This window comes from Nicotiana sylvestris, chromosome 6 (genome assembly GCF_000393655.2).
Source record: "Nicotiana sylvestris chromosome 6, ASM39365v2, whole genome shotgun sequence".
Classification (NCBI taxonomy): domain Eukaryota; kingdom Viridiplantae; phylum Streptophyta; class Magnoliopsida; order Solanales; family Solanaceae; genus Nicotiana; species Nicotiana sylvestris.
Genome location: NC_091062.1, coordinates 124761665 through 124833753, shown reverse-complemented (window position 1 = coordinate 124833753; position 72089 = coordinate 124761665).

The window sequence follows — 72089 nt, the reverse complement described above, 5'->3', positions numbered from 1 at the left end:
CGTATCCCAAGAGGAACCGCCGAAAAGCTTAATGAAGGAAGCCATATCCCCAGCAGACCGAACAAAATGATGAAAACTGGTATTCAGAAAGGCAAAAGGCCAGTATCATCCCCAAATTCACGGAAGAAAAGCACCGGAGGAGGCACAAGCCGACAAGAAAGCAAGGAAACAAGAACAAGTTAAAGATAGATGAGATCTTATGATCCGTAGTGTAGCCTAGCCTTTTGTTTTCTTTTAAGCATGGTGTAACAAGGAGATCGGTAAGCAGTGGTAATAGCATATAACAGCAGCAACATTGCAGTCCCACGGTAGTCCCAGCTACCAAAATTTCCCGAACTACATTAACCTAATTCCCTTTTAGCCAGGGATATGTAGGAAACCTTTGAAGCAAGGTTTCGGTTAAATATTTTTCCAAAAATGCTTCACACGGAGTACTCCAACGGGCAAAAATCGCTCGTACCCACTCACTTTATCTTTGCACGAAAACTCTCTGTGTTTTCGGACAAAGAGGGGCAACTGTGAGCACGTGATTTTAGATTCATGGAAACTACTCCAAAAGAAATCAAAAATAAAGCAAGTTACCTTCGGGTACAATTTTGAGAATTTGGGTGACATTTTGATAATTGTTCTGTCCGTAGATGATCACCTTACTATAGTTGAAAACACAAAAATACATGGGGGCATGCATTTAGGAATTAATGGCACATTTAGGAAATAATTAACCATAATTTGGTTAAAAGAAAATCACAAAAATATGCATGTGTGTTTCTTGTCATTGTGTGATTTTATTTAATGTCAAATTGTGTGTTAATTATTATGGGTGTTAAATAATATGTATGTAATTTTATTGTCGATTCTACAATTTATTTAGGATTTTTGTTTAATTTTGGTAATTAAAAAAAAGAAGGAAAATGGGTAAAATATCAAGGAAATCCGGTTTGGGCCAGGTGGAACCAAAACTTTCAGGCCCAAACCAACCACATTGATCCAATCCAAACCCAGGCTTCCCAGGCACGGCCCTAAACGACGCTGTATCAGCGTCCTCGTCTTGAGCCGTTGATTTGATTCAAATGAACGGTCCCGATCAGGCCACTCATTAGCCTCAACGCCGCCGTTTCAGGCATGTTGAACTAAGCCGTCCAACTCCATTGATCCAACGGATCCAGGCCCTCCCCTAGACCCGTTAACCTGACCCGATCCATTCCTACACCTGGTCTCACCCACCATTACGCCCAAACGACGTCGTCCCCCTCCTGTGAATAGATACTGGCCATCGATCTCACCCGATCCAACGGCCAGGATCTAAACCCCTAAGTCATATATAAGCCTAACCCTTTTACCCCGCCCCCCTATCCAAGCACCCCACCCTGTTTCTTCGTCTCCCTCAGAAAAAGATCCCAAACACCCCCTGAAACCCTAGCAGCCGCCCTAGCTCCCTTTCAACGTAAACCCGGTGCCAAGGACGCTAGTGATCACCATAGATACACCACTGGACCTACAAGCCACCCTGAACACAAATCCCTGGTCACTTAACTTCGAATCACCTCCAGGGTGCTCGAATCTTCGATCAAAGATTCGAGCCAAAACCCTAAGTCACCTGATGAGTCCCAAATTCACCCCAGTCACTCCCCTGACATCCCTCATACCCTAATCAACTTTGGTTTCGTTCGAATCTAGGTAGAACTCTTCGAACCACAAATCTAAGCTCAAGAACCCTAAAAATCGAATCCATGGGGGTCCGTCCAAATCAATAGCAGGTTGGGGTCTAATAGACCTTAATCGAGGTGTTCTCAGTCGAGAACACTTCGATTAAAGTCCGTTCGACCTCAAAAAGGGTCGAGTCCAGTTCGAGCATGGGTCATTTTGTTTTTAAGTTTCAGAGGTAAATTTCCCTTTCTTTCCTTCTGTTTGTGTGCTATTTGTGTTTGTTTACATGCTAGTTTAATTTGTTTGATTTTTCTGTCATTTTTCCTTTAATTCTGTTTCGTCCTCATAAGACCTTTTATTTGGTCAATTGTTATTTTGTTTGTGTTTGAATACGTTTTGTGATATACATGCTCGAGTTAATTAATGTCGTCAGTCATATAGATTCCATATGTCATGCAAAATGGTTGAAGGCAGTTAATGCCCCGTTCATGTCATTTGTTTGATCGACTGAATATTCTACGTCATGATTAGTATAGTCGATTAGATAAACGTCGTCGATTAGCTATATAGGATTGAATGTTCAAATATTCTGAGTCGTATAACTTCATAGGATGGATCGAATCATTGTCGTTCATTGGATGTTTGACATTGTTTGAAAATGGTTTGTAACTGCAATGCAAATAATTAGAACTCAGTCTAGGGCAGCTTTGAAATTGAACTTTCAGAAGTTCAAAATGTCCTACTATTGCAGTAGGATAATACAGTAATAATCAGGGTTTAACAGGGGTAATTTGGGAGTTTGAAAAGAGCAGAAATGACTAGTTTAAGTGAGCTAACGATAGGGTACTGAAACAGGATTTAAACTAATGTAATAGTGGGGAACCAAACTTGGTAGCATGGGGGTGATTAAATATTATAGGCTGCCCATACCTTTGGGCAGAAAACACATGCTAAGGGGCTGTCAGGGGAATGGACATTGGGCATTTTTTAAAAGGGGTATGGGTAGAGTCAAGTGCTAGGAAACGAGGCAGCCTGGGGCTTGCCTATATTTTGCCTATAAATAGGCTCATTAGAAACAAGAAAGGGGCGGGAAGAATTATTAGGTGTTCAGAGAAAAAAAGCTGTTAGTCCTAAAGGAAAAGGTTGGGGCTGGGCTTCCAACTTGGAGAGGGCAGTTTAGTTTGAGAGCATAGGTTGGTTTTTCTGATCCTAAAATACCAGAGAGAGATATTAAAAGAAGAAGAATCTGCTTTACTATTATTGTTGAAATCAGTATTCACCTCTGTTACTGTTGCATTGAGAGTTGTGGAAATTTTCTGAAAGTCTGTTGGTCCATCTGTTGTTGCAAACTCAAGTTTGGTCATATTGTGGTGGTTTATATTGTCGTTAGGCATTTTGGGTTGCATTCTGGGATTTTTTTTTGTGCATTTCTGAAGCTACTGTTGGTTTCTAATCTACTGTGGGGCTATTTGTGGCTGTTGTTGTGTTACTGCTGTCCGTTCGTTTGTTGCTGTTGTGATTACTGCCTGGCTGCTTGCTGCTGATATTCTTTTTCTTCTTCTGGTTCTTGTTGTCTGAATCCAGGTACACATACTAAGCTAATGTAATTCCATGTTGAAGTTGACATTTGAAGCATGAATATACACATGAAGAAGTTGAAGTTATAAACTGAATTTAGTTTTCTTTACTGATTGTACTAAAGCCATTTTATGTATCACTGATATCTAGACTCCTGCCAAGGAGCTGTATAAATTGGACAGTTTTCACATACGCAATCAATTAGTTTATGAGCTCTCTATGTAGGCCCTTAGTTAAAAGAAGGATAGGAGGCTAAAGAGCACCCTGCTTATTTCAGTTTGTTTGTAAAGATGCATGTCAAACTAGGATTAGGCCAATATACTTCTAATTGTCATGACAGTCTAATTGCAGTACGCAAATGGTTTGAATTAAGATTAAAATTAGATCTTTAAGTTCTTTCATGCCAACAGATCGCTTACTTTAAAATTTACTACAAACTGCTAAATGAAATAGTATCAGTTTATCTTTCAGCTTTGCAAACTCACGAATAGGTGTAGAAACAATTAATTAGGCCCACATCAGAATGAAGATGACCCAGGTCCAGTGTAATACCATATGCATTGGACCCGGGCCCATGATTTGGCAAACGAATGACCTATACGCGTCCTCGCATTCGGATTTTATAAATTTTGTTCGGAGATAGACTATAACAATTTCAAGTATGTAATGGGATTAGGATCATTTTTCCTCTTTCATTTTAGAGACAAACTTAATAGAAAAATGTAGTCACTGTAGGTTTAACCTTTTAAATAAAAATGAGACGAGCCTCGCCAAATAAAACGCACAGATTGCGGGGCCCTCACAAAATGTACGTGTTAATTACTTAGAACTCGGGATAGGCTGCTTAGTGAACTCCACGGACTTACCCAAAATAATAATACGCTAATCGCTTTAGGCGCGCATTTTAATAAATCTTATCTTCTTAAACTCGGGTGCATATTTATGTGACCCAAATTCAAATCTCAACGGAGTCGAAATGTGGCTCTAATCACGGGTACATTGATCGTGACGTGGTCCAAGATGCATGTCCACGACGTTGCAAATTCCTTTAAAAAATAAGAATGAGATGAGCCTCGCCGAATAAAAATACAAAATTGCGGGGCCCTCAGTAAATATTTGCTTTAAAATTGCTTAGACTTCGGGATGGACCGTTTAGCAAAATTCCACGGCCCTACCCAAAGTAGATGATACGCTTGTCGCTTTAGGCGCGCCTTTAATAATTTAATTTTCTTAAACTCGGGTGCACATTTATGTGACCCAAATCCAAATTTCAACGAAGTCAAAGTGTGTCGACGACCACGGGTACATTGATTGTGACGCGGTTTGAGATACATTTTCACAACGTTGTAATTCCCTGTAAAAATAATAATAATAATTAAGAAAGCGGTAAAAATTTAAAATTTGCACATAAGTTCATACTTGTATAAAAATCAGATAATCAAGCCGAATATGACAGTTGAGCGACCGTGCTAGAACCACGGAGCTCGGGAATGCCTAACACCTTCTCCCGGGTTAACAGAATTACTTATCCGGATTTCTAGTGCGTAGACTGTAATATGGAGTCATTCTTTTCCTCGATTCGGGATTAAAATTGGTGACTTGGGACACCCTAAATCTCCCAAGTGGCGACTCTGAAATAAACAAACAAATCCTGTTTCGATTGTCCTTTTAATTGGAAAAAACTCCTTCACCCCTCGCAGGGGCGGAAAAAGGAGGTGTGACAACTACAGCTGCAGCTACTTCTCAGGTCGGGGGAGCTCCCGCTACTCGCACAATTGAGCAGGTCGTGCAGGGACTTCAGACACCGGGGGCACCTCCAGCCTAGCCAGTTGCAGTTGTTCAGGACTATGTAGCTCCTGTTATGCCAGAGGACGAGCAATGCAGGTTGGAGAGGTTTGGTAGACTTCAGCCTCCGACTTTTAGTGGTGTAGAGGGCAAGGATGCCCAGGGTTTCTTGGACAAGTGTTAGAGGATTCTTCGTATAGCGGGTATTCTGGACACCAGTGGGGTCGCTTTCACTACTTTTTAGTTTTCTGGAGCTACCTTCACTTGGTAGGAGGCTTATGAGGGGCGTAGGCCTGTTGGTGCAGCACCCCTTACCTGGTAGCAGTTCTCCATTCTCTTTTTGGAGAAGTATGTGCCACAGTCTCGCAAAGAGGAGCTGCGTAGGCAGTTCGAGTGGTTGCGTCAGGGAGAGATGAATGTGATGCACTATGAGATGAGGTTCTCAGAGCTAGCGCGTCATGCAGTTTGGTTGGTTCCTACGAAGAGAGAGAGAGGATTAGGAGGTTCGTTGATGGCCTCAGGTATCAGCTTCGTATTCTCATGACCAAGGAGAGGATGTCTAGTGCTACTTTTGAGGAGGTTGTTGACATTGCTCGCGAGATTGAGTCAGTTCGTTGCCAGAAGAGAGATAAGAGGGAGGCCAAGAGGCCTCGGGGATCTGGTAGGTATAGTGGAGCTCCTTTGAGCGTTCAGTTTCAGCACGACAGAGACCGTCCATTCAGACATGCTCAGTCAGCTTGCCCAGGTTATCGTGAGTCGTCATCAAGTCATGGTTCTCATCAGGGCCATTCATCACTCAATGCCCTTCTAGCCTAGAGTTTGTCCCGTGCTCCGTCAGTGCAGGTATCTTCTATGCCAGGTGCATCTTCTAGTCGTTCTGGTGCTAGGGGTTCCATTTAGTCCCCGTCTCTAGCACAAGGGAGTTGTTATGAGTGTGGAGATTTGGGCCATATGTGGAGGCAGTGTCCCCGTCGTCTTGGGAGTTTATCTCATTAGAGGAGTCAACCTTCGACTTCAACGCCAATTACTTCACCATCACCCACCCAGCCAACTAGGGGTGGAGGACAGTCAGCTAGGGACTGCCCCAAAGGGGGAGGTCGATCAGGTGGTGGTCAGGCCCGTTTCTATGCACTCCCAGCTTGACCCGATGCTATTACTTCAGATGTTGTTGTCTGCTATAGAAATGCCTCTGTATTATTTGATCCCAGTTCCACTTTTTCTTATGTGTTATCATACTTTGCTCGTTATTTGGATACATCCGATGAGTCTCTTGTTTTGTCTGTTCGTGTATCTACTCTGGTGGGCAATACTGTTGTTGTAGACCGTGTGTATCGGTCATGTGTGGTAATTATTGGGGATTTGGAGACTCGAGTGGATCTTCTGTTGTTATGTATGGTAGATTTCGATGTTATATTGGGCATGGATTGCCTATGCCGGGTGTGCCACGGATTGAGTGGCGAGGTTCGACTAATTATGTTCCCAGTAGGGTAATTTTATTCTTGAAGGCCCAACGTATGGTTGGGAAGGGTTGTCTTTCTTACTTAGCCTTTGTGAAGGATGTCGGTGGAGAGACTCCTAGTATTGATTTTGTTCCTATTGTGAGAAATTTTCCCAATGTATTTCCTGCAGACCTGTCGGGCATGCCACCAGACAGGAATATTGATTTTGGTATTAATTTGGTGCCGGGCACTCAGCCCATTTCTATTCCACTGTATCGTATGGCACCAGCAGAGTTGAAGGAGTTAAAGGAGCAACTTTAGGAACTCCTTGATAAGGGGTTCATTCGGCCTAGTGTGTCACTTTGGGGTGCGGCGGTTCTATTTGTGAAGAAGAAGGATGCAACTATGAGGATGTGCATTGATTACAGGCAGTTGAACAAAGTAACAATCAAGAACAAGTATCCTTTGCCTCGTATGGATGATTTGTTTGGCTAGCTTCAGAGAGCGTGTCAAGCCCCGAACCTGGGAGCGAAACCGGCACCCGGTGCCTCACCTATCCTTGCGTACTAACTTGCGACTAAGGGACCCTGAACATGTGATTTCATACTTTGGCCATGGGCCACATTGCCAGACAACTGCGAATGCTGACTAAATATTAATATAAAGCTGGGCCAACAAGGCCATCATAATTATTGCAGTTGACAAACCAACCAAATATATATATATATATATAAGGCCTACAAGCCCAACATATTACACTAACTGACAAGATATGTCTACAAGCCTCTACTGATGGATATACTGTGATCGGAATAGCTTCCAGACCTACTCGTAACATGTATACATATATATACAAGATGTACATAAGGTTCTAGACCTGGAAACTCCGAAAGGCATGGAGCTTACCGATCAATCTGAACTCGGGTAACACTTATTGAAGAGGCCTACCCGTCCGTCTGTCTGACCTGCACGCATGAAATGCAGCGCCCCCAGAAAAGGGACGTCAGCGCGAAATAATGTATTGAGTATGTAAGGCAATATACTGAAAGCTAAAACTGAACTGATAATATAATAACTGCAAGTACTTGGAAGTCAAAGATAATCTAAAGATATGCTTACCTGCTGATACTGACTCAACTCTCTTAATATAGTAAGTAAAATAGTTGTCCGGCCCTATAAGGCTCGGTATATATATATATATATATATATATATATATATATATATATATATATATATATATATATATATATATATATATAACTGCTCTACCGTAGTAAGTTCGCTCAAAGGCGCTCGACCATACAAGGCTCTGTATCTCGACCAACTGGGCTCGCTCATAAGAGCTCGACCATAGTAGACTTGGTATATAATTTACCATTTGATCTGAGGTTGCCTAATAGGGGTCTTCCCATCGATTATAGCTCGATAATAATGAAAATACCTTTAATACTGCATATATGTAAATTCTCTACTCTCTTGACTGGAAGAAGGAAATACTCAACTGAATATGAAGTCCCAATAAGGAGAATATTATAACTTACAAAACTAGGAAAATATACGCAATTTGCGAGACTAGCAAAATATACGTAAATTCCGGGATATGAATTTTTCTCTATGCCTCGTTATCGAACTTGTGTAATTACGATATCATGCTAAAATGAAGGAAACACTTAGCCTTAATATACCTATTCCCGAAATTATTTGAACGAATCTGCTTCTACGAAATATGAATGAAATTCTGCTTTGAAGCTCTCGAAATTCAGAAACAGCATTGATAGCTCTTTGAAATTAAAACGTTGGCTAAAATTGAATTGATGAACAAATTTTTTTCTGAATGAAGCTATCTTTTGACAATGGAATCTAATACTGCACTAACGCTTTCTCTTTGAACCAAAGACCAAATGAATTTTGATAATTGATGTCAAAGACAGAATGTCTTTTTGAACCCCAAGACCAAAATCCTTTAAGTCTTATTTTGATAAGACTTGACTTATGTTATTGCCACCTCCATATAATTTAATATGAGTCATTCTTAAGTAGTGGCCTTTCTGCCACATTTTCTCAGGGAAAGGATTAAGCTTATCCACTTATTAGTTAACCGGGTAATGTCCTGTTATCCGGTAATTAATCAATTACCCGCATAATTTAAAAATTGTCACAAAGTACTTAAAAACTCTATTTATTCTTAAAATACTTCATATATACTTTATATATTATACTACCATGATCATATGGTACCTTTTATGGTACTAGTTTATAATTATCGGGTATTAACGCTCGGCCCGTATTTTATTCCAAATCGACAACCTTCAACGAAACTCATTTTCTTTAATTCGTGTACCCTTTCCTTCATGGTACTTAGTTATTGCTTGTTATAAACCGCATAAATATGCTAACCTCCAGATAATCTCATCCCTGAGTCTATGTCAATTAACTGAAGATGAAATTTTAATGTAGGAAAAATGCGAGATGTAACATCATTCCCCCCTTTGGAACATTCGTCCTCGAATGTTAACTAGTGCTTTTATCATTTTCGTAGCCTATGTTTTCTAAATACTTTATTACTATCCTTGCCAATTAAGTAACTGTTCTATGATTAAATCCAAAGTCCAGGGCATTCCCCTCTTTAGGCCTCTTTCTCATACCACGACTTATGGTCGGAACCTTTCCAGTCTCATAACTGTTGCTACCTTCTATCATGCAGCTTGTACGATTTTGACCTTTAAAGATGCCCAATCTCTAGGCTTCATATGTAGAGCATGATAAGATGTCCCTTTGGGCATCTATGAGTATACTGAAGTTCTTTGCTTGGTACTTTTTTGAATTTACGAATATTGCTATATCTTATCGCATAGGTCTGTTTAGCCATCCGTGGGAATTTACTGCCATAACTCTTATTTTAATTTATCGTTGTTGAGGTCTACTACCAAATCCCAGCTTACTCTCGTTGCTTATTCCATATGTGTAAATTTAAGTCTTTTAATGCTTCCTCATTACTGCTCATCTTTAGAATGACGGCCTAATCTCATCTCATACTTTGTGACTTTTGTTCATCCATTGTGGATTCACCTCAATATTGATCTACAATATACCACTGATAACTTCAAACTTCTTACGCAATACTTTGCCACTAGGGCTTACGTTACATCAAGGAATATTCGATGTAATTCCCATAATCGTATTTCATAGTGTCTTAATGTGATTCACCATATGGGGCATCCTAATTTCGTGCCGCCAACGAAATATTTTCTCCTTCTCTTCTCTTTTTTTTTCAAATCATTATTCAAATGAAGGCCCAAACGTCATCCTTTATCTGTCACAATTATACCCTCATTTTATTACCAGGCCAGCATTTCATTCCTTCTAAATGCTATTAATCTTAGACTCATTTGAGTTCATTCAGGCTATACTGAACTTTCAATAACTTAGAGAAACCATTACCTCTCTTGTTTCCATGGACTAAATCCCGAGGACTTATCCATGTTCATCACCTTTTCACTTGCCTTTCCTCATCCTCACTCATGTTTCCTTAAAATTTTGTCGCTCTACCATACTTTAACTTGCGACTTATACATATCCATTTATACTACTTGCAACTTTCCTTCAACTTGCTTGAACCATAGATTTCCTTATGTTATTCTGGAACGCCAAGTGAGACATCACATCATCTCCAACTTTTCTCTACTCTCTTAATTAGATCTCTCATTATTTAGAAACCATAGGCTGGAAGACATGTCACCGACGATGCCGCTATCACTCCTGGTTATTGGATCCCCGTGCTTATAGCCTTCTATCCGGAGTATGGATTATTCACAATCTTCTGCCTTTGAGTATCTCGCACGTTGTTCACCTTTACCTTACATACCTTAAAATTTCGCATCGTATCTTCTAACTCTTTCCTGACCTCCCTTCCACCTAGGTGTAATTCAGGTCCATAACTTGAAGCCCTATTATAATACTCACACCTCTGCTACATACACAATCTGATGGGAGCTTCGTACTAACTTCTTATAAGGCTAGTATTTCTTCTAACTGGCTTTCTTGTGGAGTCATTATAGATTATGGTTGTTATGTTATTTCTCTTAAACATCTGATATTAAGTGTGATTCTATCATGTTCTCAAGCACAACTTCTATAATTTTTTTCTAGGTCCAATAATCAGACTCTTGATTTACTTGGGTGACGTAATTCTTTAGCTTCCTCTTCCTTCCGATCAGCGTTTGTGTAGGCTTAAGCTATCTTCCGATATGTGTCTCATGGTATCAGTTATTACCTTAGCCTTTCATGGGCGTTATGGAATATCCATGATACAATCTTCTAACAATTCAATCCTTTGTCTATGCCCTGGGCTCAATTCTTCTTTTTAACTTATACCAGAGTCTTCTATGGCTGTATGATTGTCAACAAATATAATGCTCCAAAATCTTGAGTGTATCCATAACGTACTAACTCTGGATCATTGATTGAATAACTCCTTTAGTTCTATCTCAGCTTTCTTTAAACGTATGCAATTACTTTTCCTGGTCTTTCTGCCCCTTGTTGCGTGCATACTTAACTCATCCTAGTTCCCACACATGCCAGAATTTTTGTGCAACTCATATAGTCTCGAATATTACCTTCAATCTTTCTCCCCGTTCATTAGCCACGGTAGGTTCCACTTTCTTTTGGAGGGCATACAATTTTTGTTGTGAGACTACTTTTACATGACCCTTTCTTCATTAGGTTACTGTGCTTAGGTTGAAGTCTTCTTCCTCATTTCCTAAGCTAGTCCTTTACTGTAGTACTTAGGGAGGATCCTTTGACTCTTGTAAAGATGCGAGCCTATTATATCGTATACTTGACGGACCTTCTACTATCCTTCCTTGCCTATACTTATCCGTAGTTACTTATATCCACGCCTTTGTGCTTGTGGGGTTGCTTCTGGACTGATATTTTGACCGTCTTCCTAGTGGAACTATCTTTTATTTCCGTAACACTCATACAGTACCTTTTTAACTTCTCCAACTCCTATATGAATATATCTCAAGTATTACAATGTCATAACTGCGGTGCAGAATTCTCCATGTTGGGGTTTACTACATTTATCTTGCATGATATGTTGATTTGTATGTAACTACTTGTCTAGTCATGACTAGGCTCTTCCTGAGTCAACTACTAACTACTCGTTGACCCATTCTCATCTCAATATTCCGCGAAATTTTTCTTGGGTTATTTCGTTTGTCTTAACTTATGTCTTGCACTGACTGCTTTTCTATCAATAACATCTCGGGCAGGGACTCTTACTTCCTCTCATTGACGTCGTGTTTGCATAATGTTCTGGAATTGTAGCATATACGTAGGAGCTAAATAAGTGTAATCTCATTCCTTTTTCGTGTTTACCACATTCTTCATTTATTACTCCATATTCCCCCCTTTAGGGGAGTACTAAGACTTGGAGCTATGACGACCTGCCTACAGATGTTTTTCCTCTTCATCTTTGATGTCCTTTCACATCACCAACGACCCTTACTCGCCTTGAGGAAATCCTTTTATACCAAGGATGAAATATTCTCTTACTCGCGAGGGTGACACTTAATGTAACTGGTACATACATTCCCTTAAACTTAACTTTGCTAACATTGCTTTCTTTAAGGAAGCGTCTTCCTGAATGACCATCCTCTGAATTTCTCATGAACCTTCTTCTGTTGTTCGTCCTATTATTGTCGGAATGCAATCTGAAATTCTTATGATGCTGACTATTACCAAATCACTCAGCCCCTAATTCATATTTAGTTTATCGTATTCACCAGCTCATACTGATTTCTATTACTTTCGGGCCTAACTTTTCCTCTTGGTAATCGTGCTATAGTTGCGAACTTATTTCTCGGAATGAGGACATGATTGTATGGCCTATATTCTTTTGCTGTCCTAAGGTCTGTCACCCCTCGCCTCTTCCCTCACTTGACTATAGATTTTGTAATATTGTCATCTTTTTGTCTACCGTTGTCATCCATGTACCACATCTTACTCATAATGCTTCATTAACTCTTTTCTTATTTCGTGCTAACATTTATGCTTATCACTTTATTCTGAAAACTCGAACAAGACATTCTTTTTCTTTTAGCTTCCCTTTGCTCCATCCAGTGGCTCTTCAAGTTGCTTAACGTTCTCGCTTTACTAGGGACACGAGCCACACTAAGATAATATATATCCCTTCAAGGCTTATAGTGCATGTCTTTGTAGTACTCATAGCTGGCTGCACTATTTTAAAGTGTACCATCTGGGTGTCTCACAAGGAGATCTACTAGCACACTTGCAATATCCTTCGGAAATATCAACTAACACAAACAATCCATTCACCATTTTGGTATACTCTAACCCCAGCCAGATTCTGATGTTCCGTGCTTTTCTTAAACTACACCTGTTAGCCCCCATAGGGCATAACAGAGATGGGTACGACCAATTGTACATACCTTTATTACTGTTGAGGGTAACTCTTAATGCTTATATTTTTCTACCGGAACTGTAATACTAGTAATCTTCATTAACTGGGGGCCTCGTATCCTTATTCACCTTGCTTCTTTTACTTCTTGAAAGCATTGAATTTCACCATAATGATGGATAGGCATTCTTGCCTTAAGGCTTCTTATCAAGAGGCTTACACCTTTCAGTACGCACATGATCTGCTGAAAGACCTCACATTTATTTATCATAAGCATGATAAAAAGTCGAGTTCCTCTAATTCGACACTTCCATAGCTATATCTCTTATCGATCATCTTTCTGAATGTAGGCATCATCTTATTACGAATAAAAATAGAAGTTCGGGACTTGAATTCTTATAAGTGAGCTCTACCACACGATTTAGAGTAAGAAGAAAGAGTGACAGTCCTAATGCTCTGTAGCCTCCTGCTTATAAGTGTGGTGCATGACACACCCATAAACAAGACTCTACTAGGCATGGCTTGTAGACTCCCTAGGACAGAACTGCTCTGATACCACTTTTGTCATGCCCCGAACCTGGGAGCGAGACCGGCACTCGGTGCCTCACCTATCCTTGCATACCAACTTGCAACTAAGGGACTCTAAACATGTGATTTCATACTTTGGCCATGGGCCACATTGCAAGACAACTGTGAATGCTGACTAAATATTAATATAAAGCTGGGCCAACAAGGCCATCATAATTATTGCAGTTGACAAACCAACCAAATATATATATATATATATATATATAAGGCCTACAAGCCCAACATATTACACTAACAAACAGGATATGTCTACAAGCCTCTACTGATGGATATACTGTGATCAGAATAGCTTCTCGACCTACTCGTAACATGTATACATATATATACAAGATGTACATAAGGTTCTAGACCTGGAAACTCCGAAAGGCATGGAGCTTACCGATCAATCTGAACTTGGGCAACACTTATTCAAGAGGCCTACCCGTCTGTCTGGCTGGCATGCACGCATGAAATGCAGCGCCTCCAGAAAAGGGACGTCGGTACGAAATAATGTACTGAGTATGTAAGGCAATATACTGAAATCTGAAACTGAACTGATAATATATTAACTGCAAGTAGTTGGAAGTCAAAGATAATCTGAAGATATGGTTACCTACTGATACTGACTCAACTCTCTCAATATAGTAAGTAAAATAGTTGTCCAGCCCTATAAGGCTTGGTATATATATATAACTGTTCTGCCGTAGTAGGCTCTCTCATAGGCGCTCGGCCATACTAGGCTCTGTATCTTGACCAACTGGGCTCGCTCATAAGCGCCCGGTCACAGTAGGCTTGGTATATAATTTACCATCTGATCAGAGGTTGCCCAATAGGGGCCTGCCCATCGATTATAGCTCGATGGTAATAAAAATACCTTTAATACTGCATATATGTAAATTCTTTGCTCTCTTGACTGAAAGAAGGAAATACTCAACTGAATATGAAGTCCGGATAAGGAGAATATTATAACTTACAAAACTAAAAAAATATACGCAATTTGCGAGACTAGCAAAATATACATAAATTCCGGGATATGAATTTTTCTCTATGCCCCGTTATCGAACTTGTGTAATTACGATATCATGCTAAAAGGAAGGAAAAGTTTTGTCTTAACATACCTGTTCCTGAAATTATTTGAACTAATCTGCTTCTGCAAAATATGGACGAAATTGTGCTTTGAAGCTCTTGAAATTCAGAAACAGAATTGATAGCTCTTTGAAATTAAAACGTTGGCTAAAATTGAATTGATGAACGAATTTTTTTCTGAATGAAGCTAGCTTTTGAAAATGGAGTCTAATACTGCATTAACGTTTTCTCTTTGAACCAAAGACCAAATGAATTTTGATAATTGATGTCAAAGACAGAATGTCTTTTTGAACCCTAAGACCAAAATCCTTTAAGTCTTATTTTGATAAGACTTCACTTATGTTACTGCCACCTCCAAATAATTTAATATGAGTCATTCTTAAGTAGTGGCCTTTCTGCCACGTTTTCTTAGGGAAAGGGATATAATCTTATCCACTTATTAGTTGCCCGGTAATGTCCTGTTACCCGGTAGTTAATCAATTACCTGCTCATAGGGGATTACCCACCTGTGGAAATTACCCACTACGACATCAATAACAAATCCTGATCCAGTGCTCGTTCACCAGCTGCATAAGTCCATTCACTTCTCGTGGACATCGATTAAATGTACGATAATATCCTTCCATCCCAAGTCATGTTTCACCCTTCTTCATACCAAGCAACTCTCTTCTGTCATATCAAACTTCCTACCGCATAATAGCCAATACTTCAAATTAAATCAGTAGACCCAATCACTACCCACTAACATTCCCAAATCATTTCGAACTTTCCTCAAGGGTGCACAGTCATCCTTCCACAAAACCCACATGCAACTACGCCACTCTCCCACCTTGGCGAAACTCACTCTTTTAATCAGCTACTCGACCCTCGCTTCTTATACCTGGCCTTCTAGAAATTTAACCATCACCTTACACTTCCCACACGTCCTTCCTCATCCTTTGCTGCTCAGCTAATGCCTTAGATAAAAGTTTAATTCGGTAGCACTTGAACCAATAGACCGCTACTAACTTTTAAACCTTTCCGAAGATCATCTTTCTTGAGCCATCAGCATTAGAAATACACATTAAATCCTGAACCACCGCACCCTGCGATCTCTGACAGTCGCTTCTCCAATACTATCTTACAATATCCAGCCCCAAAGGCAAATTGTTGAAGGTCGTAACACCGACGAACTTAGTACATTCAACAAGGAAATTGGCACCTCATCACAGGAGAAAATTCCCCTATGCTTGCAAATAACAAGCCTCGTTACTCCATCAACACAAATCTGAACATCCTTAGCCCGATTGCCTTTCCCCCGACGGGAATAAAATACCATATATCTAAATCATGCCCTGAGTAAACCTCCTTTCAAGTCATTCACTGCCCCGACACGTAGGAAAGCATCCTACCATTATATCAATACTACGCGATAATCGTTCATAAGCATCGTGGCAACTTGTGCTTAGCCTCAGAGCTCTCAGAAGTACAACTACTAAGCTAAAACGACAGAATATCCTTCCACAAGGCGACGACAATAGTCAAATCAACTATGCCGGGAGAAGCATCCCGTACCACCTCTGTAGTACCTTTAAAATTTCTCAATTCCTAATTTACAATAAGCGCTCCACGTTGCATAAGATTGAATAGGAAGGAAATAAAGGCATAAGCCTCAAAGGAATCAAACCGCACGATGAAGAATCAAGAAGGGAAGTGCTCCTACAGCCCTGTAGCCTCCCGAAGATAAGTACAGACATCTCCGTACCAATCCGCGAGACTCTACTAGACTTGTTCATGACTCGTGAGACCTAAGTGAACCTAGTGCTCTGATATCATATTGTCACGACCCAAAATTCACCAAGGGTCGTGACGGCGCCGGACACCGCTGTCAGGCAAGCCAACCATAATTGCTTAATTTAATTCTTATCTTAATAATTTTGAAAAATGAAATTTTCCTTTAATTCAACTAGTAAAAGATAATCTTTACAAAAAAATAAATAAAAAAATGTTCAGAAGCCAATACAGAATACCCCATAATCATCCCAGAACCCGGTGTCACAAGTGCATGAGCATATTCTAAGAAATAATGCAATACAACAACCCTCTGGAATACAATATTGGACATTAAGTAAATACAGTAATCTGAAAGAGACTCTGCTAGCTGTTGGTCGTCTTAAGAAGTGCAACTCACCTAAGTCTCTATATCAACCATGTTGTTATGCCCACTAGGCCGCTAAAGATGCATGTGCCTGTGCAACAAAAATGCACAGCAAGTGTAGTATGAGTATGAAAACAACATGTACCCAATGAGTATCTCATCTAATCTCGAAGAAGTAGAGACGAGAGGTCGACTTCGACACTTACTAGTGGTCCAATAATAATGTTTGTAAAAATGGGAGGAGATCATGGATTTATAAAGTAATTATAAACTCATAAAGTCGGATAACAGGTAAACAACTTCTGAGATAATAATGGATTTCCAAAAATTTACTTTTCATCATCTTTTATCAATTTATCTCCTGCAAGGAAAGGCAAATATCAGCATTTATAAATCTCAGGAAAACAATAAAAGCATGCGCATATCATGTCGAGGTCGTACGACCCGATCCAACATAAATGTAAAATGTGCACTGCCGAGGGTCGAACGGTGCGAATTATAGATGCATCCATTACCCCGCTCGCGAATCATACATGCGACGCGGTCAACATAAATAAACAAACACCCCGCTCACGAATTATACATGTGACGCGGGCACACATAGATACACAGATTCAAACAGCCAATTAAGAATTTATCGGGAAACGTTTATCCAAATAAAAACCAATTATCTTTTAACATTTTAAGAAAATGAAGTTTAATCCTTTTAGAAATTCATTTACCAATTCGATAGGATATAAGCAATTCAACTGTCAATAAGATTACAGATATTCCAAGTATAGCATGCTTTTGGGTCCTAGACTACCCGAACTTACACATAATAGTAGCTACGCACGGACTCTCGTCACCTCGTGCGTACGTAGCCCCCACAAATAGAAGCACATAACCAATTATTTCACCTATGGGGACAATTCCCTCTTACAAGGTTAGAAAGGAGACTCACCTCACTCTGAAGCTCCAAAACCGGCTTCCAAGCCCTTCCGACGACTCAAACCGATGCTCCAATGCTCCAAAACTAGCCAAATAACGGGCAAACCAATGAAAATGTACCCTAATACTCATAACAATTCAATTTATATAAAATAATAACTCCGCTCGAAAAGTTGACGAAATTTCCTTCGGGCCCACGTGCCCAGATTCCGAAATTTTTCGAAGATAAAGTTTACTCATGACCTCACAAACTCGAATATAAAACTTTCTCTCAATTTCATGCCCAAAATCATGGTTAAAATCCAAGAATACCAATTCTAGGTCTTTCCACCAAAACCCCAAGTTGCAACCAATTTTCATGGTCAAACTCGTAATAAAACCATGTATTTAACGTCTAATGAGTGGGAAAAACTTGCCTTGACATAGATGAAGAAAATCTCTCTTCCAAAAGCTCCAAAATCGCCCAACCCGAAGTGAAAAAGGGTGGAAATGAGCCAAAACTCGATTTTTAAAGAAAGCTCACTCCCTCCAGCCTTTTCGCACCTGCAGTGCATAAACCACTCATGCGGTCCCCGCTTCTGTGGTCCCAGGCTCAAGGCCAAAAAAATTCGCATCTGCGGTCTCCTCAGCACAGATGCGCACCCGCATCTGCGGTTAAAGTTCTGCACCTGTGGTCACTGCACTTCTTCGCCAAACTGCATATGCGAGCACCATGGCCGCTTCTGTGGCTCCGCACCTACGGCCAAAACCTCGCAGGTGCGGTTACACCAGATATCAGCTGCCTCAATTCTTCCTCAAACTTCAGAATTAATCCGTTAACCATCCGAATCCACCCGAGGCCCCCGGGACCCCAACCAATCATACCAACCGATCTCATAACACCTTACAAACTTGCTCGAGGCCTCAAATCACCCCCAAATAATGCCGAAACCAAGAATCACACCCCAATTCGAACTTTAGAACTTCAAGCTTCTACATTTGATGCTGAAACTTATCAAATCACGTCTGATTGACCCCACGTTTTGCACAAAAGTCATATTTGACATTATGGACCTACTGCAACTTCCAGAATCAAAATCCGACCCCGATATCAAAAGGTCCACTTCCGGTCAAACTTCTCAAAAACTTTCAAATTTCTATCTTTAGTCAAATGACTCCAAAACGACTTACAGACTCCGAATTCACCTCCGGTCGTGCTCCCAATGCCAGAATCACCATGCGAAGCTATTCCCAGACTCGAAATCCCAAACGGACATCGATAACACTGAAATGCACTACAACCCAACTTATGAAATTCTTCCAAAAATTCCAACTTCCACAATAGGTGCCGAAACATTCCCGGGTCTTCCAAAACCAGATCCGGACATATGTCCAAGTCCGAAATCCTCATACAAACCTGCTGGAACCTTTACATCCTGATTCTGAGGTCGTTTACTCAAAAATCCAATATTAGTCAATTCTTCCAACTGAAAGTTTTCGAAATGGGAATTCTCTTTCCAAATCAACTTAGAATTTCCCGAAATTAAATTCCGACCACATGTACAAATCATAATATCTGAAGTGAAGCTGCTCATGGACTCAAACTGCTGAATGACGTGATAGAGATCAAAATGACCAGTCGGGTCATTACATTCTCTCCCAGTTAAACATACGTTCGTCCTTGAACGTGCTGAGTACTGTGCTGGAGTTGTCTGAAATCACAATTAAACACCTTGTGCACCTACCCGTGCTACCACAACTCAGTTGAGCACATTAGCTCGAGCAAATTTGAAGGTATTCTCTTTTATTCAAGCAAATAAGCTTAAGGCACGATTCCAACATCTGGAATTCTCTGCCAGGCCTGCTTCCAATATATGAACACCGTGCCAATCACTACACAAGGTGCCAGAACATGACTTCATACCTTCGCCGAATTCTCACCATGCACCACATCATTCACAGGACCATAATAACATTCTCTGATCATAATTAGCGACATTCCCCGAATTTGACGCTCACAATGCACCTCATGATATACATAAGTCTCATCCTAAATCCTTACAATATTGCCACGATGGAGGAGACGCGTAGAAATTCATAACCAACTGCCAAGACAACAAATCATCAAGGCTATACTCCCGACAAGAACATTACCTCATTCTGAACCCAAATAATGATCTTTGCTCTTTAATATACTTCATACAATCCTATTGCACCGATCCTAGATCCAAAAATTTTGCCTTACCTAGTACGAACAGTTCAGGCGATAAGTCACCTAAACATGACCAAAAGTCTTATATGATGCCACAACGTGCCAATAGACTACCAACTTGAATGGGATACAAAAGGAAAACGAACTTTAGAAGGAACTACTCAACTCGCGCAACTTATACGAACTTTCCTCCGAAAATGGGAAACAAAACACAAAAAACAGGATATATAAATTGTACTCGACATCACCCTATTGCGGCGTGCAACCCGATCCAAACAACATGCCCATGGCGGCGTGCCACCCGATCCATACATAAAATTCACATAAGGAGATACACACCGAGCTAAATTGCTCATTACAACAAAAATACCGAATATCGGTCACAAGCATGCTAAGTGAATAATACCATCCCTGGGGAGACATATAGCGCCACAAGCTTACAAACTCAAGCACGACTGAGGTGCGATATATGTTCTGAAACTAAAGAGCCATCCTGCTCAAATAACACCATCGCTTCGCGGAACCTCAACACATAAGAAAATTATCAAGTCGTTCACAACTCACACGGCACAATATAGCATTACATGATATAGCCGACGACGACATAACATCCAACGCCAGAATAATCCTCGATAAGGAGCGCTATGCTGAAACGAATACACCCGGCCTGAGATAGAGCCCATATTCATACCTAAATCCACTCACAGACCTCAAGCCGACTCTGATTGTACCGAACTAGGTACATAATAACCCCCCCCCCCTTTTCCTATAACACACAAGAACAACCACCATAACCGAAGCAAACCTCCAAAGTCCATAACCCAATAAACTGAGTACCCTCCAGGCATAAATTCTCAAATTAGTAATATTACCACAATCTTCACACTTGGTTTAAATCATCAATCAATTAAGTGACTACATGTCACACTTATACAATCATCCCGTGAGGTACGCTCCCACGACCTTCCGCACTAGATAACAAGTCTGCACATCCATACCACCGGTCACACTAACACTAAAAAGCGATCAAGAATCCTTAACCAGGATGCGAAGCCTTTTTCGCAAATCACCTATCTCAGGCGATGTTGAAGACAATGCCAGCTTACTCTAAAGTATTCAAAACCTCTTTCCTGATCACCTGAGCTCGTGACGTCCTTGCCAACACCGAACTACAACCTTGATCCTCACTTTCAAATTCTATACCACTCACTGCACCCAACATACCAATATTCGATAGAACAATATTTTCATCATAACTCCGGAACCACTAATAGATTAATACCTCATCATATAGAAACTTTTCACTTAACTCCTTTTAGAAGAACCATAGCAACACACAAGTGAATTCTCATAACCGTAGAATATGCAAATCATCAAGTAGTGGCCTAGGCCACCACAAACTTCCGGGATACGCCTACACATAATTTGCCATAATATTTGAATACTTCCAAACAATATCAATTACGGCGGCCGTCGAGCCTCGCACACACCGCTATCACTATGCCAATTCAACCATGGCTAACCAATCTATCTTCTTCTAGTTCTTCCTTAACTTGCCTTAGAGATAATAATAGCTCCATTCCTTACATCACCAACCTGAATCCGCACTCACCTTGAGTGACCCCAATCCACGAGACCACCCTATCTCTAATCATATGAATCGTTTCATACCCCCTTGCACGCTCATTCGCATCTTCAACTGATACACTTGTTCTGATAACTCCTTTACAAATCCAAAGTCTTTTTCTCCTTTTCCCTCCAATGCTACATTGCAAGTCAAAACATCATAGAACATTCTGAGCCTCTTATCATAATCTGCTACAAAATCTTGATTCTTAACCATAATTATAGGCTTGAGCTCATTAGGCACCACACTTTAACTTTTTAATCCACTAGGACCGTTGTTGAGAGCCACCCGCTCTGACTTGGTCCCGAATATAATCAACTCCATGAATCTCCTAGCACATGAATACCCTCTCGACGAAGCACACGGCCGAATCACTTCCCTTGAAACCCGCATCTATACAACACATTAATCCTGAACCTTCCCCCAAGTCTGAACATGGGTCAATAAGGCCAACCCTAGTACACCTTTAACAATTCCTTTGCTCAAATTACCACTTATACTTTCTTCCCTTAACTGAAATAGCCTAACAATATGATAAAATCAAGAAATCTCACCAATAGATGACCATGCAATCCAACCGTAGGCGGTGGGAATCTCCCACTTCGCTTGAAGCCGCTATTACACAACTCTAGAACCCACCAAGATTCAATCTCTCTTATTGACATGACCTTGCGCAATCAACCACTAGATTCCTTGAAATCCTTCCTTTAGCACTTTATGAACACCTTGAATCCCCATCATAACCCCATACTGAACCTCTTACCGAATGGCCAATAAAATCCTTCGCAGAAGCTTTGCCAACCACCTGACCGCAGGGATAACCCACCTGTGGAAATTACCCACTATGACATCAATAACACATCCTGAGCATGTGCTCATTCACCAGCTGCACAAGTCCATTCACTTCTCGTGGATATCGATTAAATGTGCGACAATATCCTTCCATCCCAAGTCATGTTGCACCCTTCTTCATACCAAGCAACTCCCTTCTGTCATATCCAACTTCCCGCCGCATAATAGTTAACACTTCAAATTAAATCAGTAGACCCAATCACTGCCCATTAACATTTCCAAATCATTTCGAACTTTCCTCAAGGGTGGACAGTCATCCTTCCACAAAACCCACATGCAACTCCGCCACTCTCCCACTTTGGCGAAACTCACTCTTTTAATCAGCTACTCGACCACCGCTTCTTATACCTGGCCTTCTAGAAATTTAACCATCGCCTTACACTTCCCACACGTCCTTCCTCATCATTTGCTGCTCAGCTAATGCCTTAGATCAAAGTCTAATTCAGTAGCACTTGAACCAATATACCGCTACTAACTTTTAAACCTTTCCGAAGATCATCTTTCTTGAGCCGTCAGCATTAGAAATACACATTAAATCCTAAACCACCACATCCTGCGATCTCTGACAGCCGCTTCTCCAATACTATCTTACAATATCCAGCCCCAAAGGCAAATTGTTGAAGGTCGTAACACCGACGAACTTAGTGCATTCAACAAGGATATTGGCACCTCATCACAGGAGAAAATTCCGCTATGCTCGCAAATAACAAGCCTCGTTACTCCATCAACACAAATCTGAACATCCTTAGCCCGATTCCCTTTCCCCCGACGGGAATAAAATAACATATCTCTAAATCATGCCCTGAGTAAACCTCTATTCAAGTCATTCATTGCCCCGATACGTAGGAAAGCATCCTACCATTACATCAATACTGCGCGATAATCGTTCATAAGCATCGTGGCAACTTGTGCCTAGCCTCAGAGCTCTCAGAAGTACAACTACTAAGTTGAAACGACAGAATATCCTTCCACAAGGCGACGACAATAGTCAAATCAGCTACGCCGGGAGAAGCATCCCGTACCACCTCTTTAGTACCTTTAAAATTTCTCAATTCCTGATTTATAATAAGCGCTCCATGTCGCATAAGATTGAATAGAAAGGAAATAAAGGCATAAGCCCAAAGGAATCAAATCGCACGATGAGGAATCAAGAAGGGAAGTGCTCCTATAGTCCTGTAGCCTTCCGAAGATAAGTACAGACGTCTCCGTACTAATCCGCGAGACTCTTCTCGACTTGCTCATGACTTGTGAGACCTAAGGGAACCTAGTGCTCTAATACCATGTTGTCACGACCCAAAATCCACTAAGGGTCGTGATGGCGCCGAACACCGCTGTCAGGCAAGCCAACCATAATTGCTTAATTTAGTTCTTATCTTAGTAATTTTGAAAACTGAAATTTTCCTTCAATTCAGCTAGTAAAAGATAATCTTTACAAAAAAAAAAATTAGAAGTAAATACAGAATACCCTATAATTATCCCAGAACCCGGTGTCATAAGTGCATGAGCAATTTCTAAGAAATAATGTAATACAACAACCGTCCAAAATACAATATTGGACAGAAAGTAAATACAATAATCTGAAAAGAGACTCTGCTGGTTGTGGGTCATCTCGAGAAGTGCAGCTCACTTAAGTCTCTATATCAGCCATGCTGCTATGCCCACTAGGCCACTAGAGATGCATGTGCCTGTGCAATAAAAATGCACAGCAAGTGTAGTATGAGTACGAAAATAACGTGTACCCAATGAGTATCCCGTCTAATCTCGAAGAAGTAGAGACGATAGGTTGACTTCGACACTTACTAGTGGTCCAATAATAATATTTGTAAAAATGGGTGGAGATCATGGATTTTATAAAGCAATTATAAATTCATAAAGTCGGATAGCAGGTAAACAACTTCTCAAATAATAATGGATTTCCAAAGATTTACTTTTCATCATCTTTTATCAATTTATCTTCGGCCAAGAAAAGGCAAATATCAACATTTATAAATCTCATGAAAACAATACAAGCATGTGCATATCATGTCGAGGTCGTATGGCCCGATCCAAAATAAACGTAAAATGTGCACTGCCGAGGGTCGAACGGCGCGAACCATAGATGCATCTATTACCCCGCTCACAAATCATACATGTGATGCGGTCAACATATATAAACAAACACCTCGCTCGCGAATTATACATGTGATGCGGACAACATAGATACACACATTCAAACAACCAATTAAGAATTTATCGGAGAACGTTTAACCAAATAAAAGTCAATTCTCTTTTAACAATTTAAGAAAATAAAGTTTAATCCTTTTAGAAATTCATTTACCAATTCGATAGGATTTAAGCAATTCAACTGTCAATAAAATTATAGATATTCCAAGTGTAGCATGTTTTTGGGTCCTAGACTACCCGGACTTACACATAATAGTAGCTACGCACGGACTCTCGTCACCTCATGCGTACGTAGCCCCCACATATAGAAGCACATAACCAATTATTTCACCTATGGGGACAATTCCCTCTTACAAGGTTAGAAAGGAGACTCACCTCGCTCCGAAGCTCCAAAACCGGCTTCCAAGCTCTTCTGACGGCTCAAACTAATGCTCCAATACTCCAAAACTAGCCAAATAATGGGCAAACCAATGAAAATGTACCCTAATACTCATAACAATTCAATTAATAAAAAATACTAACTCCGCTCAAAAAGTTGATGAAATTGCCCTCGGGCCCACTTGCTCGAATTCCAAAAATTTTCAAAGATAAAGTTTACCTATGACCTTACGAACTCAAATATAAAATTTTCTCTCAATTTCATGCCCAAAATCGTGGTTAAATTCAAGAATACCAATTCTAAGTCTTTCCACCAAAACCCCAAGTTGCTACCAATTTTCATGCTCAAATCCATAACAAAACCATGTATTTAACGTCTAATGAGTGGGAACAACTTACCTTGACATAGATGATAAAAATCTCTCATCCAAAAGATCCAAAATCGCCCAACCCGATGTGAAAATGGGTGGAAATGAGCCAAAACTTGATTTTTAAAGAAAGCCCACTGCCTCCAGCCTTTTCACACTTGCGGTACATAAACCACTCATGCGGTCCCCGCTTCTGCGACGCACATGCCACTTCTGTGGTCCCAGGCTCAGGGCCAAAAATAATCCGCATCTGCGGTCTCCTCAGCGCAGATGCGCACCCGTATCTATGGTTAACGTTCCGCACCTGCGGTCACTACACTTCTTCACCCAAGCCGCATATGCGACCCCCATGGCCGATTCTGTGGCTCCGCACCTGCAGCCAAAACCTCGCAGGTGCGGTTACACCAGATATCAGCTGCCTCAATTCTTCCTCAAACTTCAGAATTAATCCGTTAACCATCCGGAATCCACTTGAGGCCCCCGAGACCTCAACCGATCATACCAACCAGTCTTATAACACCTTATGAACTTGCTTGAGGCCTCAAATCACCCCAAATAACGCTGATACCATGAATCACACCCCAATTTGAACCTTATGAACTTTAGAACTTCATGCTTCTACATTCGATGCCGAAACCTATCAAATCACGTATGATTGACCCTAAATTTTGCACACAAGTCATATTTAACATTACGGACCTACTCTAACATCTGCAATTGAAATCCAACCCTGATATCAAAAGGTCCACTTTCGGTCAAACTTCTATAAAACTTTCAAATTTCTATCTTTAACCAAATGACTCCAAAATGACCTATAGACCTCCAATTCACTTCCGGTCATGCTCCCAATACTAGAATCACCATGCAAATCTATTCCCATACTCGGAATCCCAAACAGACATCGATAACACTAAAATGCACTACAACCCAACTTATGAAATTCTTCTAAAAATGCCAACTTCCACAATAGGTGCCGAAACATTTCCGGGTCTTCTAAAAATCGATCCGATCATACGACCAAGTCTGAAATCCTCATACCAAGCTGCCGGAATCTTCGCATCCCAATTTCGAGGTCTTTTACTCAAAAACCCAATCTTAGTCAATTCTTCCAACTTAAATCTTCCGAAATGGGAATTCTCTTTCCAAATCAACTCCGAATTTCCCGAAATTAAATTCCGACCACTTATATAAATCATAATACCTAAAGTGAAGCTGCTCACGGACTCAAACTGCTGAATGACGTGCTAGAGCTCAAAACAATCGGTCGGGTTGTTATACCAATGCCCCAGCAGCGTTCATGCATTTGATGAACAACATGTTTTGGCCCTATCTCGACTCGTTTGTCATAGTTTTCATTGATGATATTCTGGTATACTCACGTAGTTAGAAGGAGCATGCAGAGCATTTGAGAGTTGTGTTGCAGAGATTGAGGGTGGAGAAGTTTTATGCAAAGTTCTCCAAGTGTGAGGTTTAGCTAAGTTCAGTGGCTTTTTTGGGGCTCGTGGTGTCCAGCAAGGGTATTCAGGTTGATCCAAAGAAGATAGAGGCGGTTCAGTGTTGGCCCAAACCGTCCTCAGCCACAGAGATTTGCAGCTTCCTTGATTTGGCGGGTTATTACCATCGGTTTATTCATGGATTTTCATCTATAGCATCACCCTTGACCAAGTTGACTCAAAAGAGTGCTCCATTTAGGTGGTTGGATGAGTGTGAGGAGATCTTTCAAAAGTTCAAGACATCCTTGATCACGGCTCTAGTGTTAGTTTTTCTATCAGCTTCAGGTTCATATACTGTGTATTGTGATTCTTCGAGAGTTGGTATTGGGTGTGTATTGATGTAGGAGGGTATATTTATTGCTTGTGCTTCTCATCAGTTGAAGCCCCATGAGAAGAACTACCCTGTTCATGATTTGGAGTTGGCTGCCATTGTTCACGCGTTGAAGATTTGGAGGCATTATTTATATGGTGTGTCTTGTGAGGTGTTTAATGATCATCGTAGCCTCCAGCACTTGTTCAAGTAGAAGGATCTCAATTTGAGGTAGCGGGGATGGTTGTAGTTGCTAAAGGATTATGATATCACTATTTTGTACAATCCGGGGAAGGCCAATGTGGTGGTCGATGCCTTGAGTATTCCTGTTGGGGAGAGACCTCTTGTAGTTGATGTTCAAGCCTTGGCTAATCAGTTCGTGAGGTTGGATATTCGGAGCCCAGTCGGGTATTGGCTTGTGTGATTTCTCGGTCTTCCTTATTTGATCGCATCAGAGAGCGTCAGTATGATGATCCTTATTTGCTTGTCCTTAAGGACAGAGTTCAGCACGATGATGCCAAAGATGTGACTATTGGTGATAACGGGGTATTGAGGATGTAGGACCGAATATGTGTGCACAATATGGATGGGCTTCGGGAGTTGATTTTGGAGAAGGCCCATAGCTCGCGGTATTTTATTCTTCCGAGTGCCACGAAGATGTATCAGGATCTGAGACAACATTATTGGTGGAGGAGAATGAAGAAGGACATTGTAGGATTTGTAGCTCGGTGTCTCAATTGTCAACAGGTGAAATATGAGCATCAGAGACCGGGTGGCTTGCTTCAGTACATGGATATTCCAGAGTGGAAGTAGGAGAGGATCACTATGGATTTTGTAGTTGTACTCCCACGGACTTTGAAGAAGTTTGATGCTATTTGGGTGATTGTGGATCGGCTGACCAAGTCCGCGCACTTCATTCCTGTGTGTACTATATATTCTTCAGAGCGGTCAGCAGGGATCTATATCCAAGAGATTTTTCATTTGCATGGTGTTCCGGTTTTCATCATTTCAGATAGAGGTACTCAGTTTACATCGCAGTTTTGGAGAGCGGTGCAAAGAGAGTTAGGTACTCAGGTTGAGTTGAGCACAACATTTCACCCTCGGACGGACGGGTAGTCCGAGCACACTATTTAGATATTGGAGGACATGTTACGTGTTTGTGTCATTGATTGTGGAGGGTCATAGGATCCGTTTCTACCACTCACACAGTTTGCTTATAACAATAGCTACCAGTCAAGTATTCAGATGGCTACATATAAGGCTTTGTATGGGAGGTGGTGTAGATCTCCAGTTGGTTGGTTTAAGTCGGGTGAGGCTATGCTATTGGGTACAGACTTGGTGCAGGATGCCTTGGACAAGTTGAAAGTGATTCAGGAGAGACTTCGTACAGCGCAGTCAAGACAAAAGAGTTATGCTGACAGGAAGATTCGGGATGTGTCCTACATGGTTGGTGAGAAGGTTCCATTAAAGGTTTCACCCATGAAGGGTGTTATGAGATTCGGGAAGAAGGGTAAATTGAGTCCTCGATTCATTGGGCATTTTGAGGTGCTTCAGAGGATTGGGGAGGTGGCTTATGAGCTTGCTTTGCCACCAAGCTTATCGAGTGTGCATCCGGTATTTCATGTTTCTATGCTCCGGAAGCATATTAGCAACCCGTCTCATGTTTTGGATTTTAGCACGGTTCAGTTGGATGATGATTTGACTTAGGATGTGGAGCCAATGGATATTTTGGAGCGTCAGGTTCGTAAGTTGAGGTCAAAGGATATAGCTTCAGTGAAAGTGCAGTAGAGAGGTCGTCCATGGAGGAGGCTACCTAGGAGACCAAGCGGGAGATGCAGAGCAGATATCCCCACCTATTTGAGGCTTCAGGTATGTTTCTTGACTCGTTCGAGGACGAACATTTGTTTAAGAGGGGGAGGATGTAACGACCCGACCGGTCGTTTCATGAGTTACCACTTTGTTTCCCCCATTTATGCTTCTTATTGCTTTGTTCAGCAGTATTATGTGTCATCGGGTTGGTTGGCTTAGGTTTGGAAAGGTTTTGGTGAGGTTTGAGACACTTAGTCTCTCTTGAGTGAGCTTAAGTTTGAAAAGTCAACCAAACATTGACTTATGTGAAATAGAGCTCGGATGTGAATTTCGATGGTTCGGATAGCTTCGGGAGGTGATTTGGGACTTAGGAGCGTGATCAGAATGGATTTTGGAGGTCCGGAGTAGATTTAGGCTTGAATTGGCGAAGTTGGAATTTTGATATTTTCCGGTTGATAGGTGAGATTTTGATATAGGGGTCAGAATAGAATTCCGGGAGTTGCAGTAGGTTCGTTGTGTCATTTGGGATGTGTGTGCAAATTTTCAGGTCATTCGGATGTGGTTTGGTAGACTTTTTGATCAAAAGCAGTATTCGGAAGATTTTGGAACCTTAGGATTGAATCTGATGCGTTTTGGTTGATTTGATGTTGTTTAAGATGTTTTGAAGATTGGTACAAGTTGAATAGTGCTATGTGACTTATTGGCGTGTTTGGTTGAGGTCCCGAGGGCCTCGGGATGGATTTGGATGGTTGACAGAAGAGTTGGAGCTTGGATGTTGCTGCAGAATTTTCTGCTTCTGATATTTCTGCACCTGCAGATTGGGGACCACAGGTGCGACGCCGCAGATGCATAGAGGAGGCCGCAGAAGCGGAGTTTGGCCATTTGGAGCTTGGCCGCAGATGCTGCGCATCGGGCGCATCTACAGGACCGCAGGTACGATTCCTGGACGCAGATGCGGCCCTAATGGACTTAATGAAAACCGAGAAAATGTTGGTTAACTGCAGAAGCGGTACCGCAGGAGCTTGATTTAGGCCGCAGGTGCGGTTTTGCTATGCCAGAAGGTATATAAACCCTCCTTCGCGATTTTTGAGTTATTCTTCACCATTTTCATTCTGGTTTGAGCTTGGGGGAGCTATTTTGAAGAGGGATTCAAGGGATAACGCTTGGAGGTAAGATTTTTGAACCTAATAATCGATCATATGGCATTATTTCACTGATTTGGCTTGAAATTAATGGATATTAAGGCTTAAAAAGTGGGAATTAGGGCTTGGTGATGGAGACCTTTGAGTAAGGGTTTGAAGGGTCATTTGTGGTTAGATTTTGGGACTTTTGATATGAATGAACTCGTGGAGTGATTCTGTTGATGTAAAATTTGTCGAATTCCGAGATGTAGGTCCGGGGGTTGAGTTTTGGTTAATTTCGGGATTCGTGTTGTAATTTGATTTCTTTCGAGTGAGCTTTGTTCCCTTAGCATATTTTGATGGTTATGTACTGATTTTGATTAGATTTGGAGCATTTGGAGGCCGATTCGAGAGGCAAAGGCAACGCAGGCTATAGTTTGGATCGGATATAGGTGAGTAATGACTGTAAATGTTGTCCTGAGGGTATGAAACCCCGGATTTCACATCATTGTACTATTTCGAGGTGACGCACACGCTAGATGACTAGTGTGGAGTCGTGCACTGTTGGGGACTGTGGCCTAGTCCATCCCGAATGGCTGTTTTACAGTGTATTTGATTGAAAATTGTCTGCTATCATCATGTTTTGGGATGAACGCCATATTTGGGCTTCGTGCAAACTGTTTTGGACCCTTAGGGGATTTTTACTACTATTCCTTACTGTTTTGATTTTATACTTGTACTCAGTCATGCTATATTCTACAGTTTTTATAACTTAGCCATATTAACTCTGTTTTGACATCTTAAATGATATTTTGAGCTGAGCATCATATTTTACTATGCCCGAGTGGCTTTTAGAGATTTCTATCTGAGTAGGCCGAGGGCCTCTGTTATGAGGTTATTATGGGAACGGGTTGCGCGCCGCGATGGTATTGAGTTGATTCATGATTATGAGGCCGGGGGCCTTAGTTCTATGCCACAAGGTGGCTTGATATGAGGCCGAGAGCCTATTGATTATGCCACGAGATGGCTTGATATTGCATTAAGGGGACCCTCCCGGAGTCTGTACACCCCCCAGTGAGCGCGGGTACCTAGTTTGTAATGTGATATAGCCCGAGGGGCTGATGTTGTTCCATGTTATTACCCGAGGGGCTGATACGAGTGATTGTGAGATAGCCCGAGGGGATGATTCTGTTGGTCTTTTGCCCGAGGGGCTAATTTTATGTCTTTATCTTTTCTTACTGTTTTTCATTCACTCATTTTAAATGTTAAAAGATGTTTTAAAGAAGCTTATACTGAACCAAGGTGTTTTGTATAAGTTTCCATTGTTTTATTGCATTGCATTGGTTTTATACTGCCTCTTTGTAGCATTTTCTGTGTTTTATGTGTTTTCTTACTGCTCAGCTACTTTTACTTTTAGTACTCACTGATTTGGCGTACTCACATTACTCCCTGCACCCTGTGTGCAGATTCGGGAGCCTCGGGTCCTGCTAGCGAGGGTTAAAATCTTCCAGCAGCCTGTCCGGAGTTTACTAGGTAGCTACTCGGCGTTCGCAACCCAGTGCTTCTCCCTCCTATCTTTATTTTCATTTGTACTGAATTTGTAGTAGACTATGTAGACTCTTCCTACTTTTAGACGGTTGTATAGATGCTCATGACTGGTGACACCCCGATGTCGGGCTGTGTTTATTTCTGCAACTGTTCTGTTATAATCTATCTTGGGATTTATCACTTATTAATGACTTAAATGAACTATTATAACTGTTTAAATGTATTAGGGATTTTTGTCGGCTGGCCTTATTTCACGATAGACGCCATCACGACTGGGTCCGAGTTTAGGGTCATGACATGTAAAAAGGCCAGCAAATAGGTGGTTCACAAAGAAAACAGAGTAAACTTCCTTAATGATGCTTCGATTCCCAACAATGCAACCATAAGGGATATGATTGAGGGTCCCCTCACCCAAAATGACCTTAATGCCAAAATACATGCTATCTAAAACCTGGAGGAAATGGATACATCTTCCATCTCCATGAATCTACCTGAAGATATCACAAACTTAATTAAGCCCACCATTATCCCTGCAAACTTTGTCAAAGAAGACAATCTAATTTGGGACTGACACATAATGATTCCTTTACCACTTGTCGCGCCCCTCTGTCTCGCAAAATCGGGTTTCGATATGTGACAACTCTTTTAAGGAAGGTGTTAAAAGAGATAGTCGCCACCTAATAAGTTTAAGGTGCGTTAAGGCACCTATTTATATATAACTCAGGTTTAACCAGTTTGCATCACCAAAGATCGGGTAAGGGCTCAAAATTACCTCGAAGAGAAGGTGTTAGGCACTCTTTGAGGTCCACAATTGTGGGTCCCGGCCGAACTCGAATTATATGAATTAGTCTATGTGTTCAAAGACAAGAAAACAAGGAGTTTGGAGAGTTCATTATTAAACACAAATAATTGATTTAAAGACAAGAAATGGGGTCCTAAATTTTTTAGCCTAAAGGATCACCCTGTGTAACATAAATAATACTTCGTAACTCCCTCAAGATGGGATGTTACTCGTATTATTCAGTAGGTACAGACTATCATCTCCTGCTACCCGATTACTATCTTTAAGTTGTTACTTAAAGCGCACTAGTTGATTCTAAACTGTGCCATATGTGTGCACTACCCATCCCATGCCTATGGTCCAGGAAGCGTTTGGACCTCTATTTTGGGTGGTTCTAGAGCTAACTTAGATTACTCAAAAATGAGAAAACTAAGCAACATACAAAACAAGTTGGACTTCACATAAAGTAGTTAAGGGCTTAGGTTAGCCTCCACACTTAGACAACAAGTGCACACAAACAAATTAGGTGTTTGACAGTTTCAGAATTGAGGCGAGTTAGAGTCGTTAAATCCTATAGGCATGGTTTCTATGTGACCTTGGAATTCAAACATGCGGCAGTTTCAGATGTATGGTGCTATTTTAGAGGCATGCATTCTGAAGAACTTTATATTTCAAGGAGTCTAGTATTGCGTAATGATTACTAAAATTATAGATTATACGTGTTTAAACCTATAGACATGATATCTAGGTGTAGTAGTTGGTAGTGATAACCATGGACGATATTCAGAATTACTTAGTTTGATCCTATAGGCATGCTTTCTAATAGTGGCAACAAAACAATGTTGAAAGTTCAGTATTTGCACTTAAAATGAGTGGGTTACCCTATATGCAGAATCTCTAACGATTAGAGATTGAAACTAATTTTTTATATACTTAGCACCTATAGGCATGATTTCCTATGATCATGATATCTAATAAACATGTTGCAATTGAAAGATTGATGATTTTATTTCTTATAGGCATGATATCTAATAAAACATATGGATCAGAATGAATTGAACATTAAAGTCCTATAGGCAGGTTATCTAACACACAGATAAACAAAACGTGTTCGAGCAAATTAACACCTATAGGCAAGATTTATACCTGTTTCATGCAATATTAAAATAAACCCAATTTCCTAATTTTAATAATACCCCAATAGTTATTACAGAATTATTACAGACCCAATGAATGAAATAAATTACAAAGTTATAAAATAACTATAGTGGGCCTAAGACAAGCCCAAAGTATACTCGGCCAGGCCACGCCTTCGATTTCAAGTCCACATAGTTCACAACAACCAAGAAGTTATAGCTAGAATCTAATAACCATCAAAGATTCAGAAAACAGTCATGTACACAAGCCCATTGGCTTATTCAGTAAGTGAAATGGGACAGAATCGAGCAATTAGGACAAAGGCAAAGAACCTTGGACCCTAGTGCGTCAGAGTTCCCAAGGGCTTCAAGAACTTAGGGTAGTGCTCACAATAGCGAGGTCAGTAGCAAGAGCCTTGATAGCCTTAGCTTCCAGCCGGCTAAGAATAAGGAGTTCAGAATAACATAAGTGATAATAAGGGAGAATGGAAAATAGCTATGATGACCCGAAAGGTTATCACTCGTTTTAGAAATAAATTCTATGTTCTGAGACCTTAAAAACCTCTTTCTATCTCACCTCGATTTACGTGCACAGTCCGGGCACGTAGCGAGAAAGCCATTACGTGAAAATCTGTGAAAAATAATGAATTTTGCCTTTCAAATGAATTTAAGTTGACTTCGGTCAATATTTTGGGTAAACGGACCCGGACTTGTAATTTGAAGGTCCCGGAGGGTCCGTAAGAAAATATGGGACTTGGGTGTATGCCCGAAATTGAATTCCGAGGTCCCAAGTCTGAGAAATGAATTTTTGAAGAAAATTATTTTCTAGAATATATATGAGTTTTTGGAAATGAAAAATGTTTGGAAGTTGATGGTATCGGGCCCGTATTTTGGTTCCGGAGCCCGGTACAGGTCTTATATATGATTTAAGTCGAGCCTGTAAAATTGGTAAGAAATGGACTTGAAATGACGTGATTCGGAACCGTAGTTGAAAATTTTGAAACTTTCAAAGTTCATGAGATTCATTTGATTTTGGTGGTAAATTCATAGTTATTGATGTTATTTTGAGGATGTGATTGCATGAGCAAGTGTGTATGATGTTTTTAGGTTGGTGTGCATGTTTGGTTTGGAGCCCCGAGGGCTCGGGTGAGTTTTGGATAGGCCACGGGGTGGAATTTTAACTTAAGATGTTGCAGGTTTTAGCTGGTATGTTGCAGGTCTGCAGGCTTCACAAATGCGAAGCCTGGCTCGCAAATGCGATATAGCATCGCAAATGCAATATAGCATCGCAAATGCAATATAGCATCGCAAATGCGATAATGGACCTGGGCTGCCTTAGTCGCAAATGCGACTGTTCTATCGCAAATGAGATATCGCATTTGCAAAAGGTCCCTTGCAAATGCGAAGGTGACTATAAATTGAACTTGGTCGCAAATACGACATTATCTTTGCAAATGCGAAGGGGTCAGTTTTCTGAGCCCTGGTCACAATTGCGACACGTGCAACCTGTAAATTTATAACTTAGACGCATTTCAACCATTTTTCAAACCCTTTCAAAACTAAAACACTCTTGGATGATTTTTCAAAGACAAGTACTCTTCCAAATCGATTGTCAGTCAATTCTAACTTGTTTTCTTCAATCTTTAACATCCTTTCACATGATTTCAACTCAAAAATCAAGGGTTTTCATGGGGGAAATTGGGTGTTTTGGGTAGAACCTAGGTTTTTCAAATTTTGAGGATTTGGACCTTGACTTGAGGTCCGATTTCAAAACAAATCATATATTTGGGTTCTTGGGGGAATGGATAATCGGGTTTGGATTCGAACCTCGGGTTTTGACCATGTGGGCCCTGGTCGATTTTTGACTTTTTGGGGAAAACATTGATAAACTTATTTTCATGCATTAGAATTGATTCATTTAGTATTTATTGATATATTTAAGTAACTTGTGGCTAGATACGAGCGAATTGGTGGTAGAATCAAGAGGTAAAGCGGTAGTTGAGGCTTGAATTGTGTTTTTGGCATCGATGTAAGTGTTTGGTCTAACCTTAGCTTGAGGAATTAGGAGTCGAGTCCTATCTGCTATGTGCTATTTGTTGAGTACGACGTATAGGCATGGTGACGAGTATCTATACGTCGTTGTCAAGCATGCTCGTGAGTCTTAAATTGAAGTCGTTGTATTCTTAATAAGTACTACAAATACCTAAGTTGTTGATTCTCTGTGTTGGGAAAGAATTATGATTATTCTCTTGTAAATTGCTTATGGTTGGGTATTGGTGCTAGTTGAGGTTTCTTTTGTGAAGTTACATGTTGGAACAAGTTTGGTTATAGCTGATTCCCTTACCGGGACGTATTTACTTATACTGTTGATTCCCTTTCTGGGATATTGTTGTTCCCTTATTGTTCCCTTGTCGGGACTCTTTTGTGATTGGTGTTGAATTGTATATTGGGATCGGGTTGCACGCCACAACAATATTATATTTGAATTGTATATTGGGATCGGGTTGCACGCCGCAACAATATTATATTTGGATCGGTTTGCACACCGTAACAGTGATACATGACATGGATCGGGTTGCATTCTGAAATAGTGTTTTTTTATGATTTGGATCAGGTTGCGCGCCGCAACAGTAAAGGATAAAAGTGGATATTGATTTGTTACTATTTCCTTATTCTTTCTGCTGCGAATTTTAAATTGTTCTTTATGCTTTTCTACTGAGTTATTATTGGTAAATGATACCCCCCACATCATGTCCCCTTACCATCTTTAACTGCTAGTTTCCTTTATTATTACTTGCTACATATATATGCTTAACTGCACAGGTTTGTTTGGTATCTGGTCCTAGCCTCGTCACTACTTCGCCGAGGTTAGGCTAGGCACTTACCAACACATGGGGTTGGTTGTGTTGATACTACACTCTGCACTGTGTGCAGATCCCGGAGCAGCAGCATTCAGAACTTAGCTTGGGTGGCTGCCTTCAGTCCAGTCGGAGATTTCGAGGTAGTCCTGCAGGCGTTCACAGGTCTTGGCATCTCCTCATATCCTTTAGTCTATTTCTTTACATATTTCAGACACAGTATTGTAATAAATCTTTCAGACTTCTATTTGTAGTATTCCTAGACAGTTTGTGGAATTGTGACACCAGTCTTGGGTAGTTTGTTTGTATGGTTTGGTATTGGCATCTTTCTTAACTTATTACATTTCCATCTTCCGCTTATTAGATTTTCTTTTTGTTGTTTATCAATTGTTGGTTATTAATTGTAAGAGGACGAAAATGGGAAAAGATATATTTAAATGGTTGGCTTGCCTAGCTTTCATTAGTAGGCACCATCACGACTCCCGAGGGTGGAAAATTCGGATTGTGACAAACTGGTATCAGAGCTTTAGGTTATATGGATCTCACAATTCACAAACAACCTTAGTAGAGTCTAAGGGATCGGTATGGAGACGTTTGTATTTATCCCCCAAAGGCTACGAAGTTAGGAAAAGCTTCACATCTATTCTTTCTTGTCGTGCGGTTTGGTTCTCAATGCTAATTGAATTTCTACTCTGTTCTTTCGCAAATGGAGAGAACACGCGCTTCCTCATCTACCGATCAGCAAACAAGCCCCCAGTAGCAGCTCCCACGAGGGGTTGAGGGCGAGGCCGAGGCCGTGCTAGAGGCCGAGGTAGGGGAAGAGCTCAGCCCAGAGTAGCACACTAGCGGCAGAGCCTCAGGTTGAGTTTGATGATGAGGTTCCGGCTTAGACAGTTCCGGTGGGCCCAGCTTAGGTCCTAGAGGGGTTCATTGCTACCCCTGTACTCCAGGATGCTCTGGTCCGTCTAGTAGGCCTTATGGAGAGTGTCACCTAGGCAGGCTTGCTTCCTGTAGCACCATCCGTCTCTTAGGCTGGATGAGGATCCCAGACTCCTGCTACTCGCACTGCGGAGCAGATGGCTCCCCAGTTTCAGAATCCAACAGCTCAGCTAGTTGGAGCAGTTCAGCCGGGTGTGGTAGCTCAGACCAGTGATGGAGTAGCTATGTCTGCCGATGCTTTATGGAGATTAGATAGGTTCACCAAGCTCTTCATTACTACTTTCAACGGTGCATCTTCTGAGGATCCCTAGGGTTATTAGACAGTTGTCATGAGGTTCTCAAGAACATGGGGATAGTGAAGACTAATAGGGTTGACTTTGCTACTTTTTGCTTATCTGGATCCGCCAAGACTTGGTGGAGAGTTTATTGTTTCGCTAGACCAGCCGGATCACCAGCTTTGACTTGGGAGTAGTTTACTCATTTATTTTTGGAGAAGTTTCTCCCTATCACTCAGAGAGAGATCTATCAGTGGCAGTTTGAGCGTCTCCAGTAGGGTTCTATGAGTGTTACTCAGTAAGAGACCAGATTCATCAACTTCGCCCATCATACTCTTATCATACTTCCCACCGAGAGATAGAGGGTGAGGAGGTTCATTGAGGGACTCATTCAGCCTATTCGACTTCAGATGGCTAAGGAGACGGGGAGTGAGATTTCTTTTTAGGAGGCGGCCAATGTGCCCAAGAGAGTTGAGATGGTTCTATCATAGGGGGGTTGTCAGGGATCTAACAAGAGGCCTCGTTATTCAGGCAGATTCAGTGGTGCCTCGTTTGGAGGCAGGGATTCGTATGGTAGAGGCCATCCTCCTAAGCCTTTTCAGTTAGCACTTCAGGTTTCTCACGGTGCTTCAGGTGGCCATAGTTCTCATATGTAGTATTCTGATCAGCAGCTTTACAGTGCACCACCGGCTCCTATTAGTGCACCGCCGCTCCAGAGTTTTTGGGGTGGTCATTCAGGTCGCCAGGGTCAGTCTCAGTTTCCTCAGTTGCAGCACTCAGGTGGATGATTTGAGTGCGATGAGTATGGTCATATCCGAAGGGCTTGTCCGAGATTAGTGGGTATTTAGTCGCAGCAGCAGGGTTCCCGTGCTATGATTCAGGTGCCAAGTGTTCCACCTCCCGCTCTGCCAGCTAGGGGTGGGGGTAGAGGTGCTAGAGGTGGAGGTAGAGGTATTAGAGGTGGAGGTCAGGCAGCTAGAGGTGGAGGTCAGCCAGCAGCAGGCCATCCCAGAGATGTAGTTCTGGGTGGAGGGGCTTAGCCCCGATGTTATGCTCTTCTAGCCAGGCCTGAGGCTAAGGCTTCCGATGCAGTTATCACAGGTACTGTTCTGGTTTGTAGTAGAGATGCTTCGATTTTATTTGATCCTACATACTCCTATGTGTCATCTTATTTTGCACAGTATCTGGTCATGCCTAGTAATTCTTTAAGTGCTCATGTATATGTGTCTACACCGGTGGGTGATTCTATTGTGGTAGATCGAGTCCATCGTTCGTGTATAATTGTGATTGGGGGTCTTGAGACTCGTATAGATTTGTTACTTTTGGACATGGTTGATTTTGATGTCATATTGGGGATGGACTGGTTATCAGCTTACCACGCTATCTTGGATTGTCAAGCCAAGACAGTGACCTTAGCCTTGCGGGGTTTACCCCGTTTAGAGTGGAGAGGGACTCTTGGTCATTCTACCCGTAGTGTTATCTCTTAGGTCAAGGCTCGGTGTATGGTTGGAAAGGGGTATTTGGCCTATTTGGCATATGTTCGTGATTCTAGTGCCGAGGTTCCTTCTATTGACTCTGTGCCTATTGTTTGTAAGTTTCCTGAGATATTTTCTTCAGACCTGCCGGGTATGCCACCCGATAGGGATATTGACCTCTACATTGATTTGACTCCGGGCACTCAGCCCATTTCTATCCCGCCGTATCGTATGGCCCCACCTGAGTTGAAAGAGTTGAAGGAGCAGTTGCAAGACTTGCTTGAGAAAGGCTTTATTAGACCTAGTGTCCCTCCTTGGGGTGCGCCGGTGTTGTTTGTTAAGAAGAAGGATAGATTGATGCGAATGTGTATAGATTAGCAGCAGTTGAACAAGGTTACAATCAAGAATAAGTATCCATTGCCGAGGATTGATGATTTGTTTGATCAGCTTCAGGGTGCCAAGGTATTTTCGAAGATCGAATTGAGATCTGGCTACCATCAGTTGAGGATTAGGGCATCTAACGTCTCTAGACAGCTTCCGCACTCGGTACGGGCATTATGAGTTCTTGGTGATGTCGTTCGGGTTGACTAATGTCCCAGTAGCTTTTATGGATTTGATGAACCGAGTGTTCAGGCCTTACTTGGATTCGTTCGTAATAGTCTTCATTGATGATATTTTGATTTATTCCCGCAGCCGGGAGGAGCACGAGCAGTATCTTAAAATGGTTCTTCAGACTTTGAGGTACAGTCAGTTGTATGCCAAGTTTTCGAAGTGCAAATTCTGGTTAAGTTTAGTTGCATTCCTAGGTCATGTTGTATCAACAGAGGATATTCAGGTTGATCAGAAGAAGATAGAGGCAGTCGAGAACTGGCCTAGACCCGCATCAGCTACAGAGATTTGGAGTTTCTTGGGTTTGGCAGGCTACTATCATCGATTTGTGGAGGGATTTTCGTCTATTGCAACCCCGATGACCAGGTTGACCCAGAAGGATGGTCAGATGAGTGTGAGGCGAGCTTTCAGAAGCTCAAGATAGCTTTGACTACGGCACCGGTGTTGGTTTTGCCCACATGTTCAGGGCCATATACAGTTTATTGTGATGCATCTCGTATTGGACTTGGTGCAGTGTTGATGCAGGATGGCAAGGTCATTGCCTATGATTTGCGACAGTTGAAGATTCATGAGAAGAACTATTCGGTTCATGATTTGGAGTTACCAGCTATTGTTCACGCTTTGAAGATTTTGAGGCATTATCTGTATGGCGTGGCATGCGAGGTGTTCACGGATCACAAGAGTCTGCAGTACTTGTTCAAGCAGAAGGAGCTAAATTTGAGGTAGAGAAGGTGGTTGGAGTTGTTGAAAGACTATGATATCACCATCTTATATCATTCGGGAAAGGACAATATGGTAGTCGATGCTTTGAGTAGGAAGTCAGCCAGTATGGGCAGTCTTGCTTATATTTCGGTCGGTGAGAGGCCGCTTACTTTGGATGTTCTGGATTTGGCCAATCAGGTCATGAGGTTAGATGTTTCTGAGCCCGGTTGTGTGTTAGCTTGTACAGTTGCTCATTCTTCTTTATTGGAGCGTATCCGAGATCGGTAGTATGATGATCCCCATTTGTGTATCCTTAGAGGAATGGTGCAGCACGGAGGTGCCAAGCAGGTTACATTAGGAGATGATGGAGTTTTGAGGCTGCAGGGTCGAGTTTGTGTGCCTAATGTGGATGGGCCCCGGGAGTTAATTTTAGATGAGGCCCATAGTTCTCGGTACTCTATTCACCTGGGCGCCGCTAAGATGTATCAGGATTTGCAGTAGCATTATTGGTGGAAGAGAATGAAGAAGGATATTGTTGCATATGTGGCTCGGTGTTTGAATTGTCAGCAGGTTAAGTACGAACATAAGAGGCCTGGTGGTTTGTTCCAGAAGATTGAGATTCCCGAGTGGAAGTGGGATCGTATCACTATGGACTTCGTTGTTGGACTCCCACGGACTTAGAGGAAGTTCGATGCAGTGTGGGTTATTGTTGATAGGCTGACCAAGTCAGCACATTTCATTCCCGTGGCAGTCTCATATTCTTCCGAGAGGTTATTTGAGATCAATATACGGGAGATTGTTCGTCTTCATGGTGTGCCCGTGTCTATCATTTCGGATCGAGGTACGCAATTTACCTCACATTTGTGGAGAGCAGTTCAGTGGGAGTTGGGCACACGGGTTGAGTTAAGCACAGCGTTTCATCCTCAAACGGACGGACAGTTCGAGCGGACTATTCAGATTTTGGAGGATATGCTCCGAGATTGTGTCATTGACTTTGGAGGCTCGTGGGATCAGTTTTTGCTTTTAGCATAGTTTGCCTACAACAACAACTACTAGTCAAGTATCCAGATGGCTCCTTATGAGGCTTTGTATGGTAGGTGGTGTCGGTCACTGGTTGGATGGTTTGAGCCGGGAGAGGCTCGGTTGTTGGGTACAGATCTAGTACAGGATGCCTTGGACAAGGTCAAGATTATTCAGGATAGGCTTCGTACAACTCAGTCCAGGCAAAAGAGTTATGCTGGCCGTAAGGTTCGTGGTTTGGCTTTCATGGTCGGTGAGTGGGTATTTCTTCGGGTGTCGCCTGTGAAGGGCGTGATGAGATTTGGGAAGAAGGGCAAGCTAAGCCCTAGGTTCATTGGCCCATTTGAGATTCTTGATTGAGTGGGAGAGGTGGCTTACAGACTTGTGTTGCCGCCGAGCTTATCAGTCGTGCATCTAGTGTTTCATGTGTCCATGCTTCGGAATATTCACGGCGATCCATCCCACATATTAGATTTCAGCACTGTCCAGTTGGACAAGGACTTGTCCTATGAGGAGGAGCCGGTAGCAATTCTAGACCGGCAGGTTCGTTAGTTGAGATCGAAGAATTTTCCTTCTACTCGTGTTCAGTGGAGAGGTCAGCCTGCTGAGGCATCGACCTGGGAGTTTGAGTCCGATATGCGGAACCGTTATCCCCATCTTTTCCCTGACTCAGGTACTTCCTTCTTTATGTCCGTTTGAGTACGAACAGTTGTTTTAGAGGTGGAGGATGTGATGACCTTTCAGGTCATCACTCATTTTAGAAATAAATTCTATGTTTCGAGGCCTTAAAAACCTCTTTTTGTCTCACCTCGATTTGCATGCGCAGTTCGGGCACTTAGCCGGAAAGCCATTACGTGAAAATCTGTAAAAAATTATGAATTTTGCCTTTAAAATGAATTTAAGTTGCCTTCGGTCAATATTTTGGGTAAATGGACCCGGACCTGTGATTTGATGGTCCCGGAGGGTCCGTAGGAAAATATGGGACTTGGGCGTATGCCCGGAATCGAATTTCGAGGTCCAAAGCCTGAAAAATGAATTTTTGAAGAAAATTATTTTCTGGAATATATATGAGTTTTTGGAAATGAAAAATGTTTGGAAGTTGATGGTATCGGGCCCGTACTTTGGTTCCGGAGCCCGGTACAGTTCTTATATATGATTTAAGTCGAGCCTATAAAATTTGGTAAGAAACAGACTTGAAATGACGTGATTCGGAACCGTAGTTGAAACATTTGAAACTTTGAAAGTTCATGAGATTTCATTTGATTTTGGTGGTAAATTCATAGTTATTGATGTTATTTTGAGGATGTGATTGCATGAGCAGGTCGACATGATATTTTTAGGTTGGTGTGCATGTTTGGTTTGGAGCTCCGAGGGCTCGGGTGAGTTTTGGATAGGCCACGGGGTGGAATTTTAACTTAGGAGGTTGCAGGTTTTAGCTGGTATGTTGCAGGTCTACAGGATTTGCAAATGTGAGCTCGCAAATGCGACAAAGCATCGCAAATGCGATAATGGACCTAGGCTGCCTTAGTCGCAAATGCGACTTTTCTATCGCAAATGCGATATCACATTTGCGAAAGGTCCCTCGCAAATGCGAAAGTGACCAGAAATTGAACTTGGTGGCAAATGTGACATTATCTTTGCAAATGCAAAGGGGTCAGTTTTCTGAGGGGTTCGCAATTGTGACACCTGCAACCTGTAAATTCATAACTTAGACGCATTTTAACCATTTTTCAAACCCTTTCAAAACTAAAACACTCTTGGACGATTTTTCAAATACAAGTACTCTTCCAAATCGATTGTAAGTCAATTCTAACTCGTTTTTTCAATCTTTAACATCTTTTCACATGATTTCAACTCAAAAATCAAGGGTTTCATGGGGGAAATTGGGTGTTTTGGGTAGAACCTAGGTTTTTAAAATTTTGGGGATTTGGACCTCGATTTGAGGTCCGATTTTAAAACAAATCATATATTTAGGTTCATTGGGGAATAGGTAATCGGGTTTCGGTTCAAACCTCAGGTTCTGACCTTGTGGGCCCGGGGTCGATTTTTTATTTTTTGGGGAAAAACATTGAAAAACTTATTTATGCATTAGAATTGATTCATTTAGAATTTATTGATATAGTTAAGTAACTTATGGCTAGATACGAGCAAATTGGTGGTAGAATCAAGAGGTAAAGCAGTAGTTGAGGCTTGAATTGTGTTCGTAGCATCGAGATAAGTATTTGGTCTAACCTTAGCTTGAGGGATTAGGAGTCGGGTCCTATTTTCTATGTGCTATTTGTTGAGTACGACGTATAAGTATGGTGACGAGTATCTATACGTCGTTGTCAAGCATGCCCATGAGTCGTAAATTGAAGTCATTGTGTTCTTAATAAGTACTATAAATGCCTAAGTTGTTGATTCTCTGTGTTGGGCAAGAATTATGATTATTCTCTTGGAAATTGCTTATGGCTGGGTATTGGTGCTAGTTGAGGTCTCTTTTGTGAAGTTAAATGTTGGAACAAGTTTGGTTATAGCTGATTCCCTTACCGGGACGTATTTACTTATACTGTCAATTCCCTTGGCGGGATATTGTTGTTCCCTTATTCCCTTGTCGGGACTCTTTTGTGATTGGTGTTGAATTGTATATTAGGATCGGGTTGCACGTTGCAACAATATTAATTTAGATCAGGTTTCACACTGCAATAATATTATATTTGGATCGGTTGAACCCCGCAATAATATTATATTTGAATTGTATATTGGGATCGGGTTGCACGCCGCAACAATATTACATTTGGATCGGGTTGCATACCGCAATAGTGATACATGACATGGATCTGGTTGCATGCCGCAATAGTATTTTTTTTTATGATTTGGATCTGGTTGCTCGCCGCAACAGTAAAGGATAAAAGTGGATATTGATTTGTTACTATTTTTTTATTCTTTCTGCTGCGAATTTTAAATTGTTCTTTATGATTTTCTCCTGAGTTACTGTTGGTAAATGATATCCCCCACAGCATGTCTCTTTCCCAACTTTAACTACTAGTTTCCTTTATTATTACTTGCTACGTATATATGTTTAACTGCACAAGTTTGTTGGGTAGTCTGGTCCTAGCCTCATCACTACTTCGTCGAGGTTAGGCTAGGCACTTACCAGCATATGGGGTCGGTTGTGATGATACTACACTCTGTACTGTGCGCAGATCCCGGAGCAGCAGCATTCGGACCTTAGCTTGGGTGGTTGCCTTCAGTCCAGTCAGAGATTCCAAGGTAGTCCTGCAGGTGTCCGTAGGCCTTGGCGTCTCCTCCTATCCTTTAGTCTGTTTCTTAACATATTTCAAACATAGTATTGTAATAAATCTTTCAGAATTGTATTCCTAGATAGTCTGTGGAATTGTGACACCAGTCTTGGGTAGTTTGTTTGTATGGATTGGTATTGGTATCTTTCTTACCTTATTACATTTCCGTGTTCCGCTTATTAGATTTTCTTTTTGTTGTTTATCAATTGTTGGTTATTAATTGTAAAAGGACTAAAATAGGAAAATGGTAAATAATTCAAATGGTTGGCTTGCCTAGATTTCACTAATAGGCGCCATTACGACTCCCGAGGGTGGAAAATCCGGGTCGTGACAATAGCTGAGGGACAAAACTGAAGGGGAGAAACACAGTCAAGTTGGGCACATAGAGCAAATAATCAAACATGCTTTAGGTTTTAAAAACAAACTTAGCAAAGATTCAGAAGAATAAGTTCAACACCTAATGCATAAGTAATCACACATTAACAAACAAGTTTGCAGGATTGGTATACATAGACTCATAATAAGGAAAAAGGTTCAAATTATGTTAAGTATAGGTGCTAGTGTTACAAGAAGGAACCATATTGATTGGCAACAGAACTTAGACAGGATGAGAACATATTATTGCAACTACTGGGAAGTCAATGCATACTAGAAGCATACTAATGAGGAACAGGATCAAAACATTCTACATAAGTAGGATATCACCATAGCAAGTTCAGAATAGGACAGGCAGACAGACTTATGCTATATAGTTAATGACTACATTCATGCTTTTGAATACAATCAACTACTCTATTAAAAGGGATATGAAAGCATGTCCAAGTAAAAATATTGGTAGCAAAATTAAACACTAAAGAGAGGCTAAAGTGCAAAGGTTCTTAAAATCAGTGAGTTACAACACATAGGCTAGATGAGCTTGAAAAGAAATTAATTAACTCAAATCATGTTTAGGTATGTCTCAGATTACCAACATAATGAAGTTAAAGATTAAAGAGACCTAAAATTGAAGTAAAGCAATCATAATTGCATACAAGAACAACCCAGAAAACACACTAAACTATAATCTCCAGAAGTGAAACATATGCAAATGACAGGCAAATAGGAATGAAGTGACAAAAGTTCAGCCACTCACCAGTTAAGCGGAAAAAAAACAAAAAAGAACAAAGTCCACAGTAGCAAGAACCTAGAATTTCTGGCCTTGGGCTTCATCTGGCCAAGAACTCGAATATAGAACAAGGGTATGAGAGAACATAGAGTAGTAACTTCAGTTTTTTAGTAAATCTCTTAACGATTCAAGTCTTTTTCTTAAAGGGGAATGGGGAGGGGTTTATAGCAGTAGAAGTTATACAAGTAAATAAGGAAATACAGTAAAATCAAACATAAATAAGGAAGCCATAGCATGCAGAATTAATAAAATCGGATTTAGGGAAAAATAGGCAAACCCTAATTTTTTAGGGAAAACAAATATTGACAAAAATTGTAACAAAAATTGGTCACACGGTAGAATATAGGACGAACGTAGACATAATAACACTTAAAATTAGAGAATCGAACAAATTTTGGTTCGATATAAAGAGATCTGAAAACCCTAGTTTTAGGGTAAGTAAGAATCCACAGAAGATATACAGAGATTCATACCCATAATAGAACAATAGTTAATATAGACGGAATAGCAGAAAGGTCAAGGATTTGAACCGACTTTGGTTCAATTTTGATGAGATTTGCTTGTCATGTTTAGGCAAGCAACTGGATAACACCATAGACGAACCACCAGTAGTGAGAGGAGACCAATAAGGTAAGCAAATAATGGTAAAATCCCATTATTAACGGGATTAGGAGAGGTTGAGAGATACATCGGCTAGGGTTCGTAGAAGAACAGATAGGGTTTGAGAGAGTATGAGGGCGTCGGTCTGTGAGAAATGGGGTTAGGGTTAGGGGTTTTGGGTAGTTAAAAGGGGGTGGTTTGATGTAGGTCGTTGATGTAGGGTTAGAGATCAATGGCCAGGATTTTAAAATGGGACTAGGATGGGTTTAAGAAATGGGTACCGACAGGGTCATGGGTTGGGTTAATTTGGTTTAGGCTGGGGTACTTTGGGCTAGTGTATTAGATAATTGGGCTGAGGTTGGTCCGAAAATAGGTAGAATTTAGGCTAGTATTTAAATACCCCCTATTTAGCAAAATAATAATTTATAAAATAATTAATAGGTAACAAAAATATTATTTATGCACTAAAATAATTAAAAATAATAACTTAATATTATAAAAATATAAAAAGATATTTTTTGCATAAATATCGTAATTTTACATGAATATGGACTGTTATTGCAAAAATGTACAATTAGCCAAAAAATACAAATGTAATTATAAAAAATATAGTAAAATAATTAAAAATATAAATATTAGTAAAAATGATGAGTTTGAATATTTAAATCACCATGAGATAATTTGAAGGATAACTATTGGGTATTTTATAGAATAAAAATGCAGAAAGAAATTGATTTAAAGCCTTTAAAAATTATGAAAAATTATGTAAAATGCCTATATAGGTTTATAAACTAAATGATGATGAAAATATACTATTTTGAAAGTGTGTATATATATATATATATATATATATATATATATATATATATATAAATTAAAAATATGAGGGGAAAATTGGGTATCAATACCACCAAATTAGCTTATTCTTTTCTTAGCAACAACAGTAAGCCTCTGAAGAATGGGGAGGGCAATAACTTCAGTTGGATATGGAGGTTAAAGGTTCTAAATAAAATAAAAATCTTCATATGGTTGCTAGCTCAAGAAAGGCTCCAACGGGAGCTTTGGTGTTCACATAACCTTGCATGCTGTTTTTGCTCAACAATTTCAGAAACTAGCAACCACATCTTCTTTGACAGTCCAAATGCCATTAAGTTCTGGCATGACCTAATCACAAAAAACTCAGTTGAAAGCCAATATGTGAACCCAATCTTCACAACCTAGCTCTGGCCCACTACATGGAACAAGCTAAGAAAAAACCCTTTTAATAATATTATCTCCTAGGAAGTCATGCTTCCATTCTGCTTTTGGCATATTTGGTTAACTAGAAATCATAACCTATTCATCAATATGAAAGATGCCATCTCCACTGTGAACACCATTTCCAAAACCACTGAATTCTACACAATAGTAGGTACAGAAGTATTAGAAAGACAATCCCTATCAGGGCCAAGTGGGAGCCTCCCTAAAGGGGTCATTACAAGCTTAATATTGATGAAGCTGCTAAGGGTAACCCAGGGGCAGGGGGAATTGGTGGGGTGTTTAGGATGCGGATCCTTAGGTATTTGGAGAACATACCACACACCACCAACACCCTTGCGAAACTAACTGCTTTGCTTAAGGGACTCCAAATTGCAGAACAAAATGGCTTAATACTACTGGAAGTATCCAAAGATTCATCAGAGGTTATAAGAATGTTAATCACAGAAAATACAACTTATGATCTTATTATATGTGAATGCAGGTTGTTGATCCAAAGGATGACCACAGTAGTAGTGAAGCACAACTATAAGGAACAGAATATGCTGGCTGGTGCTTTGGCAAAGGAAGGAGCAAAAACAAGTTTTTTTGGGAAGAACAACAATGCTACCAGTTCCTCCAGTGTTTGCAAATGAAGTATTTTGGTGTCACGACCCGAATTTTCCACCCTCGGGAGTCGTGATGGCGCCTACTCGTGAAAACTAGACAAGCCGAATATTATCGATTCACTAACTCTTTCATTTAGCCTTTTTTAACAGTTTAAAACAACATGCGATCAATAGTAAAATATTAACAATGATTAAAGACATGCGGAAGACGAAATCTGATAAATTATCCAAAAACAAGTGCGACAATACCAAATACATCTCTACTCCAGAACCGGTGTCACAATATTACGAACCATCTACGAAAACTACAAATAATTGTCTGGAAAGAATGATAAAATCTGTCTCCGGTAAATAAAAACAGAATATAAAGATAGAGGAGAATACCGGGGCCTGCGGACACCTGCAGGACTACCTCGGAATCTCCGACTGAACTGAAGGAAGCCTCCCACAACTACGGTCCAAAAGTTGCCGCTCTAGGATCTGCACACAGTGCATAGTGTAGTATCAGCACAATCGACCCCATGTGCTAGTAAGTGGCTGGCCTAACCCCGGCGAAGTAGTGACGAGGCTAGGACCAGACTACCAAATAAACCTGTACAGTTACATTCTATACAGTGAAAAATAAAACAAAAATAAACAATTAAAGGTGGGAGGGGTGGCCATGCTGCGGGGGAATATCATTTATCAATAATAATTCAAGAGAAAGGCATGATGACAATTTAGAATTCACACCAAAAGAATAAGTAAATCGTAACCAACCAATAAACACTTTTATTATCTACTGTTGCGACGCGAAACCCGGTCCAATTATATTGTTGCGGCATGTAACCCATCCAAACATAATATTGTTGCGGCGTGCAACCCGATCCAAATATTATATTGTTGCGACATGCAACCCGATCTACATATACAGTTCAATACCAATCACAAAGAGAGTCCCGGCAAGGGAACAATAAAGAAACAACACTATCCTGGCAAAGAGAATTGACTGTATAAGTAAATACGTCCTGGCAAGGGAAAATCAGCTATAGCCAAACTTGTTCCAACATCTAACTTCCTCAACTAGCACCAATACTAAATCATAAGCAATTTCCACGAGAATAATCATAATTCTTGCTCAACACAGAGAATCAACAACTTAAGCATTCGTAGTACTTATTAAGAACACAACAATATCAATTTAAGACTCACGGTCATGCTTGATATCAACGTATAGATACTCATCACCATGCCTATACGTCGTACATGACAAGTAACACGTAGCAAATAGGACACAACTCCTATTCTCTCAAGCTAAGGATAGACCAAACACTTACCTCGAACTTTCACGACCAACTCAAGCCTCAAACACCGCTTTTCCTTTAGAATTCGCCTCCAAACAACTCGTATCTAGTCCAAATTGATTTAATAACATCAATAAATGCTAAAGAATTCATACCTAATGCTCAATTATAGGTTTTCTGTCATTTTCCCCCAAAAGTCAAAAATCGACCCCAGACCCGCTTGGTTAAAATACGAGGATAGGACCAAAATCCGATCACCCATTCACCCACGAGCCCATATATTCAATTAGTTTCGAAATCCGACCCCAAAACGAGGTCTAAATCTCAATTAATCAAAAAGCCCTAACTCTACCCAAATTCCTAATTTCTACCATAAAACCCTAGATTTTAGGATGAAAATTGATGAAATGCAATGGAAAATCGAAAGAAAAATGTTTAGAATTATTTACCAATGTCTTAGGGAAGATATTGTTCTTTGAAAATCGCCTCAATGCTCCTAAATTTTGAAAATATGAAGTAAATGGGTTCTGCCAGTTTTTGCTTCTGTTTTAAAATCACTGGGCAGACCTTCATCGCGTTCGCGATTGGTCTGTCGCATTCGCGATGGGTCAGGACCAATTAACCATCGCATTCCTGATAAAAGGCTCGTGTTCGCGGAGCTTCAGCCCCCAGAGCCTTCGCATTCGTGGTCGTATGGCCGCGTTCGCGTAGAGTAAAATCCCCTTCTTCCTGCCAGGCCAAAGGCCTTCGCGTTCGCGAAGGGAAACACCCCCAAAGCTTCACGTTCGCGTCCTGTGTCTCACGTTCACGTAGAAGGAAATTTCCTTCAGCCTGACTTACCTTTCGCGTTCGTGAGAGTCGTTCCGCGAATGCGAAGAACAACATACCAGAACACCAGAAACTGAAAACCTGCAATTTTTCTAAGTTCAAAAACCTTCTGTGACCTATCCGAAACTCACCCGAGCCCGGCTCCAAACCAAACATGCACACTACCTCAAAAACACTCTACGGACTTGCTCGTGCGATCAAATCGCCAAAATAACATCAACAACTATGAATTTAGCATCAAAATCATGAAATCACTTAAGAACTTCAAATTTTCCAAATTTTCTCAAATAAGGTCCAATTCACGTCGTTTCAAGTTCGTTTCTTACCAAACTTCACAGACTCAACTTAAAGCACATGTAAGACCTATATCAGGCTCCGGAACCAGAATACGTGCCCGATACCATCAGATTTCAAACACTTTTCGTTTCTAAAAACTCATAAATATTCCATAAAATAATTTTCTTCAAAAATTTATTTCTCGGGCTTGGGACCTCGAAATTCGATTTCGGGCATACGCTCAAGTCCCATATTTTCCTACGGACCCTTTGGGACCGTCAAATCACGGGTCCGTTTACCTAAAATGTTGACCGAAGTCAACTTAAATTCATTTTAAAGGCAAAAATTTATTTTTTTAACAGATTTTTACATAATGGCTTTCCGGCTACGCACCCGGACTGCGCACACAAATCGAGGTGATATTGAAAGAGTTTTTTTTTAAAGCCTCAGAATATAAAATTTCTTTCTAAAACAAGTAATGACCCTATTTGGATCATCACATTTGGACAGACATCATAGGAACTGAAATAACTAGAAATATTTTGGCATGTAATATTGACACTTTGTATCAAAGCTTGTCTGACTTAAGGGGTTTGCAATATCCCCTAGTAACCAATACTTTGCAGTGTAATTATTTTATATATATGCAGTCCCCATTACCAAAAAAAAGTTTTTATTAGGAGGGAAGTCATAATTAATTTTGCTATATTCTGTACTAAATAATTTAAAATTTTAACCCTTTCCTTTAATAATCGTGAAAGTCAAACTAAAACAATCAAATAAAGATTCTTATTTTCACAACAGTACATTTTTCATTATTGACAAGTGGGGGGAGGGGGGCATATGCTATATATCAAAGTTTCATGTGAAAAATTAGCTAGAACAAGGTGAAGATGTTCTAAGATTACTCCAGTAGGCATTCCAAAAAATTGAAACAGAAAATTTCAGATTTTGACTTTCATAAAATCATAATTTTATGTAATTTTCAGTTATTGAAAGAAAAAATAAATAGAGGTTAGAGAAGCAGAAAATACTGATAAATAAAAAATAAAGAGAAAAAATAAAGGCATAACGGGGCAAGGGGGCAGGGTTTGGCAGCCTAGGACAGGACAAAAATTTGTGAAGATGCTAAACAAGATTATCAGGTCAAAGCTTGCGGTGCCCCATTGATATCCGTATCAAAGAATATATTTAATGGTACTTATTATGTACCCCTCTGTCTCACATTGTCGTATTTATTTTTTATATGCCCTTTAAAAATATTAAATAGGAAAGATTTATGGCTTTTCTACTCTTATTTATGTCTTTAAGATATAATTTCTCTTCATTTAATACTTACTCATAATTAAGGTATTTGTAATCTTCAAGAACAATTAATATTAAGGGTAGAATAGGAAAAAATTATTAATTTATTCTTGAACTTCTAAAACAATAAATAATTTGAGACAACTATTTTTAAAAATTACGACATAATTTGAGACAAAATGAATATTAATTAAATTGGTGTAAATATATGAAGTGAGTACATTCTTAGGTTTTTACCAAAAAAATGTATTGGAGTAAAAGGAAGAAAGAGAACTAGGTAGTGATGTAAATTGTGATGAGCAACAGTTATCTTGCATGTCGAAAAGGTTGACTACTTGATCCTGTCAACCACTATTATTAATTTATTATACATTGAATTCTGGAGTCTTTGAATGTTACTTGGACCACTACTTACTGACATTTTGACTAAAGAAAAGGATCTTTCTCCGAAACTTGCTCATTGATTAAATTTCTAATATTTCAAAAATAATCCATACTAATACAAAAAAGCAACTGTATCATAAAAAGTTATCATATTTTAAAGTTTAATTTTTAAAATAAATTGGTAAATAAAAACATAAATTCTACTATCAAATTCTATATATTACTTATATGTTTTTAAACGTACACCATTATTACGGATATTCACTTGGAATTTCGATATTTTTGGGTGTATTTTCATCAATATGTAGCTAGTTTGTAGAAAATAGTTCTGAATTTTAGAAAATAATCATGCTTAAATTGTTTAACTTAAAGAAAAAATGTTTAAAAAAACTGTTATGACTTTTCAGAAAAGACAAATTTGCGTACAACAGACTCTGTCGGTCCGGCCCTTATCCCGACCCCGCGTATAGCGGAAGCTTAGTGCACCGGATTGCGATTTGTTTCTCAAAAATCAATTTAAAACTTTTTCCATATTATATGTACGGTGCACAATTTAGAAACTTTAGTGTACATAACTATTTTTATTTCTTTTCTAAGTGCTTTGCTTTTGAAGAAAGAAAATTCTCTGCCTCATTTTTTTGGATTCTCAATCAATGTTCGGTATTTATATTGGACAAATTAAATTTAATTCAGGTCAAGAAGTTCCAAAATAAGGAGTAAAACGTCTATACCAAAAGTGATTCTATAATCAAAATTCGAAGTTAAGACCCCTAGTTAAAGGTAAAAGAAAGGCCAAACCCATAAGCGGCTCCTTTAAGTTGGCCCCGCTTTTCATTTTGGCACCTCAATTTAGACCTGTTCCATTTTGATACTCGAATCCCTTATCCAATGTGCCATTTAAACACAAAACACTGACCCGTCACATTGAGTGAAGTTCGTCGCCTAAGTCGCGCGTGAGACAAAAAAGACTCCCTGTCAATGCAATTGCTTATTACCGTTGGAGCCCCATTTATACCCCACTTCTTCCTTCCCCTTCTCCATTATCAGATCAGATGTAAAAAAACCCTAACTATCTATAGATCCATCTCCATGAATATTCTAAAGGCTGCTTCTTTCTATAATTTTCCACAGCTTGAGTTGAGATTAATAGAAAAGTAAACCTTCTTCTTTTTCTTCTTCTTCTGTAATTTCTTCCGTACTTCTTCTTCTTTATTTGGCGATTTTGATCTTGAACTCCATTGCCATTGTAGCTATGTCGGAAGGAGCAGAAAGTTCTCATAAAGGATTGGATATTTGTTTTTGTGGTTTTAATGCGAAACTGAGAATTTCATGGTCTCCTAGAAATTCAGGTCGACGGTTTTATGGTTGTAAATTTGACAAAGTAAGTCGGCCATCTTTTGCACTTAAATCTGATAAATTCTTGATTTCAATTTGATAAAATAATCTGTTTTATCTTGTTTTGAAGGATCGAGGTACTTGCGAGTACTTTAGATGGTATGACGAAGATTTTTCCGATCAAGCAAAGAGGACTATTAATGGTTTACTGAAAAGGGTCAAAGAAAATGATGCAAAATTGGCTCGGGCAAGGAAGAAGTGGATTTTTGTGTTTGTAGTTGTGTTCATCGCATGGAAATGTTTGGTTGTTCCTTTATTTTGTTGGAGATGGTAGTGTGAATGGTAGTTTTTGATTGGATTTTATGTATTGATTATAAGAATGTTTTAAGAAATGGATTGTGGTAGTGGATTGGTTGTATATGTACTGCTTAAATTTGAGTAGCAAGGCAATAGAACATGTACTGATTTTGTTCCAACAGAATATGTTCCTTTATTCCAATAGAATATGTTCCTATGTATATATACTAATTTTGGTGTTTTGCAAACTGTAGAATTGCAGAAATACACAATTGAATTTGCACAACAGAATTCTAATTGAATTTGCACAACAAAATTGCAGAAATACACAACAGAATTCTAACTGAATTTGCACAACTGAATTTAAATATTGTACTAATATTCCATCAAAAGTGCTTAAATAGAACAGAAACAGAACAAAATGGATCCCAACAAATCTGCTTAAACTGCTTAAACAGAACAGAAACATAACAGAATTCCAAGACATATCCAATACCAAAAAACATATCCAATACCAAGAAACAGAATTCCAACCTTAAACAAGGGGTTGCTGTGTTACCTATCCAATACCAAAAAACATTAAACAAAAGATTCAACAACCTTGACGTAACTAGTCCTACGACATTAACAAAAGACTTCTAAAACTGGGATTCTTGGTTGCACTCCACTGGTTGACTTGAAGTCCTTCGATTTCTGATTGCACTCATCCTTTGAAGCTGGGATGTTGTAACTGCTTTTTTTCCTTTCCATTTTAGGCCATTAGGCTTAAATCCAATATCAATATTTGTTGCAGATGCATCTCTAAATGTACAACATGCTATAACTCTTTCAGAAGGTGCACTAGGCTGCAAAATAATAAAAGTAGCAATTGATTATAAAAGAAAGAAATAGAGGTATAAGCCTCTTTTAGAAAGGTGCACCAACTTACATTCAATATGCTTCTTCCAGTCATTGTGTCTTGATAAATGCCAAAACCTGTTTGTAGGCCTTTTATACCCTGCTGCCTGATGAGTTTCATGTGCTTGTTGTAAGTTTGAGCTTACATTGCTAGTATCCCTTCCTCCAATAGCAGCGACAACAGATCTAAAATATCCCCTTCCTAGGCCTAGACCTCTGTCTCTTCCTCTTGTGGTAGACTGACTTTGACCACTTCTTCTTACAGCAGATGTGTCTTCACAAATTAAAGATGGAATGCTAGGCATGGTTGTTGTATTAGTAGTTGGCTGACTCCTTTGAGTTGGATTACTTGCTTGAGTTGTATCTCTCATTGATGGCTAAAAGAATATACAATAGTTAGTGTGCATTAGAGAATTCTACAAGTGCAAGTCTTCCATCGTAGATCAACAACATGCTTAATATTACCATCAGTAATCTCAAATCCATCATCCCCATTCCAAAGCACTTTACACCTCCTAGAGGCATCTTTATTTTCTTCTAACCATCCCCTTTTAAGAGCATTAAAACATATATAAAAGTAGACAAATAAGTGTTTCCCTGGTGTAGTGTCACTATCAGTTCTAATCCAGCAAGAACTCCCTGGATTTGTCCTCCTAATTATGTCAGCATAGTCAGCTAACCTAGAAAATTCTAGTTTCCAGTCCCCCATGATATCCTGCATTACAATAGACTTAGCTCTGTATGCTATAGTCCTTCCAATATACAAACCCAACTTCTTCCTAACCCATTTCTGAATCTCTCACAATTTGATGTTTGGCTGTGATACAATTTTATCCTTAAATTTATGAGCAATATACTTAGAAGTGCACAACTTTTTTTGTGGGTACACTTATGCCATGGATGATATTTGTTTACCATAAAATCCCCAGAATCTTTGCCGGTGCTTGCATATAGCTCCCATTTGTACAAACCCTTACTTTTGCACTTAGCTCTAACTCTATATTTCTCATTAGGCTTAAGTATGAGCTGAACTTTGTTTTCAACAGCATAAGATTGAACAGTCTTCCTAAACTCAAGAACACCTTCAAAGAGCATACCAAGTTCAAACATAGCCAACCAACAGTCTGGGTCATACCTAAGCTTCTTACTACTCCTTCTAGCTGTTAAGTCAACACCAGTTTCAGCTAGCATATCTAGCTCATCTTGACTATCATCACTTCCTATATCACTACTACCATAGTAATCCTCATCCTCCCCCCCCCCAATTTTCCAATATACTTGTCTCTCTTACTTGGCCTTTCAATATCATCAAAACCTATGTCTGCTCCAGCTTCCCCTAGCTCAATCTCCTCAATTGGAGTAGGTTTCTTCTTCTTCTTCTTCTTCTTTAGCTTTTCTTTCACCTTTTCTTCCTCCTTCCTCTTCCTCCTTCTTTCTTTCCTTATTGCTATTAACTCCTCATCTAACTCACTATCATCTTGCTCAGGTATATCACCTAAATCACTGTCACTAGAGCACAAATCCGATAAATTTAGATCTGTATTTTCACCAGCAACATCTAAATCAGTCTCACCATTTTCAGCTTGAGTGTTTTCTGTAGTTGTAAATACTACAGCCTCCACAGAAGATTCAACATAGTTTTCTGCATTTATACCAGCTAAATCACCATCTAAAGTTGCCCTAGAGTCATTTTCAACCACTTGTGGCCCACAGATAAGAGCAGTTAGGACCACCTCCACATGAGGGTCGTCAACAAGATGACAAACAAATAAGTCTAATACCCCCTCTTTACAGTGACAACCAATATTATACAATTGTTCATCATTTTCAATTAGTACAAACTTTTCTGACCTAGGGTTAAATACATAAAAGCCCCTAACATAAATATACTCCATACTTCTAGTATAATACTCAAGCTCAAACAAGGATAAGCGGTCCTTATCTATAGAAAACTCTTTTACCTCACTTTCACCAAGGTATTTGGCTACAGGAGCTTAGACAAAAACTCCACCGTGATGAAAACTAAAAAGAATATATTCTCACATGTCTTCGATTTTACCTACAATGAAAAGGAAAATATGAAAACAACGCCAAAAGTCAGAAGATTTGAAAACAGAAAATGAAAACACTATGGGTTGGCCTAAAAGAAAACTCCATCAACAAACTTGGTTGATTCTAAGGGTGTATTTTGGGTTGGGCCTAGCCCGGGACCGGCCCGCGTGCCAAACGGGCCAAATGGGCTGGTTCAAACGAGCCGGTCTCTAGTGGTGCAAAAGCCCATAGTGGGTCGGTCCTGACCAAATAGCCTGTGATCCCGGGACCGTTTAGCCCGGGATCGGCAGGAGGGCCTGAGCCAGTTCAACCGGGCCAAACGGGCCTCAACGGCTATTTTTTTAATTTTTTTTTAAAAAGCGCCAACGGTCAGATTTTTAAAATTTAGTTGTTGGTCTTCAATTTTCAGCCGTTTGGAACTTTAAAAAATAGCCATTTGACCCCCAAACTTTGTTTTAACCCCAAACTTTTTATAATTACACTTTTCCCTATTCTCAACTATAAATACCCCCTCATTGTTTCATTTTACTCACAAATTCATCAATCTCTCTCTAATTTTCTTCTATAATTGCTTACATTATTATTGCAATTTCGTGAAAAATTGTGAAGTTGGTGAATTGAAGTATTCAAGTCTTCAATAATATTCAATTTTCAAGAAGTTGTTTGTCAATTCGATAAACTCGTTCCAACTCTTAAGTTTTAATATTATAGTTTTGTTTGTTTTATTTAGTATAATTATAATTAATATGGACTTTTCTTTGAAAAAAATATTTGGTGGTAAGGGTAAGGGAAAATCTAAAATTGGTGAATCTAGTCTCCAAGCTACTACTTTTTCCCCGGCTCCCCGACCCAGACCTGTTACCCGTCCTCCTTCACCTATTATTCTTGATAGTGATAGCCCTTGTTTTTAATTTTCCGATAGTCAATTTTGCCATGATGTTGCACCAGGTCAACAATTAAATGAAGAAATTATGAATGCTCTTTATCCTAATTAAACTATCTTTGAAAATGATGAGGAAAATGATGATTTAGATGAAACGCAACCGGATTTAGATGATACACCTACTAGTCCTATTAATAACCCAATTGATGCCCCGCCTGACCCTCCTGTAGTAACCCCTACTTTTAATAGAAAACCTTCTAAACGGCCCAAAACATCTCTTGTTTGGCACTTTTTACTCAACTAAGAGAACAAAATAAGGCTAAGTGTAAAACTTGTGGGTCTTTGATGGCTCATAAATATACTGGACCCCGTAGCGGTATGAGTAGTTTGACTAGACACATATTGAAACACCCTAGAGATAAAGCTAGATATTTGCAAATGAAAGCTGCGCAAGAGGGGACAAGTGTAGATACTACGGTTAACCCTAGTATAGGTTCAAATCTAGTTCAACCGGGAATTAACACTGTTACCGGTGATATTTTATATTATGATCCAAATAAAGATCGTGAAGAATTGGCAAAAATATTTACTGTTATGTGCTTACCCTATAGTTTTCCTTCTAACCCTCATTTTGTGCATTATATTAGAAGAATTTTTAATCCTACTTATAAAGGATGGCCTCGCGCAACCGTAAAGAGTGATATTTATAAATATAAACATGAATATGAACAATATTTGCGCTATTTATTTACTCATATAGATTGTCCCATTGCTATTACTACTGATATTGGTAGAAGTGGTAATGATTGTGATTATCTAACTGTTACAAGTCATTGGATAGATGAGGATTGGATAATGCAAAAGCACATTATTGCTTATAGAATAATTAATTCGCGCCACACAGGTAAGTTTATTGCTAACACAGTTGCAGATATTTGTAGATATTTTTGCATTAGAGATAAAATAATGTCGGTTTCAATGGATAATACTTCTAGTAACACTAATGCTATAGGCTTGCTTACAACTACACTAATCCGACATTTAGTAATATTTTTCATGTTAGATGTATTTGTCATATTTACCATTTAATCGTCGGTGATGGTATGAAAGTTTTAAATATAGAAATTGAAAAGGTTAAAATGACTCTTAATTGGCTTTTTTATTTAAACCGTAGAAGTAGATTTAGAGATTATTTTAAAAAATGTGATGAATTTGGCCTTAGAGAAAGAAAGGTTCCTAAACCTTGTCCAACTAGATGGAATTACATGTATGAAAGTTTAGTTGTTGCATATGAATATAGAAACCCAATAAGCGCAATATATAATGCTCGTGTAGGTGATGATGATGATGATGATGAGCAACTTACAAATCAAGATTGGACTAATGTTAAAATGCTTGTAGACTTTTTAGAACAATTTCATGTTGCTACAAATGAATTATCTGGGCAATATTATCCTACTATTTCTAACTGTTTAGTTTATATTGCAGCACTTGCAGATTTGTTTACTCAATTTTTAGAGGGTGGGGTAATTTATCAACTTGCTATTTATTCTATGAAAGCTAAGTTTAAAAAATATTTTTTCCCTATCCTCCCTATTTTTGGTGTTGCTGCAGTGTTAAATCCTACAATAAAATTAGGAGGTCCTCACTTTTGGTATTCAAAAATTTATAACGTTTTATCACTTTCAGCTGAGGAATTTGCTATACTTGGAGATACAAAAGCCTCAATTAAAATAAATGCTCAAACAATTTATAATGCTTATCAACTTGCCTTAGATCATGCTAGACCAAATGTTCCAACTCCTACTTCGTCTAGTTCGCAATCATCTAAAAGAACCGCGGGCCTAAAAGCCCTTAATTCTTGGATGGAGTTTAGGGGTTCTCAAGGTGATCATATTGGTGATAGTTTACAACTAAATGAGCTTCAAGTTTATTTGTCGCAGGGACTTGAATCAGAGAATTCTGACGGCTCCTTCGATGTTTTGGAATGGTGGAAGGACAAACAAAAACACTATCCGGTTCTTTCAAGGATGACTCGAGATATTTTAATTTTTCAAGCTTCAACAGTGGCATCGGAGAGCGCTTTCAGTCAAGCGAGACTTCAAATCGGTGATCATAGAGCGTCTATGAGGGAGAACTTGGAAAAATCAGTACTCTTCAGAGATTGGATCCATTCGGAAAGAAGAAATTTTGGACTTGCAGAATCACAACCGGAGATAGACGAAGCTTATGAAGAAATGCTAGCGGAACTTGCGCAGGATGCTGCTTCGCCCGGAAGTGGTGATGAACAAGCTTCTTTTCCACCACCACCAACAAAAATTCCTTCGGACCTTGAAGAATTTATGTGATTTGTTAGAGATAATACATAGACTAATATGTAACTTGTATTTTGGCACATCTTCCTTAGTTTTTTTCCTTTTAATGGTGGTATTAGTACCTTGTTGTGATCATTCCATTGGGGGAGGAAGACTAAGAAAGATATTGCCATTTTTTGTTAATGTCGTAATAATAAAAATTATAAGACATTCCCTTGAATATTTCTTTGCAATTTATTTTGTGTTTAAATTTGATCTAGTATATATATATTATATATCTAATACATATAAGCTATGGATAAGGCACTATATATATATATATACAGTTTATATGTATTAGATACTACCGCCCGCCTACCCTGATCCTGGTGTAAAGTGGTATCAGAGCCTAGGAACTTTCATGGTAAATATGTAATAGATATGAAAGATTCAACATAGATATGAAGCTTTTGGAATGGATCTGGAAGAAACAAGTACTAAAGGTACTAGACTTGAAGAGGTAGATATACCTCAAAACCTTGATTTATTAAATAAATGAACAATTCCTAAAGTTTCTATAAAATCCATCTATGATTATGGTTGGTTTGATAAACTTTCTTCTAAACAATTGATAAAAACGACTGAGCAGTCTTTAGCATTAAATTCATCTGAACAGACTATTCGTTTGTTAAACAAACATGATATAGATTTATATAAACATCATTACCATTATCTGCATATTGGTATGGTTCAAATTGCATTTAAACCTTTAACCCTTAAAGGATTATCAGAGACATTTTTAGCAGCTCTTAGAGATGCTAGAAATCTGAATTTCAGACAGTCTCTAATGGGTTCGATCGAATCTACAGTGGCCTATGGTCCAGTATATTTTAATACTCAATCCAATCTGCAACTATCTCTTTCTGATGTTAATATTCTTGATGCTTTGACTTTAAATGTGAAAACGCATGGTTATAATTATGCGCCTGGTTCTGAACTTATATGTCTGTCCTATAGGATTTATTTCAAATTGTTATCTACTTTGAATCCTAGATGTAAGTTATACGATACATCGGATCAGACCATATTGGTAGAAACCAATTTTGCAAGGTCCAAGGTCACCACTAGGAGACCTATTAGGTGGGAAGAAATTAATTTTCCAACTACTTGGACTTTAAATTCGGTTATATCCCCAAGTCAGATTACTAACGACTTGTCGAATACTGAATTTTCGCATGTCACTCAAAATCCGGATGGTAGGATTTGTATTCAACTTGATGAAAAGTCAACTATTTAAAATAGACATTTATTTTCTAATCATAGACTTCTACCTGCTATTCAACATATTTCCCCTGTTGAACCAGTCTACGGTCCAGCTCGCAATCGTGCAGCCTCTTTACACACCATTGCTAGTCAAATTAATACTAAGCCTGATCAAAAGGTTAAGGTGGTTGAAAGGGTTAAGATTAACCCTCAAACAAATATTGTTCAAGACAATGACAATATTTCAGATAAGGATATTCCTTCTGTATCCGAGATGGATTTTGACCCCAATAGTATTTAATGATTCCACACCAAATTGATTTTAGCCCCGGTTCTCGGGCACGTATTTATATTCAAAAGGAATTTTTTTAGTAATAAATGGAACCAGTTTAAAACGTGGTTTTTCGATACTTATAGTAAAGATTATTTGAATAATATATCTCAGGAAATTTATGAAACTTGTGCCCTGCATAATCAAATTATGTATTTTGTTCCTTGGTTTATAACAACTTATTTGGCTCTTTATATAAAGGTATTGGAAAGATCTTATAAATATGGGAGTGGTAATATTACTAAAGCAATTTATCCGCCTCAGGCTCCCTTTATTCTACCTAATAATACTGATATTACTTTCACTGCCTTTCAAAAATTTATTGATGATAATGTGGAAGCTATTAGTATCGCAAAAATTACTAAATTGATTTGTCAAAACAATTATTTGGGTTTGTATGTAAAAATTTTAGGAGAACATATTGGTTCTCTTGATAAAAAACTTGATGATTTGACTATTTTAATAAAAGAAATGAGTACTAAGAAAGGACCAACTGATATTGCCTCCACTTCAGAAAGTAAAACAGTTGATCAAGCTATTCTTACTCATATTCAAAGACCTCCTGAGATTCAGGATTTTAAATTTAAATCTCTTGATGACTTAGCTCAGCTTCTAGATAAAAAGCTTTCTGGTTTAAATATTAGACCTATTGATTTATCAAAAAATTTTGCTGATAAAATTGAGACCGTTTCTGATTATAAAACCGAGACATGGTCAGAGTTTAATAAACTCAAAGGTATAGTTAAACCAAATAATAGGTATGCTGATAGACCGGTATGCTGACAGACCAAGAATGCAAACTTATTACTATCCCCGTCCTACTCCTCAAGATGTGTTGATTGAGGAACGAGATTGGAATCAGACTAATACATCTTATAGCGGTTCCGAAATTTATGAATGGAATCTTGATGGTTTAACTAATAGACAATTAACCATTCTCGTACACAGAATGCTTATGTACTCGACTATCTGTAAAAGTGTTAAAAATACGGATAGAACTATTTGCAAAATGATTATTACAGGATTTACTGGCCAACTTCGTGGCTGGTGGGATAATCATTTATCTGTAGAAGAAAAGGCTTTCGTTATTAATGCTACAGCAATCGACGAAGGTGTTGATAATATAGGTATGGCTCTAGTTAAGGGTAGAGAAGATGCAGTTTATACCCTTATCCTTACAATCTTAGAGCATTTCAATGGTAGATTTACCTCAAATCATGAGACCATCCGAACTTTACTTAATGGACTTAGATGTAAGACCCTTAGTGAATTTAGATGGTATAAAGATACTTTTATTAGTAGAGTTATGGAACTACCCGAGAATAATTATGAGCATTGGAAAGCCAAGTTTATAGACGACCTCCCTTCCTTATTTGTTGAAAGAGTAAGGGATGTGTTAAGGGGTAGTTACGGTGAGATTCAGTATAATAATTATACCTATGGTAAACTTATAGGAGTTTGTACACAAGAAGGATTGAAATTGTGTAATGAGCTAAGGCTTTCTAGACAGCTTAAGATTGATAAGCTTAAAGAGAAATCCCAATTAGGTGACTTCTGTACCCAGTTCGGTTTACCCGGAACTTCTACTCAAAGTAGGAAGAAGAAAAACAGATATCATAGGTATCCTTACCCGGATAGCCCGTATAAGAAAAAGAGGTCTAGATATAGGCCTAAGGAAGAACGTGATACTAGAAAAGCGCATCGGAAATCTACTCGATTTACGAAGAATAGATCTAAAAGAGATCTCGCTGATATTATGTGTTATAAGTGTGGAAAGTTTGGTCATATTTCTCCAAATTGCACGCTTCAAAAGCTGAAAACCTTAGAACTCGATGATGAGTTACGCGATAAAGTTTATGGCTTGTTATACACTTCAGGATCAGAATCTGACTATTGCTCTGAGACTGAATCTGAAGACGAAGTTGAGTTAATTGATTTTTCTGATAATGATAAAAATATTGATACTTCTTGCACTGCTTGCAAAGGTGATATTTGTACTTGTGATAGTGATGAATTTTATAAATTGCAATCACAATTTCATAATCTAAATATGAAAACTATTACATCTGATAATGTAATAGAACTTTTAAAAGAAGTTACTGATGAAAAACTTCGTGAAAAAATTATTAATTTAGCCGCAAGTTCTAGTTCTAGTAGTTCAAAATCTTTTGAAAAATACAAGAACGAATTTGAACATTTTGCACCTTATTCTTTATCTGAAATTAATAGACGACTTCAAAAGTCCAGTACGCCTAGCAGAGATACTTCTTTTGATGATTTAAAAGAAGAAATTGAGAATTTGAAAAGGGATATTAAGTCTCTTAAGCAAAATCAAATGATTTGCGATCACCGAATTACTCAAATTGAGAAAAATAATTCTCTACCTGAATTTTCGACTAAAGAAATTTCTGAATTTTCTAATGATAAAGGAAAAGAAATTTCTGATCTAACTGAAGAAAAATCTGATCTGTTTTTAGGTATGATGCAAATTATTACTGCACATAAATGGTATATTAAATGTACTATTTTGATCGATAATAATTTTTCTATAACTGATATAGCTATGATTGATAGTGGTGCAGATGTAAGCTGCATTCAGGAAGGATGGATTAATTCCAACTAAATATTTTCAAAAGACCACTCATTTGGTTAAATCCGCTTCTGGTCATGCTTTAGATATAGAGTACAAACTCCCAAATACCCATATTTGCCAAAATAAAGTCTGTATTCCTCATTTCTTCTTTTTGGTAAAGAACCAGTTATACCCTCCAATTATACTTGGAACCCCCTTTTATTAATGCTATTTATCCGTTTAATAATATAGATGAACATGGTTTTTCTGCTACTTATCAAGATAAAAGGATAAGTTATTCTTTTGTTACAGATCCCGTAACTAGAGATATTAATGCCTTGATTAGTATGAAACAAAGACATGTTAATTCATTACAATTAGAAATATTAAGCATGAATATATTCGATACTTTACAATCTGCTAAAGTTCAGCAAAAGATTAAATTGATTGCTGAAAAGATGGCTGTTGATGTTTACGCCGATCACCCTAGTGCCTTTTGGAACCGGAAAAGGCATATTGTAACTCTTCCTTACGAAGAAAACTTCTCCGAGGATGATATTCCTACTAAATCTCGACCTTGCCAGATGAATGCTGAACTAGTTGAATTCTGCAAAAACGAGATTGATAGTTTGTTACAAAAGGGTTTGATAAAACCTTCAAAATCCCCTTGGTCATGTTCTGCCTTTTATGTTAATAATGCTGCAGAAAAGGAACGAGGTATCCCTCGATTAGTTATAAATTATAAACCATTAAATAAACATCTAAAATGGATTAGATATCCTATCCCCAATAAAAGGGACTTGCTATCTAGATTATATGACGTCAATATATTTTCAAAATTTGATTTAAAATCTGGATATTGGCAAATTCAAATTTTTAAAGAGCATACTCATAGAACTGCTTTCAATGTTCCATTTGGGCAATATGAATGGAATGTTATGCCATTTGGTTTAAAGAATGCCCATTCTGAATTTCATAAAATTATGAATGATATTTTTAACCTTTATCTAGATTTTATCATCGTTTATATTGATGACATATTAGTATTTTCTAAAACATTGGATATGCATATTAAGCATCTTGATATTTTTAAGAAAATTGTAATACAGAATTGTTTAGTAATTTCTAAACCAAAGATGAGTCTATTCAAAACTAATGTTCGTTTTTTAGGTCATAATATTTGCCAGGGAAAAATTACCCCAATACAAAGATCAATTGATTTTGCCTCAAACTTTCCTGATGTTATTACTGACAGGACTCAATTGCAAAGATTTTTAGGAAGTTTGAATTATATATCCCCTCTCTACAAAAGTTTATCACGTGATCTAGCTCCTCTATACGATAGGCTGAAAAGGGATCATAGGCAGCCTTGGACTGACCAGCATACTGCGTTAGTCAAAAGTATTAAACATCGTGTTAAATCTTTACCTTGTTTAACCCTTGCTAATCCTACTTGGCAAAAGGTTATCGAGACAGATGCGTTAACGTTGGCTATGGAGGGATTTTAAAATAAGTAAATCCCAACAATAAGAGTGAATACCTGATAAGATTTCACTCTGGTAAATGGACTGAAGCCCAGAAGAAATATCCTACTGTGGTGCATGAAATGTTAACAATTGTTAAATGTGTTCTAAAATTTCAAGACGACTTGTATAACCAAAAGTTTTTGATAAAAACTGATGCTCAATCGGTTAAATATATGTTTGACAAAGATTTTAAGCACGATGCTTCTAAACTAATATTTGCTAGATGGCAGGCTCAGCTGGTGCCTTTCGATTTTGAAATACAATACAAAAAAGGAATTGATAATTCCCTTCCGGATTTTCTATCCCGGGAATATTTAGAATAAAGTATGTGTTATTATACCATAACTTTAGGAGATAAGGTATTAATCACTATTCTTAAAGTGATTAATTTAAACAGAGACTTAAAGGGTCTCATACTTGATAAAATTATGGCTGACACTACTAAAAAAATTGAAGAAGAATGCTCTAATTTTAAAGTTATTACTGATATTCTTCAAAAAATTGAAAATGAATTCCCAAGCCAAGATTATATCGGCAATAGAATTCTGATATCTTTTTTAATTACTAATGACTTGCTATTTATGCAGAATGGACCCTTCATGGGCCACCACGGGCAGAGGTAGGGGAAGATCTTCCCCTAGTAGGTCTTATTCTCAAGGATCGTCATACGGATCCTCATCAAATTCTCCAGTAATACAAAGAGGAAAAAGGAGTTTGATAAACTCGAAGGTACCTCTTACAGGTGAATCGTCAGGACATTCTATACATCTGGAAGATATTCCAGAAGATAGTCCTTTATATGGACATCTGCAAGCTTATTTGGCATCCAAAAAGCAAAGTGATACTTTTGCTTCAATTGCTAAAGAAGAAGACAACGATGATATCAAGTCATACGAAAATTTACCAAAGAAAGAAATGATATTTCTCCTTGAAAATTCTGAGATTCAAAGAAAAGAAGAACCATGGAAAATATTCCAGAGATATCTGATTAATGGATTATACTACCCGGGTGAATCATATAAAACCCGTACTTACTATGAGACTATCCTAATCAGGTCCTGTAAATACCTTTGCACATACTTTAATAAACCAAGTATGTTTATGTCTCTCATTATTATAATAAAGCACCCTATCAAATGCTTGGATATAATCCCAATAAGTAAAATTCATAGGTGATTTATTAAGGCTTATCTGCCTTTCTTTCATTGTTGAAATCCCCCATTCTTCAACAGATATAATCTGTTTGATAATGACTTTTGAAAAGTTATAAACGTTTTCATTTGTGTTATAACCCGAAAAGTGCTGGAATTCTGCACTACCTGTACTGATTAGGATAGTCTCATAGTAAGTGAGGGTTTTATATGATTCACCCGGGTAGTATAATCCATTAATCAGATATCTCTGGAATATTTTCCATGGTAACTTTACACCAGGATCAGGGTAGGCGGGCGGTAGTCCGCACGGCCATCCAGATCTAGCTGCTCTAGTACCTTTGAAGATTGGGGGTAGTCCGCATGACCAATAAAGATTCGAAATATACGGGAATTCTATTATAGTTTAATGATTGTATGGAAAGATCTAGATCCTTTTACCCAAGCAAGGGGCCTGTCTAGGTCCAATACATACTCTTATTGAGCCCATGTGTCTAGCAGTTCTAACTGTGAAAGGGATAGCCCTTTTGACAACTTCAGCGGGCTTTTTATGTCACAGCTGGCTAGACGTAGCCACTAAGGCAAAGCAAATAAGAGTAGTACCAGAGTCGATTGTACCACCATCTTGGAACCAATCCAAGAAACCATATTAAAATTTCTTTATATTTTGAAAGAGTCTGGATTCTTCGTGGTTAATATGCAAGAGAAATTAGTTCTTCAACATAGATATGAATCCGTTTAGCCGGACAGAGAATACTATAAAAGAAATAGAATAAATACCTTTAAGGCCGAGAAGCAAGGCCCTGAAGATGAACTGAACTTCAAAACTTTTATTAATCTTCAACTGATTTACAAACTTAAGAGGCTAAATCTTTACAAAGAGAGTTGAGAGAGAGAGAGTAGATAGAAAGTAGAGAGAGAGAGGGTTCCGACTCCTGCTTCTTCAAATGAAGAAGTCTTCTTTATAATGAAAAAAAAACGAATCTAAAATAGTAAATTGGGTCCCACATCTGGGTCCCTACACAGTGTTTCTACTTTTGTTGAACAGTGTTTCTACTGTGGATGAACAGTGAATCTACTGTTGAGTGGGTCCTGGCGGCTGGTAAGCTGTCAAGTCTTTTTCTTAAACCAAATAATAGGTATGCTGACAGACCAAGAATGCAAACTTATTATTATCCCCGTCCTACTCCTCAAGATGTGTTGATTGAGGAACGAGATTGGAATCAGACTAATACGTCTTATAGCGGTTCCGAAATTTATGAATGGAATCTTGATGGTTTAACTGATAGACAATTAACCATTCTCGTACACAAAATGCTTATGTACTCTACTATCTGTAAAAGTGTTAAAAATACGGATATAACTATTTGCAAAATGATTATTACAGGATTTACTGGCCAACTTCGTGGCTGGTGGGATAATCATTTATCTGTAGAAGAAAAGGCTTTCATTATTAATGCTACAACAATCGACGAAGGTGTTGATAATATAGGTATGGCTCTAGTTAAGGGTAGAGAAGATGCAGTTTATACCCTTATCCTTACAATCTTAGAGCATTTCAATGGTAGATTTACCTCAAATCATGAGACCATCCGAACTTTACTTAATGGACTTAGATGTAAGACCCTTAGTGAATTTAGATGGTATAAAGATACTTTTATGAGTAGAGTTATGGAACTACCCGAGAATAAATATGAGCATTGGAAAGCCAAGTTTATAGACGACCTCCCTTCCTTATTTGCTGAAAGAGTAAGGGATGTGTTAAGGGGTAGTTACGGTGAGATTTAGTTACAATATGCCTTTTCCGGTTCCAAAAGGCACTAGGGTGATCGGCGCAAACATCAACAACCACCTTTTCAGCAATCAATTTAATCTTTTGCTGAACTTTAATAGATTGTAAAGTATCGAATATATTCATGCTTAATATTTCTAATTGTAATGAATCAACATGCCTTTGTTTCATACTAATCAAGGCATTAATATCTCTAGTTACGGGATCTGTAACAAAAGAATAACTTATCCTTTTATCTTGATAAGTAGCAGAAAAATCATGTTCATCTATATTATTAAACGGATAAATAACATTAATAAAAGGGGTTCCAAGTATAATTGGAGGGTATAACTGGTTCTTTACCAAAAAGAAGAAATGAGGAATACAAACTTTATTTTGGCAAATATGGGTATTTGGGAGTTTGTACTCTATATCTAAAGCATGACCAGAAGCGGATCTAACCAAATGAGTGGTCTTTTGAAAATATTTAGTTGGAATTAATCCATCCTTCCTGAATGCAGTTTACATCTGCACCACTATCAATCATAGCTATATCAGTTATAGAAAAATTATTATCGATCAAAATAGTACATTTAATATACCATTTATGTGCAGTAAAAATTTGCATCATACCTAAAAACAGATCAGATTTTTCTTCAGTTAGATCAGAAATTTCTTTTCCTTTATCATTAGAAAATTCAGAAATTTCTTTAGTCGAAAATTCAGGTAGAGAATTATTTTTCGCAATTTGAGTAATTCGGTGATCGAAAATCATTTGATTTTGCTTAAGAGACTTAATATCCCTTTTCAAATTCTCAATTTCTTCTTTTAAATCATCAAAAGAAGTATCTCTGCTAGGCGTACTGGACTTTTGAAGTCGTCTATTAATTTCAGATAAAGAATAAGGTGCAAAATGTTCAAATTCGTTCTTGTATTTTTCAAAAGATTTTGAACTACTAGAACTAGAACTTGCGGCTAAATTAATAATTTTTTCACGAAGTTTTTCATCAGTAACTTCTTTTAAAAGTTCTATTACATTATCAGATGTAATAGTTTTCATATTTAGATTATGAAATTGTGATTTCAATTTATAAAATTCGTCACTATCACAAGTACAAATATCACCTTTGCAAGCAGTGCAAGAAGTATCAATATTTTTATCATTATCAGAAAAATCAATTAACTCAACTTCGTCTTCAGATTCAGTCTCAGAGCAATAGTCAGATTCTGATCCTGAAGTGTATAACAAGCCATAAAATTTATCGCGTAACTCATCATCGAGTTCTAAGGTTTTCAGCTTTTGAGGCTTGCAATTTGGAGAAATATGACCAAACTTTCCACACTTATAACACTTAATATCAGCGAGATCTCTTTTAGATCTATTCTTCGTAAATCGAGTAGATTTTCGATGCGCTTTTCTAGTATCACGTTCTTCCTTAGGCCTATATCTAGACCTCTTTTTCTTATACGGGCTATCCGGGTAAGGATACCTATGATATCTGTTTTTCTTCTTCCTACTTTGAGTAGAAGTTCCGGGTAAGTCGAACTGGGTACAGAAGTCACCTAATTGGGATTTCTCTTTAAGCTTATCAATCTTAAGCTGTCTAGAAAGCCTTAGCTCATTACACAATTTCAATCCTTCTTGTGTACAAACTCCTATAAGTTTACCATAGGTATAATTATTATACTGAATCTCACCGTAACTACCCCTTTAACACATCCCTTAACTATCTGTTTTCCTAGGCTCTTAACTATACCTTTGAGTTTATTAAACTCTGACCCTGTCTCGGTTTTATAATTAGAAACGATATCAATTTTATCAGCAAATTTTTTTGATAAATCAATAGGTCTAATATTTAAACAAGAAAACTTTTTATCTAGAAGCTGAGCTAAGTCATCAAGAGATTTAAATTTAAAATCCTGAATCTCAGGAGGTCTTTGAATATGAGTAAGAATAGCTTGATCAACTGTTTTACTTCCTGAAGTGGAGGCAATATCAGTTGGTCCTTTCTTAGTACTCATTTCTTTTATTAAAATAGTCAAATCATCAAGTTTTTTATCAAGAGAACCAATATGTTCTCCTAAAATATATACATACAAACCCAAATAATTGTTTTGAGAAATCAATTTATTAATTTCTGCGATACTAATAGCTGCCACATTATCATCAATAAATTTTTGAAAGGCAGTGAAAGTAATACCAGTATTATTAGGTAGAATAAAGGGAGCCTGAGGCGGATAAATTGCTTTAGTAATATTACCACTCCCATCTTTATAAGATCTTTCCAATACCTTTATATAAAGAGGCAAATAAGTTGCTATAAACCAAGGAACAAAATACATAATTTGATTATGCAGGGCACAAGTTTCATAAAATTCCTGAGATATATTATTCAAATCATCTTTACTATAAGTATCGAAAAACCACGTTTTAAACTGGTTCCATTTATTACTAAAAAATTCCTTTTGAATATAATTACGTGCCCGAGAACCGGGGCTAAAATCAATTTGGTGTGGAATCATTAAATACTATTGGGGTCGAAATCCATCTCGGATACAGAAGGAATATCCTTATCTGAAATATTGTCATTGTCTTGAACAATATTTGTTTGAGGGTTAATCTTAACCCTTTCAACCACCTTAACCTTTTGATCAGGCTTAGTATTAATTTGATTAGCAATGGTGTGTAAAGAGGCTGCACGATTGCAAGCTGGACCGTAGACTGGTTCAACAGGGGAAATATGTTGAATAGCAGGTAGAAGTCTATGATTAGAAAATGAATGTCTATTATAAATAGTTGACTTATCATCAAATTGAATACAAATCCAACTATTTATAATAGACATTCATTTTCTAATCATAGACTTCTATCTGCTAATCAACATATTTCCCCTGTTGAACCAGTCTACGGTCCAGCTCGCAATCGTGCAGCCTCTTTACACACCATTGCTAGTGAAATTAATACTAAGCCTGATCAAAAGGTTAAGGTGGTTGAAAGGGTTAAGATTGACCCTCAAACAAATATTGTTCAAGATAATGACAATATTTCAGATAAGGATATTCCTTCTGAAAGTCTCTAATGGGTTCGATCAGGAAAATGGACCGAAGTGTAACGATCCGAACCATTGTTTCCTATATTTATGTCCCTTATTCCCCGTTAAATGCTTATTCATGTTTCAATATGTGTACTTGGTGAATTTGAGTCAATTCGGATCGAGTTTGGTATGAAATGGGACAATTAGTCTCTTTAAGGAAGAATTAGTTTGGAAAAGTCAATCGGACATTGACTTGTGAGTTAGAGGGCTCGGAATTGAATTCCGATGATTCGGTTAGTTTCGGGGGATGATTTAAGGCCTAGGAGCGCAATCGGAATTAATTTTGGAGGTCCGGTGAAGAAATTAGCTCATTTTGGCGAAGTTAGTATTTTGGCGATTTCCGGTTGATAGGTGAAATTTTGATCCGACGGTCGGAATGGAGTTACGAG